Raw genomic sequence first — 72089 nt, forward strand, 5'->3', positions numbered from 1 at the left:
AAGTACAACTAATTATCTCAGGCCATAAAACCTTGCTTATCTATATTGTACTTTAAATAAACAGGCAGAATTTTAAGAATAAAAGATTATTTAAGCATTGGGAGAAGCATTTGACAGAAGCCACTTGGCTGATCAACACCAGAGGATCGGTCAATTGAGATGGAACTACACGATCCAAGTCCCTACGGACTGTAGAGGGAGACAAGGTCCTTGTAGGAAAGAGCATGTTGGGAAAAGTGGTTTGGGTCCTTCCAGCTTCTGGAAAGGGCAAACCTCTCCAAGGAACTGTTTTTGCCCAGGGACCTGGGTGCACTTGGCGGGTGATGGAGAAAAATGGAGATGAGCAGTACCACAAGGGGATTTGATGCTGGGGGAGTGCAGTCAGTGATTCCATATGTATATAGGTATGTGTATATGTAACGCATGTTAATTATTGTTTGTTCCTATATATATACATGTTAAGCATGATGTGGTGATGTGGAATAAAGGGTGGAATGTTGTGGTTTTGTGATTTTGGTTGTCAGTATTCCACATCAGAACATCATGCAGAACAGTGGCAGATAAAGAGTTAATGTCCTGGTTCCGTGTTACCACCATTTTGGGCACTTTGGGTTACCAGAGGAGATGGACGGCATCCCCGGAGTACTTGGGGCAAAGAAGAAGTGGGGTGGGACTCAGAACCAGACCCCAGCTGCTCTCTGCCACTGGCCACCAAATTGGCTGGGAGTGTCAATTTGTCTGGGAGTGGTGAGGCCCTATAGAGAGATCTGGATAGGCTGGAGAGCTGGGCAGAAACCAACGGGATGAGGTTTAACAAGACGTAATGCTGGGTCCTGCACTTTGGCCACAACAACCCCAGGCAGCGCTATAGGCTTGGGGCGGAGTGGCTGGAGGACTGTGTGGAGGAAACAGACCTGGGGGTACTGATTGATGCTCGGCTGAACATGAGCCGACAGTGTGCCCGGGTGGCCAAGAAGGCCAACGGCATCCTGGCTTGCATCAAAAACTGTGTTCCTAGCAGGAACAGGGAGGTAATTGTCCCCCTGTACTCCTCATTGGTGCAGCTGCACCTCGAGTACTGTGTTCAGTTTTGGGCCCCTCACTGCAAGAAAGACATTGAGGCCCTGGAACGCGTTCAGAGGAGGTCTACAAAGCTGGTGAGGGGTCTGGAGCACAGGCCTTATGAGGAGCGGCCGAGGGATTGTTCAGCCTGGAGAAGAGGAGGCTCAGGGGAGACATTATTGCTCTCTATAACTTCCTGAAGGGAGGTTGTAGTGAGCTGGGGGTCGGCCTTTTCTCTCGTGTAATCAATGATAGAACTAGAGGGAATGGTTTCAAGCTGCACCAGGGGAGATTCAGGATGGACATTAGGAAGTATTTCGTCTCAGAAAGGGTAGTCAGGCACTGGAATGCACTGCCCAGGGAGGTGGTGGAGTCACCGACCATGGGAGTGTTCAAGAAACGTTTGGATGTTGTGTTGAGGAATATGATTTAGCTGGGAAGTATTGGTGATGGTTGGACTGGATGATCTTCTAGGTCTTTTCCAACCTTGATAATTCTGTGATTCTGTGATTCTGTGAATTACTCTTTGAGATGCCTTGATTCACTTTTAAAGCTGAGAAGCACTTTATGTCTTAGTCCACAGCAGAAATCAGTAGAAATGATGTCTTTGTTCAGATTAGCTGCTAGAGAATTTGAAACCAACAAAGCATTGATGAAATGATCGCATAGTTCCATAGCTTGTCTTCTTTCTACAGGGGACAATTTCATTTTCCTAAAACCTGATGGGGGTGTGTTGGTGGACTCTGAGTTTAAACTTAGCCTGGCTTGAATTTGGACCAAGTGCTTTGAATACCTTTTATTTGGCAAAGAGGCAGCCCTCTAAAATCAATAAGAAAGAGCTTTTACTGTAACTTTAAAGTGTGCTCCTGCATGCTTGAGAATGCAAAAACTGCTTTTAAGTTGTGGAATTTGGCTTTCCAAAGAATAAAAAGAAGTACATTTTCAGAGGGTGGAAGTAGTTCTATTTTGACTGTCAAATAGCTAATTTTCTTTCCTTTTTTTTTTTTTTTTTTTTTTTTGTTTGTTTGTTTGTTTGTTTGTTTGTTTGCTTTTCTTCAGAACATCAGTAGTCTCAATGCCTTGCTCACTCTTAGAAAATATACTGATTTTATTTCAGTGCTAAACTGTCCATAAGGCTGATATCCCATGAAGCTAATTTAAGCACTAATTTTGGAATACAACTATTTCCTTAGAAAAGTAACTTAATGTAATTTATGCTGGAGATGTAAATTGACTTCAGTAAATGCACAGCTTTTGTTTTCTTTTCAGAATATATTCATCGCTTGCACTGTAATGTTGCTGGGTAGAGATTACTTGTTCTCTGTGCTAAACTTTGTAGGCTAAATATTTGGTAGGTGGAAGTTTATTTGTTAAAACTGAATGTTTCTCACTGATTTGCAATTTTGTATTTTGTTTGATTTGGCCCATTTTGGTGATATAGTTTGGAAACTACTGGCCTGATGAAGCACTGTCTCAGGATGTTGGGTTTGTTGCAATTAGTAATGTTTTTTCATTTTACTATTTGGATTCAAGCTTATCCTTTTTATGATATCTGATCAGTTCTGAGCTGCAAGGCTTCCAAGGAAAAAAAGTGGTATGGGAAATAAGAACACTGACTGAATGAGTTACTTTTAATAAATATGACTCAGAGATGTTACGTTTTGTGTTTTGGTGAACTCTTGCACCTGCTTATGTGAATGTTGAAGCAACTGTTCTTTGGAAATTCGGTACTGGTTTCTTAGGCACTTGTGAGGCACTCCTGATTTTTGCTAGCTGGCATTCCTTCATCCTTTGGACGGAAGAGTACATACCTGTAAAATACAGTATGTGTGCACATACCGTATTAGTTATGTCTGAGGCCTGTGTTTGTTCTCTTTTCTTTAGTATGGCAAGAGGACTGAAATACTCATTTTTAACCTTGAGAGGAAACAGCAAGCCTACACAACCTGAGGATGAAGCGAATGTACTTCTTGAGTCAAAGTGTTAGCCAAAAAGCCTTCCTTGGAAGAGACTGAAGATTCAAGTTTGCTTAACATTGTTGAGAATGTAAACAAGTGTATTCTGGAATACATTTGGAATGAGGGAAAAAGTATTCTTCCTCAGTTACTACATATCTCATAGGTTCAGAAATATTCTGAACATATAAACACATTTACATCATGAGCTAATTTGTAGGAAGAAATGCCATGAGTAAATCTGGAGTTGTGAATTTCTTCATTCACCTATTTTTGGTGCTATTTGTGCTTAAGAAATTCTGTGAATTCTCCTTCAGTTTCTGTCTACTCTCTGAGGCAGAAATCTTGTAAAGATCTCAAGGCTTGGTTCACCATTGCTTTATGCAGTCTGTGAAAGCAGTGGAGAGGTGAAAGATGGTTATGACTCAGAACGGTTTTGCTTATGCATTTGCTCTTTGTAAGTGACTGTGGAACACAGAGATCAAAGAAGAGGTGCGCCCCAAGGTTGCTCCATGTGTTAACTGAAAAACTAAGGATATGGCATAATGTGTTTGGTATGCATTGTGTAGATGTTCTCAAGCTTTTTCTCTTCCTCAGTAACATGTTAGTTGCAACTGTTACAAGTGAATCATCACAACTTAGCTGCAGTATCAAGGAAGGATGGAAACTGGAAGAGCCTTTTTTAATATTTAAAATTATATATATAAATATATATATATATGTTTTCTGAGGCAATACTAAGACAGTAATTAGGAGAAGTAACAAAGGTAACTCTATTTTTATGTAGGTATACTCATCATTTTACTACCACCATTCCCTTCTCTGATGCTTTTTCTAACCTTCTGATGCTGCAGAAGTGATGATAATAGGTACAAAATACAGGAAGGGGGATATGGAAGACTAATTGATATAGGGAAGATTAACTTTTATGTTTCAGTGAGAATAAAGGACTGGTGTCCTTCTTTGTCTTATATATACACTGAAGGTTTGTGGTACTAATTTATGTTCAAAATTCACAGCAAGTGAATATAAAGTTAGCACAGTGATTAAAAGTAAGTCTGGAATCCATTGGTTTTTTTTTTTTTTTTTTTTTTTTTTTTTTTTTTTTGTTATTATTTGGGACAATAAGGACACTGCTCTGTATCTTTGTTTCCTTCTCTGAAATACAACTGATAGTGCTTACTTGCATTTCTATGGAGGTAGTGTTTAGTCTGAAAACACTTAGAAACCGTGGGCTGGAGGACCACAATTAATCTTGTTGAAGTTTTCTATTTGATACAAGTGTGAATCAAGAATTTTAAAAAATAATCAAATCAAAATAAGATTTTGGAAGACCTTGGTATGGATCCAAGGTACTCTCATGATTTGTATCCCAGTTTGAATTAAAATACAACAAAAACTGAAAGGGGTTTTACTGGGTGTAACATGAATAACCAGACTGGATTAAATCTAGGAAATCGACCAGTAGCTCCCACCAGAAGCTTCAGAGACCACTTGGGCTACCCACTCCACTGCCTACATGGGTTTGAATGGTAAAAGGAAGAGTGGCTTCAGATATTATAAACTTATTTCAGTAATAAATGGTCACAGTGAAAGTTGAAACAGAAGTCCGGACTACCCAGTTTCTCACAACAGGATGCAAAATTGGATGGAGCTTTGGGCAACCTGATCTAGTGAAAGGTATTCCTTTTCATGGCAGGGAGGCTGGAAAATCTCAAACCATTTTCTGATTCTTTGAGATGTGACTGTCACATTCTACCTGCTGAAGAGGTGGGAAGGGAATATGTTACTACAGGTACAGAGGGTTCATTTGTTCTAAAGGATTCCCTATGTACTTTAAAAACTCCAGTGTTTTTTGAGCATATCCTTGTATAGGACACTTGTTTTTCCAGGTCATCTAGACCTCCAAAATCCTTGTTTTTGAATATCAATTCTCCGCAGTGGAACAAGGCATTGTGAAGTTTTCACTGACTACTAAAAGACTATGAAAGCTGTTTAATTGTAATACCCGTGGACACATAAGGGTGTGTACTAAATAAAATGTAGTTTCCACAGAAGAACAGATAACTGTATGCATTTCACTGATTAATGTTTTGCTTTACCTTTTATAAATAAACAGATGCATATTATCAACTAATTTTTTATTTGTGTAGATACTTTCAATCATGTGAGTGGCATGAATATTTGATTTCTGTATCATTAACTTCTGTACTATAACTGAAGTATTTTCATTAATTCATTCTGTACTACAGTGGAAGTGACTTTATTTAAATCATATTAAATCATTTTTTATACTATGTTTTATAAGTTCCTTCATAGTTGCACTTATTTAAACTACCAACCTAGTTCTCACAGATTTTACTATAGTAATACTCTGAATGGTTTAAAGTTTAGGAAAGACAAAACTAGGTGTTACCTATAAGAGCTTGAAAAACTAGGTATTATCTGTAAGAGCTTGCACATGATTACATCTTTTTCACAAAGCAATTCAGCTTCAGTTATTTACTATTTTTCCTCTGTAACTGCAGAACTGATATTGTTCCAGTAAATCTGTCTGTTAAAACTGGGAGTATGGACTCAAGACAGTTTTTCGTTTTAGAGTATTGGTAATCACTGAAATGGCGATTCGGCTACGTGGTTATTTCTCTCAGTTAATAGGACATTAATTTAAAACTGATTTCTCATATGCTCCGTCTGTAGCTAGCTCTGCCCTTAAGTTTCTGCCATTTCACATTAGTTAATGAAATACTAAAACAGCTGCAAAACAATGTGACTTATTTGCTGCGTGAAGGTTCAGTTTCTTCTTTTGGTACACTGGGGAAAATGATTACAGATAACTTTGGTCTTCAGGATATATATTTAAGCAGTAGTAGTTGGCTTAGTTTTAAGAAGTACTGGAGAGGCTTCTTTAGTCACATTCCCTTATAGAAGTTTCTCGTGGCTACATCATGCTAGCTGCACAACTAAATTTTCAGAAATCAGTCCAATATTTTTAAATTTAATCTTAACAGTTGGCTGTCTGTATCCACAAGGAGCTTGTGTATGTAAACACAAGAAAAAACAAATTCTGAGGGCAATGTCAATAACTGGATTAGAAAAGAATGTTGCACTGCACAGTAATCTGTTTGTAATCTTGTTATTATAGGGAGTGCTTACCACTGAACTGGTTGTAGTAGGATGAGAAGTATTGTAGCCATTAGAAGCTTTCTAGCCATGATTCTTGCAGTGATTCCTGTGGAAAAAAAATGGAGAAGGAAAACCTCAGGGGAAAATAAAATATAATAAAATAAAATAAAATAAAATAAAATAAAATAAAATAAAATAAAATAAAATAAAATAAAATAAAATAAAATAAAAATCCTATCTAAGCTGGATGAACAATTTTGTACATTCATAAGGAGTTTTTTTCCTCCTGAATCTCAGCCTGATGTACAGATATTAGGCCAAAGTAAATGTATGTCAGACTTGTATCCAGTCTCTGGAACATAAAGATGAAAGGTAGTCAGGACAGAGCGAAAGAAGACCAATAGCTGTGGAAATCTGGAATTTGACTTTTTAAATTTTTGTTTAAAGGAGGTATTCAGCACCATTGTTGCATATGAAAAACATAGTACAGCTTGTTCAGATTTAAAGTAGTGAAAGACTGAGGAATTTTTCTATGTAAATATTTTTGGGAAGTGTTCAGACCTTTGTTGTTATGGCTGGCCTTACTTGTGGAGTAAAATTAAAATTAGTAAAATTACAGTGTAGGTAACAGTGATTATACTGGAATTTTAAGACCATTTAAGTGTCAGGAAATGGATTGTCGTTAAGCTAAGATAGTAATGGTTTTTATATCTATCATTTTGTTCCATTTCTTGTAATTTAAACATTGTCTTTACTCTGTAATGTATTGTGTTCTGACTGAAGGTGTCAGTAATGTGACACTCGGTATAACTTTCTGCTTTTCTGTTAGAGACTTTTGGCTGTCAGAAGTCAGAAGATTGTTCCTGTTAAATGGGAAGAATATCACAGAAGTATGGATGCAACTTATGTTTTGTTTTGTCATAAATTTGTGCACCAGTATTTCTCTTCGCCATTCTAAATTGGTCTTTAGAAAATGAATAATGTTTCAAACTACCATTTGCAAAGAATTAATGCTGTTTCTCTGAGAATTTCTGCTCGTTGACATTAAAACAACAACAACAGCAACAAAAACCCAAAACTTTTAACTGTGAATTTTATTAATCTTGTTTTAATATTAACTTTTATTTTCAGTTTCACTATTATTATCAATATTACAAAGTAACACTTCTTTTAAACCTTTTGATTTTTATCTATGCCCTCAACTTTAACTCTGTTTCAAACGTATTTTGTTCAGAAAACAGGAAATTCTATTTTCTTGTTAATAAACTACCATACCAATTTGTGCCATAATTGCCCGATCTGTAAACTGTGTAATAAACTACTTTCAGAATACTCTTTAAAAAGTTATATAGTATTCATTTCACTGCATAGGAAGAACTAGGTGTTTTTATTACTCTTTTATTTTTTAGTCTTTAAATTTGGAGATAAATCTATTTTTCTGGCCCAAGCACAAATTCACTGTGCCCTGGAATCCTCTGTGCTAGAGCTTAACTCTTCACAGCTGTACAAAATGGTGTTGTGTGTTATCCCCAAGGTCTTCTTATCCAGGGTTTTGGTTTAGACCCATCATCAGTCTCTGCAAAACTTAAACAAAATAAAAATATTTTTCTTCTTTTTGTTCTTGGGTAATTTCCAGGAAAGGAATTAAACTTTCCTACTGAAATTAGAAGTCATTGTTTTTTGATTTGTTGTTGTTTTTGCTGGTTTTATTTTTTATTATTTATTTTAGGGATTTTTGTTTGTTTGTTTCCCCCCCCCCCCCTCCCCCCCCCCCCCACAGTCAGTTACAAATCTGTAAAACAGAGACATTATTCTAGTCTAAACACTGGACATTCCTTGGAGAAAGCAGACCACATGCTGTGATTAGACCTTTTGCTGATCTGCCAGTGCGCACTTCCCGGGGAGAGTGTTACTGTTGCACAGTAGCTTGCTGCTTTTGCTTGCCATGGAAGACATCCAGCATCAGCTGCTCATTGTTCTTGGGGCTCTGATCTGCTTTTCAGCTCTGCTTAAATGCATCAGATTGATGAAATATATTTTCCCATGTGTTTGGAGTGCTTTGCCTCAGGCTTTCTTCCGGTCGCTGGGAGAATGGGCAGGTAATGGAAACTTCCTCACCTTCCTCTTGTAACTGAGAAATGAATTGTTACTAACTGTGCGGTTTTCCTTGTGTTTCCTTACCTCATTCCTTCAGAAGGGAACACGATTTCCACTAAATCTGCTTTGCTTCATTTCTTCCTTTTGTCTGCCAGTAACTTCAGTTTTATGAGCCTTCAGTTTTATAAGCCTGAAGTCTTTGCCTGCTTGGGGAGAAGAGAAAAATAAACTGGCAGCAACCTGCACACCCAGTGGATGTGAATTCTCTCCCAGTTCCTACTTCTGATGTTTTTTCTCTATTGGAAATGCTTTAGTCTTAATAGCATTGCCTATATCCTCAGTTTCCTGATATGTGAAACAACTAGTTTATGTCTAGCATATTGTCTCCAGTCTTCAAAGCAACTTGTCTTTATTGCTGGTGACTTTGCTCCAGCCTGTTTCTTTCAGAATTGGTGATCTGTCCGTAATGGCATCATTAACAAGCCAAATCTATTCTTGCCTAAAAACTTCAAAGGCTACAACTCAGCAGTGCTTTTTTAAAGATATTACATATTCTCATTAAAATGACAGAAATGTTTAATAAAACGATTCTTCCTACTAAACACTGATGTTTTTCTTAGGCTTGGTAGATTGTCAGTACAAGTAAGAATGAAAAGGCAGTACAGTTTTTGAGTTGCTGGGCTCATGGCATCTTGTTAAGAAGTGACCCCGAAAGAACTCATGCTAGACACTAGGTATCACTGGATTGTGTATGTGTTTAACATGCACATCTCACTGTGGATGAGTAAGAAACAAAGTTTGGCCCTTTGTGGAACACCTGGCTAAGCATGAGGTGCTTCTGAAATAACACGTAGGCCTCATTTTGGTGCATGGGTCTGGCTTGTAGTCAGCCACACTGCATGGAGCTCTCTGAAACCCTGTCCTGCTGGAGGCCAATAGACAAGTTGTGTTCTGTCATTTGACAAACATTTTCTTGGAAGCCCTGCAAGGATGCAAGCTGGCAGGTGGAAGCTTGCTTTTCATCTGCAGGTCTGCTATGGTCATAAAGATCTTTCGCTTCCTCACCATGGAATCTGTACTCCCTGTGAACAGGAATGGAAATGCTGTCCTCTTGGCAGTGAACCTAGCTTTTCAAGTTCACTGTGCTTCTCTGTTTTTCTGTCAATTTACAAATCCTTATTTTACTTTGTTTTTAGACATTGACTTATTTTCAGTTTTTGCTCTGAAAATGTGTCAGATATACCTCAGAACTGCTTTAGGGTGTTCCTACTTCACTTATTTCTCCCTTATTTCTGAGGTGATAAGTATAGAAGTATCCTTTTACAGCCCTTCTTTGGTATTTGCTTCCATAATATTTAAGGTCCAGGGTGCCTTGCAAATGCTAAGGCTTGTTTATTTTCCCAGTAAATCCAAAGGTAAATTGTGAGGCAGAAAGCATTGTATAAGTGATGTTAAGTTAGTTTTTCCTTGCAGACTGACTTGCTGTGTAAGGAAATATATCAGCCTCTGGTCACTCTTTACCTCCTGCCATTGTGCCATGAACATACAAGCACAAAGCAGAACCTTTGAAAGACTATATGCCTATGAGAAAAATCCTGCTATCTCATAGGTAATGGATTTGTTGCTGTCTCCCCATGCAAAGTGAGAATATTGACTATGCTGCCACTTTGGGCAGGTGACTATGGAGAGAGATTTGCTTGGGAAACAAATAGTGCTAAGTAAAGCAATAAAAAGGAAGGCTTGATTTAGTAGTGTACTAGAAACATTTTGATAGTAATGTCCAAGAAGTGAAAAGATTAAGTTTAACAAATTCAAGAAAGAAAGAGATAAAGCAGATCTACAAATACAGTCTCTACAGTCCTTAAATTTGTTTTCTTTCTCCAGTGGTCACAGGAGCAGGAGATGGGCTTGGAAAAGCATATTCCTTTGAGGTGAGATAAACTATACTCCCTTAAGTTTTCTTCAACAAAATGAAAATTGCTATCCATTACCAGTCTTTGCGTGTTAGTAAAAAGAGTTTAGGATTCAAAGCTACTGTGACAAACATAGTACTAATCTGTTCCCTCTCTATTCATAGAGTAACATGAACTGAATGTAGAATAACATGAACTGAGTTCTCTAAGGACACTGGTGTTGCAATTAAGAAGAATGTCATTCATGTTGCAGTGGTCCTGTCTGTCCAAGAATATGAAATGGAAACACCGAGTAATTGAAAAGATTTTGTGTTGTCTGTCCTGAGTGGCATGTTTTTCAGACTATCCTTTTATTCCCCCCAGTTTTACAGCCAATGCAGTTTTTCTTTTTTGGTGAGGTTGTTCAGTATTAAACATACAAAATGTATTTTGCTATCCTTCACAGTTGCAAAGAAATGTTTGAGAGATATATTTGAAACAGCAAAGAAAGGAGAAATATACATAAGTGAACTACAATTTAAGGAACTGTATAAGGATCCCTGATAGTCTGGTTAGTAATCTGTTGCTGCAGGAGCCTGCAGGAGGAGGGAGCTGTGGTCTGCCATGCTCTGCTGTGCAGATGCTGCAACATCACCTCTGCTCACCATTGAAGGCAGGGTTCCCTCTGAGATGGTCCTTGTACGTGTGATAGTGACAGTGGCAGATTTTCTCTTTGATGTCTTTATTCATAACAAGCTCTCTGTCTGAACTGCATTGCTTGGCCGCAATGAAGTGTAAGTTACTGTCTTCAGAACTGAGATGACTGGATGAAAATTAACAGACTGTAATATGTGAGATTCTGTGTTAAATGTAATGTATTCTGAGGTGATAAATCATACGTGGTGTGAAAAATATGTACATGAAACATATCTCACTGGAAAGGAAAATGCATTTCCTATTTATTTAATTGATTAAACCAGTCTTCCTAAGCATTTACTCATACTTGAAGTACCTGATTTTGATTACTGGGAGTTGCAGTAAGTACTTTCTAAACTTAGAAAACACAGGTACCAAATATTACAGTGTTTATTGTAGCTGTGATAAAGATCACTAACTCTCTTGTGTGAAAGAAGGGAAAATGTTGCCTTCTGTCTACTGATTGAGTTGTAATGATAAGCAAACAGAAAGATTCTGATGAATATGTAAGTCTGGGAAGAGTGGGATGAGGCTGAAACACAGAACTGTCAGAAATGCTTAATCATGCCCTTAGAACTGCATCTCCAGGTGTAGTCACACACAGAAGTAGTGTGCTGAAGTAAATGTGTGAGAGCACCTGGTGATACTTTATCCATGAAATCTGCAAGCACCTGAGAGTGTTAGGTCAGAATTTCTGAATTTCTGTCTTTGTTCTGCTTCCTTTGTGCTACATGGTTATACAATTGTAAACCCTAGCTAAAAGGCCAGCTGTGGCATATAAATGGCTGCTTCAGTCATCAGAAAGAATAAAAGAACTACTGTCTTTTGTTCCTTTCTTGAGAAAGCAGATTTTGATAGGAACTGGCAAGTTTTTGTGGAATGTTTCTTCATTATTTTTGGCTTTTTTTTGTGTTGCTGAGATGTATCTTCTTCCCCATGTGGTCCCATTCATACAAGTTGTGCTCAGTTGATATGTGGCACTGTTTGAATTCCTAGCTTGGCACATCATTTTGCTGTCTGAGCACATGATTGTGAGAGGCTTTTGGATGAGTGAACCAGCTGTGTCAATGGTCTTATGCTGGGTACAACATTCTCTGATGTCAATCTGACATAGGTTCTACTGGTGCTATGGGCTGGTGTGAAGGCAAATCTTGCCTGCAGGCCACAGGGCCAACACATCTCTGCCTCTGGAGCTTGTGCTCTAAGACCAAGCAAGGGCTGTCCTTCAAACATGGATTTGTAACAAGCCACAAAATAATGCTAGAGCTCCACACTCCTGTGGTACCAGAAACTGACACTAGTCCTGGTGATTTGGAAGGATGGTGTGATGTGGCTGTTTCTGTTCAGTGTTTTATGTGTGAATCTGAGCTAGTGACTAACAAATACAGTTCAGAGACAGGTTCAGGCAATGATTACAGTTCTTACTGGGAGAGAAGCCCTGTTTCCAAGATTTATAGGTAGGTAAATATCTCTTACTGGCTGGCTTGGTCTGTGTAAAAAGCTTGAAGTCTCAGAATACTGATGCAGGACACATATTTTATTGTCCTCTTACGATCACAATCACAGAATGACTTGGGTTGAAAGCAACCTTAGAGATCAAACAGCCCCTATCATAGGCTGTTTGCCAGCAACTAGATCAGGTTGTCCAGGATCCCAACCAGACTGGCCTTGAATGCCTCCAGGGATGGTGCAACCACAGCTTCTTTGGGCAGCCAGTGACAGTACCTCACCACCCTCCGAGTAAAGAATTTCTTCCTAATATTTAACCTAAATCTCTCCTCTTTTATTTTAGAGCCATTCCTCTTTGTCCTATCACTATTTGACTGTGCAAAAAGTCAATGCAGCTCCTGCTTATAAGTTCCCTTCAAGTACTGAGAGGCTGCAATGAGCTCTCCCTGTACACTTCTCCAGGCTGAACAAGCCCAGTTCCCTCAATCTTTCTTCATAGGAGAGTTGCTCCTCCAGCCTTCTGATCATCTTCATGGACCTGCCCCAACAGCTTCACATCCTTCTTATGCCAAGGACCTCTGAGAAAAAGGAAAAAAAAAAAAAAAAAAAAAAAAAAAAAAAAAAAAAAAAAGGAAAAGGAAAAAAAAAAAAAAAGGAAAAGAAAAAGGTCTTGAAAAAATTTTGGTGCAACTTTGCACTTCAAATGGATCTGGAATACAGCAGCAAAGGAGCGTCATCTCATTTATTCACATGAAAGCCAGCATTTTTGCCATTCTAGCTAAAATAGGATCATAGCAATAGGGATCATTTTTTACCAGACACAGAGACATAGCTAAGGTATTAATGAGAAGCCCTGCAAAATAGAATTTTGATTTTATTTTGTACATGACATGGCTGATATATCGTCTCTGAATGCTCAAAAAATCAGAACAATCTCTGCAATCATCTCTGAGTGACAGGTACAAATAAGGGTCCAGAACAACAGAGACTGTCTGCATTGCTCTTAAAGTGGGTTGGTAGCAGCTTGAGTCAAGCACATTTTAGACAAAGGGAAATCTGCCACTGTGCAGAAAATTTACTTTCTGTTCCTGAGTACCTCAGACAGAGCCCATAAAATAAGCTTTCAAAACTACAGAGTGCCTAAGCCTGGACATGTCTCTGTGGAGTACTGGATAATTATGTGAGAGATTCTTGAAGAGCACAGAATTGTGAGCAAAGTCTTTGTGCTGAAAATGCAAATGGCTGTTGCTTATACATTTAATAGATAGTCTGCCCCTTGTACTGTCAGGATAGTGAGTTTTCAAATAAAGATCCTTATTCCTTGACATTATTTCCATTGTTTTCAGAAGAGCTTAGCAGGACAATCTGCTTCCCTCCAGTAGGTTTAAGGAGAGTGCATTACGGGGAGTCAGTGGCAGAAATGAATGGGTCTTCAGTGAGTAGCCTTCATCAGTTCACTTCTTGTTCCAAGATAACGTGGTATTTTCAGAAGAAATTGGCTTCATCTTTTGTACTGACTTTTTTTTTTTTTTGCTTCTTGCTCTCACAGGCATTTTCTGGTTTCAGCTCTTATCTTTCTTTGTGCACATAACTCTGTCCAACTGCTGCTTCTTAATAACTTCATTTCACAAGCTTGGGGTGTGCTTTTCTCTCAGATTCTGCCTAAAATTCCTTAGCTGACGGGAAATGGGAAGCCTACAGAAAACAGGAGAATACCATTCTCTGTATGTTCTCCATTTGTTCTGCACATGAAGGTGGATGTACCTTTGCATGACTTTTTTTCTTTTTCTTTTTCTTTTTTTTTCCCAAATCTAATAAAAGAATGAAGGTCAAAGATGGTGCTGTAAAATGGCCAGAAATTCATCATTTGTTTTCCCAATGCTTTTCTGGGAAATGTCACATTGTCTTTATTCTCTGTGTACACACACATGTGAAACTGGCTATGGTTGTTTATTTTTCATCATATGGTTGGGACCTCATTGTTGTTCAGTATATTTTTCTTGTAAGGGCCAAGGTATTTTCTCAGACTATTAGAACCTGGTCTTAATATCTGTTGTTTGCCCATTAGACCAGTGTCAGACAACTGAAAGCAATTAATAACTGCAATTGTTTTTGATAGTAAAATTAGAAAATATACAAAAAATCATGTCAGTGTTGCTTTCCAACCACTTTTATATTCTTCTCTTGCAGCTAGCAAGAAGGGGGTTAAATATAGTTATGATAAGTAGAACTCTCGAGAAGCTGCAGAGAGTGGCCAAGGAAATTGGTAAGTGTTACACATTCGTTTGCCTTCCCATTTGGCAGCCTGTCTTGGTGGGAACCTGGGTCTGCTTCCCTTGTAGAGTGGAGTTCCAGATACTGCTGCAGATAGAGCCCAAGCTGTTACTGTAAAACTACAGGTACTGTATCACTGCATTGGTTGAACCCTTCTAGTCATGGATTGCTTTAAAAATATGTGCTATGATTTGAACAGTGCAATAGTTTGGGACAGAGAAACATGACTTCAGATTCTGTTCTGACTTCACCTGAGCTTAAGATCTGTAAATATAGGCAAAGGAGTTAGGACAATAGATTTATTTGAGCGATCTACAAACAGGCTTTTGCGTGAGAAAGAAAGGTTACCTTAAGACTAGTTTTTGAAATGCAGCAGAAGAGGAGTAAAAATGAAATAATTGTAGTTGTCCTCTTTTTTTCTCTTTTTAAGGTTTACAAAATGCATTTGGCTTTCATTAAGACAGTGGTGTGTCTTTAGAATTAATGTTCATTTTCAAAATGAAAAATTTGATTTTCATTTTCTCCTTCAAAAGGAGATAGCCCTGGGGAAAAGCTTGTTTAAATACATTAGGACAGTTAGGACTTGAATAGGATTCAGCTGAGATAATATCACAGAATCACAGAATTGTAGAGGAAGGGACCTCTAGAGATCATCGAGTCCAACCCCCCTGCCAAAGCAGGCTCCCTACACCATGTCACACAGGTAGGCGTCCAGACCTGAGACAGGCCTCAGACCAGGTTGCACCCACAGGAGATGTCTTTTGTGTCTTGGGGATGAGACTGAGGACTGAACTTCTAAATTTCCTGTCTAATTTATCACCCATTTCTAGATACAGACTTGCTTTCCCTTGAGAAGCAAGAAGTACTGAAGGGGGAAAGCACCAGCCTAGCTGTACCCCATGAGACCAATGTGTCTGGGGCATACTCCAGCTCCTACTAAGCAAAAAGCCATAAAAAATGGACTCCTGTGGGAATTATGCAAACTCTGGTGTCACTGCATTTTTCTGCAGCTGAATATTAAAGAATTAAAATAAAAGGAACCTAATTAAAAAAAAAAAAATGTTTAAGAAATTTTTGCAGTTTCTTTGCATTGTAAATCATAATAGAAAACAAAGAATGAAAACAACAAGGTTCCTGAGACTAAGATAGCTAAGAGAAGAATGAGAGAGGTGGAGCTCTGGGAGGGTAGTGCCCTGCAGATTCTTCTTCACAGGATTTACAGTGAGGCCATCGTTGGGGCACCTTCCCCATGCAGGGCCTCCTGTCCTGGATGTTCCACTGTGGCAGCTTGCCGTGGGCAGATGGCACTGACTTTTCTTCAGAGCTTGCCTGAAATTTCTGACCGAAACCCAATGAGATCTTTCCATGCTGTTCAGTGGGTTCTGACATTTCTCCAGAATGACTTGTGTTATTTGTCATACTGGTTTGGGGAGGGGTACATGTGTGCCTCCGGTGGCGCAGTGGTAGAATTGCTGCTTGCAACACCAGAGGCCCGAGGTTCAAATTTCCCCTGTGGCGCAAGTGGCAGAAATGCTGCTCTGCTACACAGAAGGGCTCGAATCCCGGGAGTTGAACTCGATGATCTCTAAGGTCCCTTCCAACTTGCATGATACTATGATATGATGATACATAACAATTAGTTGGCACAGGCAAAATGAATGGGAGGAAGACACAGCAACAGCAAGAATCTGTTATGAAGATCACTAAAATCAGCAAGGAGCTCTAGGTGTCTGTTTAGGTTAAAGCTTTCAAATGGCTCATCTGATTTCAATATTCAGACTCAGGATTTATTGTAATTAAGCTAAGTAGTCACTGGGAAGGCAAGTTAAACTTACTGTGATTTTGTGAGAGTAAATAAACAATGGAAATCCAAAATTTAACTACAATGATTTATTTATTTATGGCTTTTTCTTTCTAAACTGCTTGAACAATAAATTTTTCACTCCAAGCAGTTATCATTACCCTGAATTAATGCAAAGAGATTAAGGCACAGAGAGATACAGGCACAAAAATTACCACAGGCTATGCAAATATGTTGTAGGACTGCACACATTACTCATATTTCCTTTTTCTTAACATTTTCATGGTGTATCCTTTTCCAACGAGTTGGTCACAGTAACAAGAAGACTTGACTTCCTTCTCAACTTGTTAATATTATTTACCTAATTGTACTGCATGTGATATTCTATTCAGGTATTGAATAAAATAGATGAAAGGAGGCTAAAATGTAGATAATTCCCCTATTCTTAGTAGCTTGCTTTCGAACTGTGGATTGCAGATGTGCTTGAGAGTAGCTCTCAGACATGGGTCTTTCATCAGGCAATCCACAAGCCAAAAAACCATTTCCCTAAAGAAGAATCAAAACCAGATTTCCACCCAGCTAGACAGGATGGCTCTTTCAGAACACGAGATAAAAGATAACAGAATAAGTCTTGTGTGAGGAGATAGAGGTAACCATTCCTCTAGATGTACTGCTTATTTAACATGTTTACAATTACTATTGTGATTTGACATTGGTCAGAAAGTTAGATATAATGGAAAGCTATTAGCTGCACTAGTTCTTCTTGCACTTACAAACAAGCCCTACAAACAAAGCATGATCCAGGCAGAAAAGTTTTACCCTAGAGTTGGCTAATATGATCAGAGTCTATGCTTGCTTAACTGTTAAGTCTTGCCGAACAAAAACAAAACAAAACAAAACAAAACAAAACAACAACAACAAAAAAGACACCTCTGTAAGACATTAATATTAATTAAAAACATGTGTTTAAGGAAATATGTGGCATTTGGTTCTCAGAAAGCAGTTAAAAATACAGCTACATCAGCTTAGACTGGCTTAGTATGTGGGCCATTAATTTGAATTTGGTGATATAGTTAAGTCTTTCAGCTTTTCCCTGCAGAAATCATGTCCATTGCCATACACCCTACAGAACAGTCAGGAACCAAATGAGACTTGCTCCCACTAAACCCATACAGATGCTAGTTATGTCTATCTGTTCCCAGTCCTGCAGGAAGTGCTGTACTGTGTCCTCATCCTCATCCAGAGATAACTGCAAGAGCTAAGCAGTAACAAGCTGAGCTTACTGAGTAGTCCTAATTTTGCCCTTTTCTCTCTCTCTCTCTCTCTCTTTTTTAATATTTACTCTCCTTAAACTGTTTTTTTCCTTCAGAAACAAACAAAAAAACACAAAAAACACATTAGAACTGCAGTGAGAACTTGTAATTTACAGTTGTACAAAACTTTTAGTGTTTCTCACCAGTCTTAAATATTTTTTTTACCTTCTTTTTGTTGTTTAGATAACATTTCATTTTTTCCCCTCTCTCTGCAAATTTCCACTCAACATGAAGGTTGGGTGCTTCTTTCTTCATTTTCTAGTTTAATTATCATCATAGTATCATAGTATCATAGTATCGTGCGAGTTGGAAGGGACCTTAGAGATCATCGAGTCCAACTCCTGGGTTTCGAGTCCTCTGTGTAGCGAAGTGGCACTTCTACCCCTGCGCCACAGGGGGGATTCGAACCCGGGCCCTCCAGTGCCGCAAGCAGCAGCTTAAACCACTGTGCCACTGGGGGCACACAATATATAATTATATACACAATATATAATTATAATACTCAATGGATTCCTATTACTACAAAGATTAGTTCTTGTGTTATTCAGGCATTCATTTTGTTACCTCAGGTTTTCAGAAGATTTTCATATCTCTCCATACAGAAAAGGAGAATTTTTGACTGGCTTTGTGTTCTAGTCAATATCATTCTGCCTGATTTATTTTCTTCTTAGTAAATTTTGAGAGGCAATACGTCATTCTGTCCAACAAATAGAATTGCCAAGTGGTCTGAGGACAGGAGTTAGATGTGTCTTTAATGATGCATTTTGTTACACATTCGATGAAACAATGCAATTCAAGTTTTTCATTGTCCTTAAATTTGTTTTCTCTTCATTTTTTACAAAGGAATTACCTATCCTGATTTTTGAAAACCAAGGTTCTGGCACAGTTAGGTGTCCCAAAAAGAGTTGGAAGAATTGTCTTCAAAGATTGCCACAAATCTTTGTCATGAGGATAGAGAGACCAAGGAAACTTGGAACTTAGTTTTTTTGGCATTCCCCTTTATGTAATTGTTATCATTCTCTAAAGAGCTGTCCCTGGATAGCTCTTCATTTATTAGCATGATAGTTTTATTGTTGTTTAATATATTGTTTTATTCTTTAATGGAACATAATAGAGCCATCTGGAATATTTGTTTGTTCAGTAACATCACAGGTTGCAGCAGAACTATTATGCACAGACAAGGGCATGTAGAGAAAGGCTGAATGGTTTGTTTAATCTTAATTTTTATGTGGCTGTAGTTTTGGCTGCCCTTCTGACTGCCTGCAGGAAAGATGGCAACAACATCCCTACAGTTTTTAAGACTATGTCACTTTGTTATGTAGCTGTTCAATCAGCAGGTCACCATACATGTCTGCTCCAGCTGTTACTCTGCTCTTTCTCCTCACTCCATTTATACTTAACAATGTCCTTATTCTTTGTAGCTGTACCATTCTCCAAGTCTGGGACTACTAGGGGTTAATTTGCTACTAGAGTTGCTTTAATAGGTTGGAGGTGCAAATGATGTTTTGTCCCTTTTATACAAACAATTGCAGCCTGGAAAGAGGGCATGGAAAAGGGCACTTTTTCCTCCTTGCCCCTGTCATGGAGACACAACACATGTCCTCGAAAGTCACACACAAGATGTGGCCTACTTTCAGATATGCAGTCTAAGAGCCTACTGTTTCGTCTAACTGCTTCTATTGCTTTGGTAGTGTGAGATGTTTGGGGCTGGCAGAACAGGGAAGGAGGGATCATCCTGGGAAAATAGCATCCTCCCATCCTCCAACACAGACCCTACATGTCTGCAAGCTGGCCTACTGCACTCAAGGCCGCTTCCTGCTGGCCTTGCTGACCTGAGGTGGCCTAGGGAGTAAAAGGCCTAAATCTGAACAGACACAAAGATTTGAGGCGCAAATTCTTGTAGAAATCAGTGAGTGATTCCTATCCAAGTCTGTGCTGTCTGTATGACAAAACCAGACTCCAAGAAAGATGACAGCTGCTCAAAGAGTACTCAAAGCAGACTTTATACCATCCATGTGCACCTGCATTTTTAGCATATGCAGCAGTCTGCAGCCCAATCATGTACTGACATTTACAGGCTTCACTTCTTGCTTTTTCAGTGAACTTCATCTGGATTTCAGATTGCCCATGAAACTTTGAAGTAGGTTTAGTAGCAAGAATTTACAATGTTAACATCTAGTTAGAAAAGACCTTACTGGGCTGCTTTGAAAGAGAACCTTGCCTTCTGAAACGAGTAAATAAGAACCTATACCTCTTTTCCTCATGAAACTTCATTGAAAATATGGACAGTTATAAACCAGCTGCTGAGAACAATAGTAATGAACAACTGAGCTCCTCCCAAATAGCAATGGTACTGGAAAAATAACACACATTTCTCTTTCCTTTCTGTGTAAACTGACCTTGTAAAATTTAAACTATACCCTTCCATATGTGTTTCAGTCCTGCAAAGTCCCATGGAAGTTTCAGTCCACAGTGGCCCAAATGTAGAAACAAGAGACAAATTGCCTGAAAAGGTTACAGAAAATATGGCATCATAACTAGTCTACCTTTCTACTCATCCTACATGAAAAAATGAACTCTGCTTGTTAAAATGTTTATCTTTTGCATGAAAAACAAAACAAACAAACAAACAAAAAACCCCACCTCATATTAAAACAATTCTGTGATTACGTTGAGGATCTGGTACTCATTTGCCTAATGCATACTGAGAATGCTCCTTTATAAGTACAATGACAGCACAGGAAGAGTTTCTGTACTGTTTATTTTTCTTTTCTTTTTTCTTGCTGAAGGGTTAAATGGTGTTTGGATTTTGGGAGGGAATTTCCATTAATTTCAGGATATATATTCATTCTATTTCCCAAGCTATTTCCTTGGAAATAACTGTAATGACTGAGGGTGTTTATTCTTTTTAAAGCAAGAATGTTGAAAAAATGACTATCATCTGTGCAGTGGACATTGTTAAATGAGATATTTAATTGTTTTTCTTACTACTGCATTGCTGTTCTTCTCTGTGTAAGTGGAAAGGGGTTTTCTTTTTATTTTTTATTTTATTTTTTTATTTATTTATTTTTAATTACAGAGCAGGCCACAGGTCAAAAGGTGAAGGTTATACAAGCTGATTTCACTAAAAATTCAGTATATGAGAGCATTGAAAAAGAGCTGGAAGGCTTGGAAATTGGTGTTTTGGGTGAGTTGCTAATATCTGTTAATTAAAGAGTATTTTATGGCTGCAGTGTATTAAACAGAGAATTTTACAAATTGTATGTGTTGTAACAACTATTTAGCCAACAGTTAAAACTAAGTACACAACTGCCTAATGCGTTTTAATGTAAGTTATCTTGAAGAAGTTTTAAAAGTGCATTAAGATATTCCAGACATTTCCTTTTTTTTTTTTTTTTTTTTTTTTTTTTTTGCGCACTTGCTTCTTCTGCTGTGAACCATTTTCTGCCATTTCATGAGCAGTGTCCACCCATGGGATGACTTTTTCCATTTTGGCCTCAAGGAATTACAGCTGTGTGCCGTTCTTACATTCAAACTGAAACAAGCCTGAGGCTAAAACTAATTGGTGTGATCCACACAGGAGCAATTGAAACTTTCTTGTTTATTTGTTAAGACAATAATCCTTTTAATAGTGAAACAAACAAATTAAACAAGAACAAAGCAAAACAACCAGAACACCCTCCCCAGACTATACTGTGGACTGTTTTCCTGTTCCTGAAGTCAACACTGATCAATAGCAATGACTTCAGTGAGAACAAGACACAAAGCTAAGCATCATTTCTCTTCATATGCAGCTTAAACACTGAGTCTTAAGGAGAAGTCATTTGCTTAATTAGCTGAACTGTACACTTTGTCTTGATGTGGTCCTTATCATTATGTTTCCTTTGATTAGTTAACAATGTTGGAATGCTTCATAATCCTCTTCCATGCCGTTTCCTTAACGCACCAGATATAGATGAGGTAGGATTATTCTGTCATTTTCTACTTTCAACATAATAATTAGGAATTGTTATTCTCTTTAGCAAGTGGCACATCCTGCCTCTACTACCATCAATGCCTATTTCAGTGTAGAAGCATATTTTGATTTGCTTTTAATGTTTGGAAGAGCTTGCAATAGGAAAAAAAAAAAAAAAAAAAAAAAAAAAAGTAGAGTTCAGCTCCATTGCAGCAGACATCTAGTAATAGTAGAGATCAGCAGCCTCTGGCACACTGCTGTCACAGAGCACCATGGGGCCAGCCCAGTCACAGCCACATTTTTGTTAGTATTACCAAAACTTTATTTTTTTGAGACATCATTGATTTAATGTGTAGGAAAATAAAAAATAAACCTTGCTTAAACATGGTTTACTTTAGGGGGGGATTTACACACTCAGATTAGTTTGACAGGGTTAAAGACTTGATCACATTCTTCTTTGCCTTATTATTGTCTACCTCTACCATGTTAGCAAAGAAATAGATAGAGCTTCCAAGTGCATTTCTCACTAGCCCCATTTCCAGGATCCATTCAGTCTGTTTGTCACCATCTGTTATAAACTACAGATCCCCAGCTGGCTGCTGCCCACTGTGCTGCAGCCATGAGGTGGAACCTCTGCTGCTGCTATGGCTTGTGCTGGTCTTGGGACAACACCTCTACATAGTGATGCTTATTCTTCACAGACATCATATAGGGAAATATTGCTATCTCCATTGATGGGAGACATTCCAGCTCAGCTTGGAACCTTTGTAAGCTAGGTGCAATTTGGCATGCATCTAGTTTGGTTTGCTGGTGTCATCAGTCCTGGGACACCAGACTCTGTAGTGTCATCATGTGCAAGAATACAGCTGGGCAAAATGGAGAGTGCTAGAACAAAGAGATGTATGGGATTTGACTTCCATGTTTAGTGAAATATGAATCCAGGGCTCACTTGCCTTTGAGTATCTCACATCGTAGACAAAGAGAAAATCCAGGGCAACTTCACATTGCTAGGAAGTTTTTCAGTTGGCATTGCTTGGTATGTAATTTAGAAAAGCTACATGCTTACTGAAGTTAGCCATGAACTTACTGTTTTCTTGCTTATTGCAGAACCTTATCAACTGTAACATTATTTCTGTTACAAAGGTATGTGCCACGATTACATGCAATTAACGTTACTGTACAAATTCATCCAGTTTATCCAAAGACATTCATTTTAAGCCAGAATGTCAGCATTATTTAAAGGACTTTGTTGGTTTCTAATATGTATGAAATATTTTGAGCTGACTGGAAATGTTTTAGCACAATTGGTTGTTTGAGACACATTGTTACACTGCATCTGAGTCATTTCACAAAAATAAGATGGTGTCCCTAATGAAGAAGATTTGTTTGAAAATTAAATCTGCAGGACAGGAATATCCACAGTCTGACTTTTTGTATTATACTGTATATTCATTTTTGAAACAATTCTGTTTTACAAAAACATCATCAGTGTAAGAGAAACTTCAGGAATTGATTCCCTAATCGCTATTCTTCTTGGGGTTAATTTTGGTTGGTTACTTCACTTACAAGAACAGATTAACTTCCATGCTTTAAAATTTGTGTTGCTCTGCAGTTTGCAAGTAGTATGTTAACAAGAGCAGAACCAGAGGTTTAGAGTTCATCTTGACTTTGACTAACAACTTCTTAAACATTAGATGAGAATTATGAACAGATATTACTCTTTCTTTGGCTAGCAAAATTTACCTCTCAAGTTTGTAGTGCTGCTTAATGACTTCAAATAATAAATCATGTGAGATCAATCAACTGTAACAAATTCATTTATAAAGTAGTTTGGTGAAATTTCTGCTCCTTGGTTTTATTTCATTTATCACAGAACTGTAGAGGTTGGAAAGGATCTCTGGAGACATCTAGTCTGGACTCCCTGCTAAAGCAGATTCTCTTTAGTAGGTTACACAGGAAAGCATTCAGGTGGGTTTTGAATATTTCCTGAGCAAGAGACTCCACAACATCTCAGGCATCTTGTTCTAGCACACTGTCACCCTCAAAGTAAAGTTTTTCTTCACGTTTGTATGTAAATTCCTATGTTCCAGTTAGTGCCCATTGCCCTTGCCTTGTCTGTGAGCAGCACTGTAAAAAGCCTGGCCCCATCCAATTTGAATCCTGCCCTTTCATATTTACACTGATAATATGTCCTCTCAGTCTTCTCCTCTCAGTCTTCTCCAAGCTGAAGAATCATAGCTCTGTGAGAGCTTTCCTTTCCTCATAAGAGAGATTCTCTAGGCTCCTAATCATAGAATCATTGAATCATAGAATCGTCTGGGTTGAAAAGGACCACAATGATCATCTAGTTTTAACCCCCCTGCTATGTGCAGGGTCACCAGCCACTAGACCAGGCTGCCCAAAGCCACATCCAGCCTAGCCTTGAATGCCTGCAGGGATGGGGGATCCATGACCTCCCTGGGCAACCTGTTCCAGTGTGCCACCATCCTCCATGTGAAATACTTTCCCCTAATATCTAACCTAAATTTCCCATGTCTCAGTTTAAAACCATTCCCACTTGTCCTGTCACTATCTACCCTTGTAAACAGCCATTCCCCTTTGTTTTTACATACACCCTTTAAGTACTGGAAGGCCACAGCAAGGTCTCCCTGGAGCCTTCTCCAAGCTAAACAATCCCAGTTCCCACATCCTTTTCTTGTAGGAGAGGTGCTCCAGCCCTCTGATCATCTTAGTGGCCCTCCTCTGGACCTGCTCTAGGAGCTCCCTGTCCTTCCTGTAATGGGGGCCCCAGGCCTGGACGCAGTACTACAGATGGGGCCTCACAAGAGCTGAGTAGAGGGGGACAATCACCTCCCTCACCCTGCTGGCTACCCCTTTTTTAATGCAGCCCAGAACACAGTTGGTCTTCCAGGCTGCAAGCACACGCTGCTGGCTCACGTCCAGCTTCTCATCCACCAGGACCCTCAGGTCCTACTCCACAGGGCTGCTCTCAAGGAAATCTTCTGACAGTTTGTATAAATACCTGGAGTTTCCCCAACCCAAGTGCAGCACCCTGCACTTGGCCTTACTGAACCTCATTAGGGTTCATGGGCCCACAGGTCATTAGGGACCTCATGGGCCCACTTTTCCAGCCTGTCTAGGTCCCTTTGAATGGCTTTCCTTCCTTCCAGTGTACTGACTGCACAGCTCAGCTTGGTGTCATTTGCAAACTTGCTGAGGGTGCACTCAATGCCATAATCTATGTCACTGATATAGATGCTGAAGAGGATCTGTCCCAAGACCAAACTGTGAGGGCCAGCAATTGTGACCAGCCTCCACCCTGACATAGAACCATTAATCATAACTCTTTGGTTGCATCCGCCAGCCAATTCCTAATCCATCCAATAGCCTGTCCTTCAAATCCATACCTCTCCACCTCTCACCACTCTCTGTAATTAAGATGAGTGGTGCATTTGACACAGTAGAAGGGAGGTATACCATCCAGAGGGAGCTGGACATGCTTGAAAAGTAGACATGTCAGAATCTAATGAGGCTTAATAAAGCCAAGTGTTAAGTGCTGCACTTGGGTCAGTGTTATCCCAGATATGAGTATAAAGCGAGAGAACTCATAGAAAATAGCCCTGTCGAGGAAGACTTGGATTTCCTGATGAAAGAAAGTCTGGACATGAGCCAACACTGTGTACTTGCAGCCTGGAAAGCCAACAGAATCCTGAGGTGCATCAAAAACAGGGGTGGTCATCAGAGAGAGGGAGAGAATTAACCCCCTCTACTCTGCCCTTGTGAGAACCCATCTGGATTAATGTGCCCAAATCAGTGGCTTCCCAGTACAACTGTGGAGCTCTTGGAGCCGGTTTGGGTGGGGGGGGGTGGGGGGTGAGGGGCCACAAATATGATTGGAGGGCTGGAAAACCTCTCCTGTGAAGAAAGGTTGAGAGACTTGGGCTTGTTTAGCTTGCAGAGGCTCTAGGGAGATCCCACCATGGTCTTCCAGTACTTAAACGGAGCTTACAAGCAAGAGGAAAACTAATTTTTTACATGGTCTGATAATGATAGGACAAGAGGGAATAGCTTTTAACTAAAAGGGGAGATTTAAGTTAAATGTTAGGCAGAAATTTGTTACTCGAAGAGCGGTGAGGCAGTGGAGTGTGTTTCCCAGAGAGGTTGTGGATGCCCCATCCATGCTGGTATTCATAGCCAGGCTGGATGGGATCCTGGGCAGCCTTACCAACTATCAAGCACAGGTGGGTTGGAACTAGATAATTCTTAGGGTACTTTCCAACCTAAGCCATGATACGATTCTTTGATTCTTGTCTCCTTCTTCTTGCCCTTTTTGTAGACTGAATAGGCACTGTCTTCCCTCCAGTCCTCAGGCACCTCTTCCATTCTCCAAGACCTTACAGAGAGAATAGAGAGCACTTTGAAAATCACCAGCTTTCTTAGCACTTGTGGATGTATCCAATTGATACATGGATACAACAAGCTTGCCTAAATGATCTCTGACTTCAACCAAGTGGAATTCTTCCTTTCCTCAGACTCTCTCTCTTACCTCTACAGCGTGACATTTCTGAGGCTCAGTCTTAGCAGTAAACACTGAAGCAAAGAAGGCATTCAGTAGCTCTGCCTCCATTATCAGGGTGTCCATCTCATTCAGCAGTGGACCCACATTTTCCCTACTCTTATTTTTGATACTGATACACTTGAAGAAACGATTGTTGTTGTCCTTGACCTTCTTTGCCAGATATAATTCTGGGTGGGCCTTAAAACTCTTCACATCCCAGCCTGCCTTGGCCACCATTCTTATATTCCTCCCAAGTGGTCTGATCCTTTTCCCACTTTCTGTTGTCTTTCTTCTAAAATTCGAGTTTTTCCATGATTTCTTAGCTTGTCCAAATCATGGGGATTCCTTTCCCTCAATGATATGACCCCTTCCTCTTCAGTTTTTCACAAACATTCACTTTCCTGCAAAACACAGTGAAGAAATCGTGCTCCTAAGTACCATTCCTCTTGCCTTGGTCAAATCATCTTTACCTTTTTTCCCAGTCCTAGGCTTGACTGCCGGCAAGTGTCCTGCTCACTACTTCTTGCAGTGGGACACTTGCACTCCAGGCATTCCTGGGTCCTACAGATGTCAGTAGAATTTTCACTACTGAGGAAAGGCAGGACCATTTCTAGTATTTTCCAGTTTCCTTGAAAATTCTCCTTTACCCAAGCTGATGTGACCTGCATGCGTCAGCATCCTTTCTGAAAATGAAGCTTGTGAATCCCAACTTGATCCTTCAATCCTGTAGTATACAGTGACACGACTGAAATAAAATAAAATAAAATAAAAAGAGAATTAAAAGGGACTGAATTAAATGAATTATTCACTTGCACTGATCTTTATTACAGCTCTTATCAAATTAGTTTACACTTTTATCCTGCAAAGTTTCATACATAAATGTTTTTGTAATGAATCAATCTGAACTTCCTTAGGAGTTAAGCTTAATGGCAAAAATATTTTTAAAATGTAGAAAGCAGCAGCTGATTTCTTACCTGAGTTTGGATTTAATTGCACTTTAAAATTCTGAAGAATGATTCAGTCTCTTGTTAATATTGAAATAGATCTTTAAATAATTAGTATAAAAAAATGATCCAAAAATTTCTTTGTTACCAGAAAGCAAGTTTTCTTTTAATCATTTTCTGCTATTTTTGACTGAGGTGGAGCCAAAAGGAAAAATCTGATAACATGATAAAATTTACTTTCTCCTTATGATTGTAAACTGAAGATTTCTGAAATTCAGATATTGATAAAAAACTTTGGATAAGCATAAGATTTTCACAGCTTAGAAGACTAACCTTAGAATTTTTCTAGTAATTTATCTAACTGGCAGGCCATTAGCATTTCTAAAATGTTTCTGAAATCTTTGAGCTTGCCATGTTTGAACTGAACGTGTATGTCTGGGGCTAAAGCAAATGGGAAACCTTGTGAATAAAACAAGAAGAATAAAAAAATGCAATCAGAAATAGGAGATTTGGTATGTATATTTTTAATCCACTTGTCTTACAGATGACACAGATAATTTTGAAACAAATGGAACTGAGGTAAAAATCATTTTTTCTGTAACTTTCAAATGATTTTTGTTTCCACCACCACTTTCTTCAGTAGTAGGTATGCTTTTTCATTATTAACTCCTGCACTTGATGGAACATCAGTCAGTAAGATTTACTTCTCTTGCCGTTAGTGCTGTATGAATGAATGAATGATGTAAACTGCCACAAGTTGACAGATAACCGTGGAATGAGACAGATAATATAAAATATTGATCTATTTATATAAAAAGCAGTTAGCTACTGCAGATATAAAGTGATATGTGATGCCGTGCATTCAATTCTACTTGAATATATTGTTCTATTTTTCCAGGAGTGGTAGCCACGCCATGCTTGGAACATCATTTTTAAAGCTCTGGAAATCCCCATAATTCCTCTGGGAGATTAATTCATCTGTGTATTCCCTTTTTTCCTTTTAGTACAGTGTGCACTTTAGACACTGTGTGTCCTCAAACCATGAGTTGAGGTTTTCAGATGCAGTTTCTAGAAAACATTAACTGGTACCTTTTAGAGGACAGTGCATGCTTTTTGTTTTGGTAACAAAATAAGCTCTTACTGTTTAACTGTTAAGCTTTGTTTTGCTTTTCCTGCTTCTTGTAGAATGAATTGGTTTTGGTGATTTGTACAGGGAGTTGTGAATAGGGAAACTAAAACAACAGATGCATGAAACAGGAAAAAGAATGTGCTGGCTAATGAGCAAAGGACCTACCAATTACTTAGGAACATAAAATCTTTCCTATGATGGCAATTTTTCCTCTGTTAGATGTATAGTAGTTTCTAAAATGTTCCCATGGTTCTGATTTCACTTATTCTATTTTTCCTAGCTGCATTAGACTTAATTGCACCTAACAAAACAATAAAAAAATGTGTCTTTACAGAGTGCAGTTTACAGGATAATAAGAGAGCTCTGCCTTCTTGGGGAGAAAGGTTGCTTTGCACTTGTGAAGGTTTTTACCATAATGCTGTATGTAACTATCTAAATTAAATTACAGACAGAAAGGGCTGATTCTGAACCTGTCCTCTGGTCTGGGTACTTTCCCTTGTCCACTATACACAATGTACTCAGCATCTAAGGTAAGTCTTTCACATTGCTTTATAAAGAAATCTACATCAAGTGTTTACCAAAACTTTGATGTCAGCAATACTGGCCTGGGATTTTAGATGACATAATCAGGATTATTTCTCTGAAATAATGGAACAATGTGAATTAGTGGTAGCTAAGAACTAAGAGTCAGCTATGCAAATGAAATCCAGCTGAAGGTATGTCTCATCACTGGAACATTTTTGCCTTTAATTAGTGTCATAACAGTGCTCACAGTCTGTCCTCATTTGTGGAATGGAGAATTTTACTGGGCTTGCTTAGCTGTCATACTTGGAACTATAAATGTACAAGAGGGTTAAACTTTTCTTGTGAAGTCAGGAATAAAGATCCTGGTAGGTGGCTGGTGAGTTTCCTCATTTCCTGGATTTCACTTTGAAATATTACTTCAAATTAAAACCCCAGAGATTAACAAAATTAGGAGATACTGATTTTTACTGACACTCCAAAAATTATCTGCTCTGATCAGGTTTGCTTCAAATGAAAAATTCTAATCATATTTGCTTGAACAAAGCTGAAATTCAGCTCATTAAGAAAAGCTAGCTTGGTAAGAAATTCCACTTTTCTATTTCATTTTTCTCATTTTGATGTAAATTTCTCACTGCTCAAAACTCAAACTAAATTCAGGACAGACAATTTTAGTTCCTTAGAAAGTTTTAGTTAAGATTATTTCAAAATGGTATAGTACATTAAGTGCCTTATTTCAACTATTTTCATTCTTGAGTGTGTTACCTTTATTTCTGTGTCCTTTTAAAATTGACTTTTTCTTACAATGCCATGAAAGAAAACATTTCACTGGTCAGCATGTAAATGTATCATGCAAAACTGCAAGACTATGAGTGTTTAAACTGTAAGATGTCCAAATGATTGCTAGGAAAAACTGAGGTTCTCTTGTTAATATGGTTTTTATATCTCTTATTACTAGAGTTGTTCAGCTAACTATGTTCAGTGTTGCTAAGATTCTGAGTATTACTAATATCATTCATTATATTTAAAAGCCAACTTTTACAAAAATAAGTTCATATACATTTAATCTTCATGGTGTGTAGGAAAGCTGAGAAAGATAAATCCCAGTGGTTGAAGCCTAAAAACAAACAAGCAAATAAATAAATCTCCAAATCTGTATTTTTGAAAATCACATTTGTATGGTCATAGACATATATTGAATGCATGAGTTGTATTTCACTCGTCTTTTCATTGCAAGAGAGTGAGCAATGTAAGCCTTGGACTAGGAGGGTAGATGTTAGCCAGAGATGGCAACAACATGCAACAAGAACTAAGATAAATGGGACTCTAATATTTTTATCTCTTACATTGTTGCACATATGACAAATCTTTGCTAAAAGTCTGCAGTTATACCAGTTGCATGTCTGGCTTGGGCGAGTGCCAGACTCCATCTTCTCTGTTGCAGGTAGACAATCTTGCTGTTCCTAGTGGAGGAGAGTAGAAAATGCGTCTCAAGATGCTTTTTCACCACTCAATGTGCCTTAGGTTGTCTAAGATGTTTGGGCATTTTTGTTAAGACACTTTGTGCATAAATTTTTTGAGTATTTAAAAAAGTACATAAAACTGCACTAACATGATTTCATTTTATTTTATTCTAGGCTTTTATACGCACTTTCTCCAAAGCACTACAAGCAGAGTATAAAGAAAAGGGAATTATCATACAGGTGTAACTATATCTTACCTTTACTTATTCCATATCATGCCTTAATCCGTTGCAGATATGCTTAACAGTTTGTCAGATGCTGTAAGATTCGGCAAAGTGAACGGTCTTATGTGGGTGTCACCATCAAATTCTTACTACTTGCCTTATTTTAGGTGGTGGCTCCTTATGGCATCTCTACTCCAATGACAATGCACCAAAAACCTGGTCTTATTATAAAGACTCCAGAAGAGTTTGTTAGTGAGTCACTGCATTACGTCACTTTCGGAGATGAGATCTGTGGATGTTTAGCCCATGAACTACTGGTAATTGCATCTGATAGTTTGTAAACAGATTCTAAAAGTTGAATCAAGCCTTTCTGGTTTCATTGTTGGTTTTTTGCCTGCTTTTGGAAGGCTTAAAGTTATGCTTCAAAAGACATACTGTGAAATAGGTTAAGGTTAATATGGCAAAAGTAAACTCCGGAGGGAAGAAGATACATTTGAAGTGCAGTGCTGTAAGAAAAGTTCAGGATTCTCTACTTCTGTGTTTTGAAGCTGAGGTCAGTTTGATATCTCAGAAGTCTTCATCTTTTCTCCTAACTGCCTGTTTCCTATCAAGAATAGATCAAGACTCCTGCTCCTTTAAAGAAACCAATCAGCAGATTCAAAAGTTATTAGCAGGGAAAGTACATAAAAACAGACTGTACTGTCACATAAATATAATTTCCTTAAGATATTAAACTAATACATATATATATATATATGTGGTAGCTGTTAATGGTGATCATTAAATGAAAGTATAGGGATGAGAACAAACCTGTTGAAAGGAAAGGAACATTTTATGCTGAGAGAAATATTTGTACTAGAAATATGATGTAAAAGCTTATACATTTATTATTTTCTACAGTCTTTCTAATTGCATGGTTAATTTCTTTCAAGAGGTTTTTGCAACCCTTTGATTTTGTATTGTTTTTTCTTGATCATTCTAAAGGCATGTGTTCGGCAACTTGTTCCTTTGTGGGTACTCCACAGTGACAGGCTTCAAGAAGTAACCCTGCAGGCATTTACCAGTTATCTTAAGAAGAGGTGGAGGAAGTCCTAAGTCTTTTTTTTTTTTTTTTCTTTTTTTTTTTTTCTTTTTTTTTTTTTTTTTTTAATGATGGTATGTAATGGCAAACTTCAACAGGAAGTATTTAACTGTGGCTCCGTGCATGTGGAAAAAAATCAAATCAGATGGAAGCACACGTCCTTGCAAATCACAAATCAAAAGATAATTGACTCAATTAAGCGAATTTATTACTGTCCCTTTCCAGTGACTTCTGTGCTTTAGATAGGTTCTATTAAGTGTCTCCTACTATTTTGACATGAGCTTGGAGGCCAAAGACATTTATGCTTTTTTGATCTTCACAAATAAAACAATAATTTGCTTTGTTCCTGAACTTGTTTACAGTGGTTTTTGATGTTTTTATGAGTGGTTTTAGTATCTGATGTATTTTGTAAAGTCGAGGAAGTCTGCAAGGAGAAGAAAAGGAAGCTTTTGGGATGGAAAGTAAGCGTGGAACTTCGGAAATCTGCAGCCATAAAATATCTACTTCTGTCCAGAGATTGTCAGTGACTGTCATCTACATTGTCTGAGAAGGTCTGGAGGAAACAGGATCATAGGCAAAAGATAGACTTAATATAAAACAATTCTTTGAATCAAACTGCTACTATTACCACTGACAGCAGAAAATATCTAGTAGTGAAAGTGAGATGTCTGTATAGGACATTCAGCATTGTTTATTTGAATAGCAAGGAACAGAAGCAGTTTGTTCATTGCTGCATAAAAAATGTGTTTCCCAGTGACTATATTATGTTCTGGTAAGTGTGATATTTGTGCTGCTGTTTCACAAATAAATATGGACTATAATATACAATACATATCACATATGAGCCAAAAATGAATTTCCTGAGTGAAATGCACATTCAATAAGAGGCTCAAATGCAGAGTGCAGAGGTTGTGTTTGCTTTTGGTAGAAGTGCCCATGCATCATGGATTTCAAGCACTGTGTTCTCTGATCTTTGCACAAAATGCAGCACGTCTCTTTTTCTTGCCTCTCTGTTCCCAATACATTCTGAGGTTGTGCCTATGTGCAGCTCTTCACATGTCTGATTTACGTGTGAATAGTCGCAACAAGGTGAAGGCACTTCTGTGAAGAAGTGGCTGCAACTGCTCTGCCTAGGTCGGTGGGGGTCACTTTACAGATTGAATGGGAACAGCAATATGCCTGAGTTACCTAATTCAGGTTAAAGAACACTCTTTCACCCTCCTCACAGAGACAGAAGATCTATATGATTGCACCTGGAGACAAATATCATTGTATCCTGTTTATTAAAACAGGAACTCTCATAGTGCAGGAATAGCATTGGCACACCTAGAGCTTAGTACACCTTGGAGACTCTGTTTCCAAGGCTTAAAAGTCCTGTAATCTAGTATTAGGAACATCTCCATATTTCTTATCTCTTATTTCTCATTTGTTTATGATTGTGAATGCTGTGTGATTCTTGTGAGCTGTTGCTGAAGTTGAGTGATTTCTTGTGGAACAGGAGGATCCTATCTCTTGCTGTGCTTGCTTGGCCACGCTGTTAGAGAAGACATGCTTTGACCTTTTGGCTGGTTATTTTGTATAAAGTGATGCTAAGATCTTGCTGACTTGCAGTCTTCAGGAAGCTTTCCTGCATGTTGTAGTAGCATAAGGCTGCAGCGAGAGGTTTCTCCTCCTCTGACCAGCCCAATGGAGGAGGAGTTGTTCATCCATCAGTGCCCGAGCCTGGGAAAGAAGCAATTATGCCCTACTCTGCATCTTGCATGCCATGTCCTCCTCTGAGTTCCAATCAAACACCTCCAAAGGTCTGTCAGCTGCTCTTGCTTCCAAATGGTCTTGGTTGAGAGGGAAACAGAAGTGGGAATAAAAAGACAGAGCTCTTCCCTGCCTGGGGAGAAGGGGAATGAGACTACAAGCAGCTCAGCCTTTTCCCCCACTATCTATGTTGTGCTACAGTGAGTGCTGAAGCATGATACAGATAACACCGACTGCAGCTCCTGTACTGTTTGTTGGTCTGGTGGCTTTCTGAGAACTTTGCAAGTGTGCTCAGCATTGCTCCTGTTTTATTGAGCAGGAAAGGAGAGGTGCAGGGAGGCAAAATGCCCATCTCAGGATTTAGTCAGAGGCAGGAGGGTCCTGAGGAGGGTCAGAGCCCCAAAGAGGGGCAGTGCCTTCAGTCTCTGGGGTATGAGCAATAGAATACCTCAGTGTTCCATAGTTACCTAGATGTCCCCATGCTTCCTGGGCTGCTTCAGCCTCAGTGCAGGCAGCCTGGTGTGCCTACACCAGGCTCAAGTGCCTAGTTTTTTGTCCAGCCCTAACCTGCAATGGAAAAACGCCAAAAAGCAGCCTGCAGCCCAAATTGCAGGGGGCACACACTCGGGGGGGGGGGGGGGGGGGGAAGGGTGAGGGCTGCTGCCTGTTGAGAGTCTGAATCATCCAATCAAGTGCTATGGGGTAAAAGTGCTGTGTGAAATGTTAGCACAGCCTGGTAGGCCTCTCAGGACTGTTTCCAAAAAGGGCTTCCCTGCTTATGCTCCAAATAAGCCAAAGTGCAAGTTTGCAGAAAATTAGGTATTTCTGAACTTCCTTTTACTTATTACTGGGTGAACAGTCACAAAGGGCTTTGAATGTGTAGGCCAGATTAGATTCTACTGATGCTTAATTCTGACTTTTTTTTTTTTATTATTATTATTTTTTTTTTTTTTTAATTTCTTTTAAATGTTTGTTGAGTACAGAGGTTATCAGTTAAAACAGTTTAGAGTCATGGGATGCCATCAGCACTTCTTTAGCTCACAAGCTTCAGCTGGTGAACAAAAACATCTCAGCAGAACAAGTTTCAGTTGGTCAGTCTGCAAGGCTCCTAGATTAAGGAAGACTGGAACTATTCAGTGCAGGATTGCCTTAAGGAATACAGTGTACCTCATCAGTGGATTACATCAGTAACTGAGTAAATTTTGCAAAGGTTTGAGCTGCAAATCTGTCTAGATAAGCAATTTACAGCAGAGGAAAAAAAACCCTAAACTGATGGATACTAATGTTGCAAACCGTCTGCTACCGAGGCTGGTAATGCAGACAGGGCCCTGCTGTTCTCAAGGACCACCGGCAATGAGAAAGAATTTGATATGGCAGCTAGCCTGAAAAATTTATTTGTGATATACTGATATGTAATAACAGCATGAAGGAGCTGTCAGAGTGTGGAGAGCTTTGCCAAGGGAGCAGCTGATGGTATTGGCCTTGACAGTAACTGCAGCATGCACTTGGGAAAATGTCAGTCCTCCTAAAACACAGCAGAAAGACAGAGAAGTTGCAAATGGCTTCCATGGGGTTTCCTGTGTCCCCTTGTCTTCTCCTTATAGTGGCACTTACAGAATTACCAATGAATCATAATCTGTGTGCAAAGGGTTGATCTTCCTTCCTCTCCCCTTCCCTTTCTCCCTCCCACAAATCTAGATGAATCTGAGCATTTGTCTTGAAAAACTTGTTGCAAATAGCCCCCAAAAGAAACAATCTGCGAAACTGCTCTACCAAAAAAAATTGTGGGACTTTTTTTATTTTTTTGTCCCCAAAAAAGAAAGTTGAATGAAAAAAAGCCTGGCTAGCCTTAATGGCTACTTGGGCAGCAATTACATTCCTCTCTCCCCTTCTCTTCCCTCTGTCATTGGGCAGACTTAAGAGCTCAACAGTAAAGAGCAAAATGGAGAGCAAGTTCAAACACAGCATTACACACCAGACTCCTGACTTATCCCTTTGCTAGCACAAATGGAGAGTGTGAAATCCACTGGAGGTAAACCTGGTGCAGACTGTAAGTACTTGAAGCACCAAGGCAACTGAGATTATTACTTCCCTGTGTACATAAACAAAAATATGCTGAGCTCTCCCAGGTACATTTTGAAGATGGATAGCAAAATTCTGTGAGGATGAATAATGATGCTTGTTACTGTTTGACTTGCTAAAGGCAGGCCTATTTCTGCACAGACAACTAGCTGATTCAGGATTTTACCATATAAGCAACTAACAGAAATAAATAATGCTAACACAATTTTTATGAAAACAAAACAAAATGAAACAAAACTTGGCCAAGTAGAGGAAGAAGACAAAGTTAGTACTGCTTTGACATGGACTGAAGTGTACTTAGAGATGAGAGAAGAAAGGGTGAATGACTCCAGTGCCTAGAGCAACAGGGCTGAAGTAGTCAGAGGCGTGATACTCACACAGACTCTGTGGTCAGAGGCTATCATTAAAGCAGTATGTCTCCTATAGAGACAAAGACATTCACCCTGCACCAGGAGTAAAAAGATATGAAGACTTCCATGGAAGACTTGCTAACACAAGTGCAGAGAAGACTCATTAATACTACTGCTATTTAATGACTTAGAATATGGTGCACTGTGGAAAATATAATTCTTGAATTCTTGACCTAGTAAACATACTGTTTAAAGTAACTGCTTGGGTAAAAATAAAAATAAAAAATTTAAAAAAAATGCAGTAAGCAACAGTATTGTAATTGCATTTCATGCTAAGTGTGGCAATCCAGTTTACTTAGTTAGTGCTAATAGGATAGGATACTTGAGGTAGCACAGTTTTGTTGCAACGAATGATTGATAATAAGACTGATATATCTAAACATCAAACTGCTGTTACTGAAGCTAAGAGAACAAACTCTTAAATGTTAGTGTAGGCCAGGAACACTGACACATTTTCTGGGAGCAAGGGGTAGATTGGTCTCATTTCTGAGGCCACTGGTTGGTCTGGGACGGACCCGGTCTTGCCAGGAATGCATGCTGCGGGACCAGGAAGGGTGAGCGAGGAGTGCACCGCCAGCTTTCCTTTCTTCTTCCTTTCTTCTTCCTTTCTTTCATCACGTCCTTTCCTCTGAGTCAAGGCAAGAGCCCGACTTCGCCACTAGTGGGAGCACGCGGCCACCTCACCAGATACAGTGTTACAGAAACTGTTTATTTAGGAGCGTACCAAACCCGACACTTAGAGTCTGAAAAAAACGACGTCTGTAGCTTGTTGGCCTAACTAAATAGGCTTAAAATTCATTGGAATTCCTGCAGCTGTCTGAGCGCACATGGCCGGAGGGGGGGCACTACGACCTCAGAATAAAACCTCCCCTTCCTTTGGCTCTTCTGATATCATGGTAAACTACAATTATTTAAATTCTCTCTCCATGAGTATGCACATTTTCTTTTCTTTCTTATTTCCCCTCCCCTCCCATCCCCTCCCCTCCCCTCCCTCCCTCCCCTCCCCTCCCCTCCCCTCCCTCCCTCCCTCCCTCCCTCCCTCCCTCCCTCCCTCCCTCTCTTCCTTCCTTCCTTCCTTCCTTCCTTCCTTCCTTCCTTCCTTCCTTCCTTCCTTCCTTCCTTCCTTCCTTCCTTCCTTCCTTCCTTCCTTCCTTCCTTCCTTCCTTCCTTCCTTCCTTCCTTCCTTCCTTCCTTCCTTCCTTCCTTCCTTCCTTCCTTCCTTCCTTCCTTCCTTCCTTCCTTCCTTCCTTCCTTCCTTCCTTCCTTCCTTCCTTCCTTCCTTCCTTCCTTCCTTCCTTCCTTCCTTCCTTCCTTCCTTCCTTCCTTCCTTCCTTCCTTCCTTCCTTCCTTCCTTCCTTCCTTCCTTCCTTCCTTCCTTCCTTCCTTCCTTCCTTCCTTCCTTCCTTCCTTCCTTCCTTCCTTCCTTCCTTCCTTCCTTCCTTCCTTCCTTCCTTCCTTCCTTCCTTCTTCTTTTCCCTGTCCCTTTTTCTTTTCATTTCTGTTCTTGTTTTTCCCTTATTTTTCTTTTTCTTTGTCACTTTCTTTCTTTTTCCTTTTCTTTTTCTTTCTTTTTTCCTTTTCTTTTTCTTTCTTTTTCTTTTTCTTTTTCTTTTTCTTTTTCTTTTTCTTTTTCTTTTTCTTTTTCTTTTTCTTTTTCTTTTTCTTTTTCTTTTTCTTTTTCTTTTTCTTTTTCTTTTTCTTTTCTTTTTCTTTTTCTTTTTCTTTTTTCTTTTTCTTTTTCTTTTTCTTTCTAAACTTTCTAAAGAGCAAACTGGGTAAGATAATAGCAAGAGCTTTCTGATGTCAATACTGCACTGAAGAAGGTTCAGCACAACAGGAGATCAGCCCATAGGAGCACATTTGCTTCTGCTTTATGTCCACTCTTCTTGCACATTTTGGTCTGAGTCCCCTCTGCTGTCTGTCCTATTCACAGGTTGACCAGGAGTTGGATCATCTGACTGTTTCATAGGTTCTTATTATTCACTGTGCCCCACACAACAGAAACACTTTCAGATCTTGCTCTGGTATAGCAAGCAATGACATCAGCTAATAAAATACCTTTTTGCCTTTAAAGAACATGAAAAAATGTTGTCTATCTTCTTGCTGTTGAAAAGTGACTATATTGGCCTTTTAGTTACAGATACAGACTTATTGTTGTATTTGTCTAACACCCACAATATGTAATGCTGCTTTAAGGAACTGATCACATTTCATAGTATTTCTCTCTTCAGTTTTGTCTTTCTTGACTGGTAGCTTTTGGTGTGGAAAAATAACCAAGTTGTAGTTCTGCCTTTTTATTCATTTCATTTTACACACATACCTCCTGTCTAACCCACTCGACTTTCTGCCCTGGAAATTCTGTCACCTGAGCAGCACTGGTGATTTCAGATCAAACTCAGTGTTTCACTTGAACCAGATCCTGATCTCCCAGATGCTACCATAATGTCATTCTTCCTTCTGCACATGCAGAAGGTACTGGGGAACCTAATAGCACCAGTGAGAAAGAAAAGGAGAGGAAGTTGGCTGAAAAAGGAACTGTGTTTTGTTGATAGTGGCCAAAACGAGGCCAGAGTTTCACTGCACAGCTGCAAGTGACCAAGAGGCAGTCTCAGGGCTGCAGTGGCCTTGGAGCAAGGCCTCATTGTGTCCTCAGAAGTAAGATCAGGCAGTCTCACACAGAGCTCTCACCAGCACTTTTAAAGCATGCTGTATTTCAAATATGTAGCTACTCAATGGATTGTTGGCCAAGATCCCCTGGGGAGCTGTCTTTAAAGACAAGGATGTTGAAGAGAGCTGTCTACTCTTCAAGGATGCCCTCCTGAAAGCACAAGAGGTCTCTATCCCTCTGAATAAGAAAGTTGGCAGATGAGGTAGGAAACTGCCATGGCTCGGCAAGGGCCTGCTTAGTGAACTGAGGGCCAAGAAATGGGCATACAAGCTCTGGAAACAAGGCTGTGTCATCTGGGAAGAATACAGGGATGCTGTCCGGAATTGCAGACGTGGGATCAGGAAAGCCAAGGCGCAGGCAGAACTGAACCTGGTTAGGGATGTGAAAAACAATAAGACTTTCTACAGGTACATTGGCCACAAGAGACAGGCTAAAATGGGTGTACCTTCTTTGGTAAATTTAAAAGGAGATCTGGCTTCAATGGATGAAGAGAAAGCTGAGGTACTGAATGAGTTCTTTGCCTCGGTCTTCACTGGCAGCCAGGATTCTAGTCTTTCTCACTTCCCTGAGCCCTGCATCCCCAAACCTCTATGTGGGGACCAAGGAGGTAAATCCCTCCCCACTGTAAGGGCAGAGCAAGTCTGAGACTGCCTCATGAGACTGAATGAGTACAAGTCTATGGGGCCAGATGGCGTTTATCCCAGGGTCCTGAAGGAGCTGGCTGAGGTGGTTGCCGAGCCGCTCTCCATCATATTTGAGAAGTCGTGGCTGTCAGGTGAGGTCCCAGATGACTGGAGGAAGGGTCAAGTCACTCCCATATACAAGAAAGTGAGCAGGGAGGACCTGGGGAACTGCAGGCCGGTGAGTCTCACCTCTGTGCCCAGGAAGATCATGGAACAGATCCTCTTGGATGACATGCTCGATCACATGAGGAATGAGCGTGTGATCCCAGACAGCTAGCATGGCTTCAACAGGGGAAGGTTATGCCTAACCAATCTTGTGGCCTTCTATAATGGAGTGATGGCATTAGTTGATGAAGGGAAGGAGACCAATGTCATTTACCTGGACTTGAGTATGGCCTTTGACATGGTCCCCCACCACATCCTCATCTCCAAATTGGAGGGATGTGGATTTGATGGAAAGACCACTGGATGGATAAGAAATTGGTTGAAAGGCCGCAGACAGAGGGTGGTGATCAATGACTCTATGTCCAGGCAGAGACCGGTAACCAGCGGTGTCCCCCACGGACCTTCCTGGGGACTGGTGCTCTTTAACATCTTTATCAAGGACATCAATGATGGAATAGAGTGCACCCTCAGCAAGTTTGCTTATGACACTAAGCTGAGTGATGCAGTTGACACAGAGGAAGGAAGGGATGCCATTCAGAGGGACCTTGGCAGACTTGAAGGGTGGGCCTGGGTGAACCTAATGAGGTTCAACACAGCAAAGTGCAAGGTTTTTCACCTGGGCCAGAACAACCCCAGCCACCTGTACAGACCAGGCAGAGAAGGACCTGGGGGTCCTGATGGATGAGAAACTTAACATGAGCCAGCAGTGCTCTCTTGCTGCTCGGAAAGCAAATGGTATCCTGGACTCCATCAGGAGAGGGGTAGCCAGCAGGGATAGGGAGGTGATTGTCTGTCTCTACTCTGCTCTTGTGAGGCCCCATCTGAAGTACTGTGTCCAGCTATGAAGCCCTCAGTACAAGAAAGACAGTGAGCTGTTGGAAAGGGTCCAAAGGAGTGCCATGAAGATGATCAGGGGGCTAGAGCACTTCCCCATTGAGGACAGGCTGAGGGAGCTGGGCTTGTTCAGCCTGGAGAAAAAAAGGCTGTGGGGTGACCACACTGCAGCCTTTCAGTACCTGAAGGGAATCTATAATCAGGAGGGGAGTATACTCTTTGAAAGGGCCAATAATAGCAGGACTAGGGAAAATGGTTTTAAGTTGAAAGAGGATAGATTTAGGTTGGATGTTAGGGGGAAGTTCTTTACTAGGACAGTGGTGAGGTCCTGGAACAGGTTGTTCAGGAACGTTGTGGATGCCCCATCCTTGGAGGTGTTCAAGGCCAGGCTGGATGGGGCCCTGGGCAACCTGATCTAGTAAACATGGAAGTTTGGTGGTCCTGCCAGGCAGGGGGGGTTGGAGTTTCATGATCCTTGAGGTTCCTTCCAACATAGGTGATTCTGTGATTCTGTGAAATCACCTTAAACTGAAAAGTCCAGGTCTAACTTTATGAAAATGGAAAAGAAGTCCTGAGTTGATGTGAGAACTACAAGACAAGCAATGCTTGTAACTTGAGCCATTTTAAGTCATCTGATGGCATAATGTGTTTTAAACATGTAAAACCTAATTTCAGGTCAGTTTATCCATCTGAAATAGTTCATTACATCTATCAGCGCTCCTGGTTACCTGGAGAGGTCCCAGAGGATTGGAGGCTTGCCGATGTGACTCCCATCTATAAAAAGGATCTGGGGAACTACAGGCCTGTCAGTCTGGTATCAGGCTGGTATCAGGGAAAGTTATGGAACAGATCATCTTGGGTGAGATCACACGGCATGTGCATGGTGTCCAGGTGATCAGACCCAGACAGCATGGGTTCATGAAAGGCAGGTCGTGCTTGACCAACCTCATCTCCTACAACTGGGTAACCTGACTGGCAGATGAGGGAAAGGCTGTTGATGTAGTATACTGAGACTTCAGCAAAGCCTTTGACATGGTCTCTCACAGTATTCTCCTGGGGAAACTGACTGCCCATGGCCTGGACAGGCATACCATTCTTTGGGTAAGGAACTGGCTAGAAGGCCATGCTCAATAGGTAGTGGTTAATGGAGTTAAGTCCAGCTGGCAACCCATTACAAGTGGTGTCCCCCAGGGGTTGGTACTGGGGCCCATTTTGTTTAATATCTTTACTGATGACCTATATGAGGGGATTGAGTGTACCCTTGGTAAGTTTGCAGATGGCATCAAGTTGGGAGATGGTGTTGAGGGTACTACTCCTGAGGGTAGGGAGGCCCTTCAGAGGCATCTGAATAAGCTGGATTGCTGGGCTGGGGTGAATGGGATGAGGTTCAAGGCTAAGTGCCGGGTCCTGCACTTTGGCCACAATAACCTCATGCAGTGCTATAGGCTTTGGGCTGAGTGGCTGGATGACTATGAATAGGAAAGGAACCTGGGAGCGTTGGTTGATAATCTGCTGAACATGGGCTGACAGTGTGCTCAGGTGGCCAACTGGGCCAATGGCATCCTGGTCTGTATTAGAAATAGTGTAGTCAGCAGGAGCAGAGAAGTAATCATCCCTCTGTATTCTGCACTGGTGAGGCCACATCTTGATTACTGTGTTCAGTTTTGGGCTCCTCACTACAAGAAAGACACTGAGGCCCTGGAACATGTGCAGAGAAGGGCAATGAAACTGGTGAGGGGTCTGGAGCACAAGTCTTATGAGGAGCATCTGAGGGAGCTGGAATTGTTTAATCTGGAGAAGAGGAGGCTTAGGGGAGACCTCATTGCATTCTACAACTTCCTGAAGGGAGGCTGTGATTAGGAGGGACTTGGCCTCTTCTCCCAGGCAACAAACAGGACCCAAGGAAATGGCTGCAAGTTGTACCAGAAGAAGTTTAGATTAAATATAAGACAAAACTCTTTCTCTCAGAGAGTGGTCAGGCACTGGAATGGCCTGCCCAGAGACATGGTAGAGTTGCCATCCCTGGCATTGTTCAAGAGGAGTCTGGATGAGGAGCTACAAGATATGGTTTAGTGGCTTGTGGTAGCAGTGGTGATGGGAGGATGGTTGGACTAGATGATCTTGTAGGTCCTTTCCAACCTTGTGATTCTATGATTCTATGATTCTAGTAAACTCACAGGCAGTGAAGGTTCGCTGCAGCTAGAAATATGATTGCTTCTTCTATTGTCTTCTTTTGATCTCAAGCACCCAGATGGATCGTTCTGGGAAATGGCTTCATGATTTCTTAGTTTTGTCTTTGGGTGGGGGAAATGTCTAGGCCATATCTAGATCAGTATGTAGTGTAATCAGCAGGAGTAATGAGGTAATTGTCCCTCAGCTCTGGGGAAGCCACAGTTCAAGTACGGTGTAAGTAATGTTTAGTTTTGGGCTCCTCACTACTGGGACAATGAGGCCCTGGAGCATGTCCAGAGAAGGGCAGTGAAGGTGTGGAGGATCTAGAGCCCAAGTCTTTTGGGGAGTAGCTGAAGGAACATTGAATGTTCAATCTGGAGACAAAGAAGCTCAGGGGAGACGTTGTTGCTCTCTACAAACATCCACAAGTGGTGGATGTTGGTCTCTTCTCCCAGCTAGCAGTTATAGGACTAGAGGGAATGCTCTCAAATTGTTCCAAGGGAGGTTCAGGTTGGGTATTAGGAAGAACTTCTGAGGAGTGCTGTAATATTGGAAGAGGCTGCCTGGGTAGGTAGTGGAGTCACTGTTCCTGGAGGCATTCAAGAAATGTGTATATGTGGCACTTGGGGACATATTGGGCATGATGGTTAAAACCGATTTGAGGTAAAGATATGTGAGACCATTTTTCGAAGCATGAATCCAACACTTCACACCATCAGTCAAGGTCCTGTCTTTACCTGGTTTCTTTATTTACTCCTGTATTTTCCTGTGACCTTTTTGGTCACCTTGAAAGCAAGCCTTCCACTGAAGAAAGAAATACCTAGTAGGAACCATTCAGTGGAGAGGATGGGCATATGGAGAGTAGAGGTGTCTAGGGAGACCAATGAGTGACTTACAAGAGTGTGAAGAAGTGAACCTGAGTGAAAAAAAAGGGCTTGGAGAAGTGCTTGGAAGATGTGAGCTGTGGACATATCCTACAGTGTGACAACATAAGGATGAGAACAAGGACCTAAGGCAGCAAAAGCTACAGGCTTGAAGATGAAAATTATCTTGTGAGGCAAACGTTGAATGTAAGGGGTAACTGAAGATGCAATGGACAAAATTCTTTACTTATGGTATCCACACTTTAGGAGTGATCAGCAAACATTTCAGTTATTACTGTCTTACATTATGCTCTTCTGTACTGTTTTCATATACCGCATTTTTCAAAAATAGACTTGTGCAGAGATGTGTGTGCATGACGCAGAGCAGTCTGCAGGCTTGTGGTGTTGCTTACAGTAGGTCACTCCTGGACACTCTTATTCCTAAGGGTACTGAAACTCCTTCCTGTCACATGGTCTGAAGTATACACCCATCTGCAGCCAAAACCTATCCCCATCCTATTTCTTCTTTCTCATTCCCTGCAGTTTGTATGTTGCAAACAATACTTCAAGTAGCACAGTGGGAAGGGGACATATGCAGTCCAATGCTGCTCTTTGCAAGAGGCTGTCTGTCTGAGAAGGCTCTGTCATGGCATGGCAACTATTGCAATTCTTTGCTTTTAAGAAGTACAGAGTAAGGCATGAGCTTTTCCATTTTTAAAACAAATCAATTTATCTGAGCCTGTGAAATGAGCAGCTGTAAGTACAGCACTGATAGCATTAGAGTAGTTTCATGTTTCATGTTCCTGATTATCTTTGATGGCTTACAGTAACCGCACCTTGCTTCTAAATCTATTTATTCTAATGCCTCTTCTGGGCTTGTTTACCTGCAGGATGATGAAGTACAGTGCACAGCGCTTAGTTTTAATTAATTCTTGAAATTTTTTTGTAAGGATGTTCTGCAGAATCTAATGAAGACATTATATATATATATATCACTCTTATCCACTTTCACCCATGTACAATATGTAAGATGCTCTGAATGGGTAAACAAAGCACATTCTTCTTTATTTCCAGAGCAGTAATGGATTTGAAAAGCAGGATATTTAATGACATATTCTCTTAGAAAGAGTCCAGTGGAGGGCCACAAAGATGATACAGGGCCTGGAGCATCTCCCCTATGAGGAGAGACTAAGTGAACTGGGTCTGTTTAGCCTTGAGAAAAGAGGGCTGAGAGGGGATTTGATCCAGGCTTATAAATACCTGAGGTGTGGGGGCCATAGTGGTGAGGCTGGTCTGTTTTCAGTAGTGCGTGGGGACAGGACTAGGGGAAATGGGCTGAAACTTCAGCATAGGAAGTTCCACGCAAATGTGCGCAAGAACTTCTTTACAGTGAGGGTGACGGAGCACTGGAACAGGCTGCCCAGGGAGGTGGTGGAGTCTCCTTCTCTGGAGATATTCAAGACCTACCTGGACGCCTACCTGTGTGACGTGGTGTAGGGAGCCTGCTTTGGCAGGGGGTTGGACTCGATGATCTCTAGAGGTCCCTTCCAACCCCTACAATTCTGTGATTCTGTGATTCCCCAAAAGGAAGCAGTCAAAGCTCTTGGTGTCTGACACAAATTTCATAGATTAACATGATTTTATAGATGGAGACTTTAAAAGATAGCTTTCTTTCTCTGAAGCTCCACCTACATCATACATCATTAAAAAGTTCAATAAATATAGTGACAAAATATCTCTACTGCTGATTCACAGTAGATACCAATTTCTCTTCCTGTTCCATTGGTAGAACAAAATGAATGGCACTGCATGGGTGGCCTGCACATTGATAATCACCTTTATCTCAAGAGCTGCCTCTGCTTTAAGCCATGTCACTACTCCCATCTGGATTACAGAAACTGAAATCACAGAGCACTTCAGTAAAAGTTGAATTATATTCTTTTAATATTGAATAACTCTATGTAGACTTGGCACTGCTTGAAACATCAGCATATGGCTAGCACATGCACAACACATTCTCTGCGCCCATTGTTTCAGTTTGTTTCCAAATTCCTTGCTAATAAGTGAGTTGTGCTGGTTTGTTGGGAGTGAAATATGTTATGGTGGAGGAAAAAACACCTTATCTTCCTTTCTTTTAGGATGACATTAAAGCAATTTTAAATAAATGTACATAAAGATTTTTTAAAAAATTATTATTAGTAGTAGTATAAGCAAGTCTGGCAGAAAGAAAGAAAACTGAATGGTGTAATGAAAATGTATAAAAGCTTTTTAGAAGATATAATGTCCTCTATTACACTGACTGTTTTACTGAAGAAAAGCAGTCTTGAAAGCATATGTGCCCTCCTTCATGTCCTAATGTAATAAAAGGTTTTGCCTTTTCTGAGAAATCTTGACTCCTTTGATTCTTTTATCATCACAGCTATGTTTAAACTGTTATTATACTTATTAAATTATTATAACAATAAACTACTATTAATAATAAATTATTATAATTATTTCATATGTCTGTGTTTGTGGAAAACAAGCACAGGTAATTATTTGTGACTTGAAAAGTTTAGATTTTTCTTCCAGTGTTTCTCTCAGCTTCTTCTGTTTTTTGGTTTTTTTTTGTTTGTTTGTTTGTTTGTTTTTGTTTGTTTGTTTGTTTGTTTTTAATTTTTTAAATTTTTTTATCCTGCAACATTAGTCTTTGCATTAAAAAATGAAAATCATAATATTGTCTTCTTTGTATTTATATTTATTTTTTAAATTTATTGATAGTCCTTTGGATATTCTCTGGTGTAGACAAAGACCTTTGCATAACATTGACAAATGGCTGGCTTTTCTTCAGTTTTTCTTAAGAGCTCTATAGAGGCAATCTTTGGCTCTCCTGGTGCTGGGCAGTTCCATATTGTAATGGGCACTGCCATATTGTTAATCCCTTTTCAATGACAGAAGGGCTGCCCATCTCTCTCTGATATGATGAGGGTGCTCACAACTGCAGAAGCTAGGTGGTAACTTCTCTTTTGGTGCATTTTTGTACCCTTCTGTTAATGTAGACATCCAGCCTAAGGGTGTTCAGTACCTGTGCCTACGGTGGAGGTGGTGGACTCCTGCTCCAGAGCTGCTCCTGCATATGGGTTTAGCCTTTTCCTTTCATCACTATCATCTACTTCCTTCTGAGACCATACGTTCTGCTGTAGGCTGTACCTCCCCTCCCCAGAGAGGATGTGCAGAGACAGCACAACCTATGCCAGCAATGGAGGTGCTGCCTCCCCCCAGGGCTGGTGCCAGTTGGGTCATCCACCTCTCCTCCTGTCTCACAAGAGCTCTACTTTGCTGATGGTGCTTAGAAATTTTGCTGCTGTCTCTGACCCTAGGTGATATAAAACTGAGTCGTGAACCTCAGTGTAAAGAAATGGAGTAGCCATGATGTGGCTGCATGTTCCCTATGTTGCCAGTACTGACCAAGAGACCAGAGTTGGACATGGCAGGAGAGAGAGGCTGTGTATGCAAAAGCTCAGTCCTAATTATTTCCCTTTTAGAGAGCTCTTTCCCCACTGTCTGTGGCCATGTAACTCAGGAAGTTTCCTCCATGCTGGGATGTGGAGAGCTGCCTTCCATCCAATACCTGTCCAGCAGCACTACACAGCATGTGATGTTGGGAGGGCTGCACCTTGTCATAGAGAGCAGTGCAACATCTGGTTGAGCCCAGGCAGATTCAGGGCCATGCAAGTCCTTTTGTGCTTCTGAGCAAACATATAGGCACATGCACTGCTGGGGGATGAGACCTTTTAGCATTTGCAAGAATAAACCACGCATGAAACATATATCATACTTCCTCTCACCACTGCCATACTTTATCTGAATACTCTGAGACTCTCAGGTCATTCACAATGCCGCTTGGCTTCTATTACTAAGCAGACACGAAATTATTCATATACACATCTTGCATATTCACAAGTTATTTTCAGCTGTTATAAAGTAATAAATATTCTCATGCACCTGGTCATACAGGCACTGCAATCCTTACATATTCCATCTGTCTCCCTTAATTTCTTTTAGATGTGTAATATTTGTTGGTAAGGTTTCAGATGCATGACAATAATTTTACTCTTCTAGAAGGAAATGAAGAGATACTAATGGGTAAAATGTATGTTTGTCAAATAGATCTTCAGCAGAGAGACAGCAGTATTAAAATTTAGTTGCTGATCTTTGGAGCACAGCTTTATTGGTATTGTTGCTGTAACTACAGTTCTGATTTGAAGCCCCAGAAACCATAGACCTCTTTTCTTTTAGTGATGTCATTCACATTTCTGGCACTCTTTAAGTTAAAAATTTGTACCCAATCTTAAATGCTGTTACAGACTTTATAATGGGAGACTGTCTCTTAAAAAAATATCTGACAAAAATAAGGGCATGAGTGGCCCAAATAAGGTATTTTCCTCCCATCTACAATAGTGAGATTACGTGGCAGCTACCCATATCCTCTGCTTTTTGACCTTGGCTTATGCTAATTGACATGAAGTTTTCTTGGCTTCGGTGGAAAACACAGATTGAAGTGTAAAGAACACACAATAAGGAAAAGTCTGCCTCTGGTGCAGGGGAAAAGATGAAATTAAGAAAAGTATGTACCATTTGATTATAGGAGCTCAGGATATTGTTTTGTTTGTAGAAGCAGAAAAGCCTCTTGGCATCCAGTTCGATATATTTTGAAGATATGTCGATAAGTCACCCTTTGGTCTCTCATTGGGTAATGTCTGGTATAGGTCTGACACACAACAGCTTTTAAGAAATGGCATTTAAAATCTATTGTGGGGTGAAACATAGTTCTTCTTATCTATGAGCATGGGTTATAAAGCAATAATCTGGCAGGAAAGTCCTGGTGAGGAGGATTAAAGTGGATTTTAATAAAACTTAGGAAGGTAATGAGAATGCTTTTGATAACTAGATATTTTTATATCTGTACCTCCTTCCACATTAGCTCCCAGGCTAATGCTGCAGCATTCAAAACGCTAAATGGCTGCTACCATTTACCCAACATTACAGTTACTATTGCTGGATTATACCCTAGGGACAAGCCGCTGAAGGAAGTCCTACCACAAATAGGAGTGTAGCCTCCTTTCAGCAGTGGGATGAGTCAAGGCAGCATACAGGAATCCAGAGAATATCCAAAGGGAGTTCCAATCTCCTCACTCTTTTTTATCTGGTGGAAGACCCTTTAACTCTGAAACTTTTAAAGCCATGCAGGACAAGAGTGAGGTGACATAGCAGTGAAAACTTTTGTTGCCAACACTGCCCTGTTGTTGCAGTGAAGTTGAAGTGAAGAGGACCTTGAAGCCTTCCTTGTAGTCAGATGTCTGGGACAATAGGGAGGGAATCCCCTCCCTGCTGTCAAACAGAGACGAAGATGTCATGATAATCACTAGAACCCCCTCTAAACCACATTAAAACATTAGTGATAACTATGCTGAAAATTCTTTTTATTTATTTATTATTATTATTATTATTATTATTATTTTTAATGTGATCAATTCACAAATGTGGGGCATGTATTGCCAAACCCAAGCTGTGATTTTGTTTTTCTTCCAGTAGGTGAAAGATGAGAAAGTTTCCTGGAGCACAGCTTAGTCTGAGGAGAACTGGAAAACTGCTCAACTACTTCCCAAAGAAGATTTTGAAGGAAATATTCCTTGTTAAAATTCCTCCTTCATGCAGTCTAAGCTCATCAACGTCCTTGCTTTCTCACATCAAAAGGACATATACTGTGGGTTGGGTACCATACACTGAAGAACCACATCTTTCTATAGTCACCTCTAGAATCAATTGGATTTTCAGTCACAGACAAACTGGGAAACTGTAGAAGTAATGTTGAAGAGAAGGGACAAGGCATTCTGCTTACCTCCAAAAGGCAAAGCTTCAGTCAAAAATTTCCTCAATCACAAAAGAAAGCTGAATAAATTTCTATACAAAATGTCCCTTGAAAATAGCAAAACAAGCATTCTGAATTTTGATTTAGGATATCCAAAGTAACTGTTTTTCTCTTTGTGACCAAAACAAAGCACAAAGCAAATTCCATCTTAAAAGTTCCAAAGTGAACAGCAGGGGAAAAAAAATAAAAAAATAATAAAAGCATGGCTCCTTTCTTTATCCACATTTGTTTCTAGATTTATTTAAATGTGATGGATTTTTAGAGTAGGAGAGGATTATCATTCATTTTGAGCCTCTGGTGGGTGGAAAAAGGGAAGCATCTCTCCCATTTACAACAAAGAGAAGGAGAAGTCAGGGAACTACAGGCCAATGAGCATCACCTCTGTTCCTGAGAGGACTGTGGAACAGATCCTCCTGAAAGACGTGTTAGGGCACTTGAAGGATGAGCAGGTGACACAAGACAGCCAGCATGGCCTCACCAAGGGAAGGTCATGCCTGCCCAATCTGGTGATCTTCTACAGTGAAGTAACAGCACTGGTGGACAAAGGGAAGGCAGCTGATGTCACCTACCTGGACATCTGCAAGACCATTGACATGGTCCCCCATCACACACTTATCACTAAATTGGAGAGATCTGGAGCAGAAGAGAGACCATTTTATGGATAAGGAACTGGTTGGTAGGTTGCAGCCAGAAAGTTGTTGTCAATGGCAGTATGTACAGGAGGAGGCTGGCAATGAGCAGTGTCCCCTAGGTCCATCTTGGGATTGGTACTCTTTAACACCCTTATCAGCAATATGGGTGATAGAATCAAGCACACTCTCAGCAAGTTTGCTAATAACACCAAGCTGAGTGATGCAGTTGATACAGCAGAAAGAAAAGAATCCTCCAGAGGGTCCTGAGTTTATCAACTCAAAAGTTTGGCCCTCATGAACCTAATGAGGTTTAATAAAGCAAAGCACAATGTTTTGTACTTAAGTCAGGCTAATCCCAGATATGTATACATAGTGGAATTGAAAGGCCACAGCCTGAACCAGTGGTTGAGCACCAGGAGAGAAGGCATGACTCACCCAGGGAGCTCAAGTGCAAACAATGCACTTGAGTGAGCAGAAGAGGTGAAGCCTGGATCCACCCTCATTTAAGTGTTAGCAACCAAGGGAGCAGTGTTTCTCTGGATAGAGATTGCACTTCTCTTGGGCTGCTATCAAAAGGGTGAGCCAATTTCCCTTCTTTCTTACTTGCTACTGCTTCATAGTCATCACCTTTTGCCATACACATATGCAAACTGGGCAAAGAACTCCTTGAGAATAGCCATAGTGAAAAGAACTTAAAAGGTTCTTGGGGATGAAAAGCTGAATATTAGCCAGTACTGTGCACTTGCAGCCTGGAAGGCCAACAGTATCTTGGGCTGCATCAAAAGAAGCTGTAAGGGAGAGGGAAGTGATTGTTTCCCTCTGCTCTGCCCTTGCTCTGCCCTTGTGAGGCCCAATCTGGAGTACTGTATCCAGATCTGGGGTCTCTAGCACAAGAAAGGTGTGGAGCTTTTGGAGCAGGCCCAGAGGAGGACCATGAGACAGGCTGAAGGAGTTGGGCTTGTTCAGTCTGGAGAAGAGAAGGTTGTGGGGAGATATCACTGCAGCCTTCCAGTATTTAGAGGGAGATCATAAACAGGATGGAAATAAACTTTTTACATAAGTAGATAGTGATAGGACAAGTTGAATGGATTTAATCTAAAAGAGTGAAAATTTAGATTAGGTCAGAGTGGTGAGCTCCTGAACCTGGTTGCCCAGAGAGGCTGTGGAGACCCTATCCCTGGAGGTGTTCATGGCCAGGTTGGATATGGTGATATAGTGATACAGTGGCTGCCTGTGGCAAGGTGGGTTGGAACTTGATGATCCTTGGGGTCCCTTCCAACCCAAGCCAACTACTCTGTGATATGTTTCTATAACTTTCTGTGTAATGGAGGCAATATGATTCTCTGGAGAAGCTCCTGCATTGCTTCCAATTCTCTTTACCCTTATTTGGAGAATTTTCATACACGTTAAACTTACTGTGAGAGTTTTAGTGAAGCTGATGATGCTCAGTCTTCCAGAAATTCACAATACAGAGCTATATGTATGGCAGGTCTTGTAGGAGAAAACAGCTGCCCTCTGTTCTGGCAAGTAGCTAGGGTAGATGGACTGCAAGAGCTTGGAAAAATGAACTCATTTGATAGTACTGTAATCAGTAGTACAACATTGTGGTAATCTCAAATGTTTTAGATTAAATGTAATCAAATATAATATAACAAAGATATTATGTATCCTTTAGTTCTAAAACTTATGGAGTATTTTAATTTATTTGAAATCAAGACTCTTGGATTGTCCTGGAGCTATTTGGACAATTGGAATTTATCTACATGCCACATAGATTTCAGCAGACTTTCCGCAGCATTAAAATCCTCAGAATGGGAGCTGACAGCTCGTTTTTGCAATCATGTATTTTCCTGCTTGAGTGACAGTTTGTGTATTAATCTGATGTAGCTTCATTTTGTTCTAAATAGTTTAGGATTAAGGCATTAAAGGGTTTTGTACTACACAGAAGATCTGTCTATCATCTGTGTCTGACTCTGCTCTATTGTTTCTTAGACAAATTTTCCACTCCAGCTCCAAAACAAGTAGTCTGGTTTTGATACTTGGATCACATTCTATCTAACAAATCCAGAGAAATGCAGAAGTCAAAACACTTTCTATAGAAATTGGAGTTGCACTAAGAAGTAGATATGATGTGCTGGAGACACGTGCTTGTTTGCAGATAACACTTTTCTTAATTCTCTGTCACTCCTGCTTATATGGTGTGGGCAAAAGGCAATAACTTTCTAGAGCACAGACAAATTTGGAGTGCTCATTGTCCACTTCTTTCCTCCCTGAGGACAGATGTTGATAAAGCATGCACAGCACAAACAAAATTTATGCTGCTGTTCGTTTATTTATACTACCTTAGAAGTTTGTTATTCACTTCAAGCTTGCAGTCAAATAGGTTTCTCACTGTTTCTCATGTGGATCAGTTTGTAAAGGGGCAAAATTTGCCAGCTAAAGGACAAAAGCAAAATGTTCAGAGTCAGTCATTACTATATGTAAATAATACAAGTGTCTTCTCCCTCAGGTAGGGAGGGTGCACTACGCTGCACTGTTTCATATGTCAGTTTAAAAATCTGGTCCGTTTTCTTCTCATCCCCCCAGTGATATCTGGTGCTTTGATTAATTTACACTATAAAAAGGTTGGGCTATGATTTACTAAAGAAACCTGGGAGCTCTTACAGCTCTGCAGTTCAAGTAGACCATTCTTCTTCAGGCCTGTCTTCTTGGTGAAATATTCAGTGATCCAAAACAATGAAACAAGGTAGCAATGTTTACAAATGCCCTGTGCTGTTAATAGTGGTTTTTGATTTTATTTTATTTTATTTTATTTTTTTTTTTAAATATCATTCATTAGTAACTTGGTTCTTCAGCAGTGCTGCATGAGCATCAATGTCCATGCATAGCAAACAGCAACTGAAAAAAGACTCAAAGTGCACTATTAGGAAAGGTTTCATCTCTGTGTGCATAAAGTTACACACTCTGTGCAGGGATGGATGCAGGGTTACATCTCATGCAGATAGTTGAGTTATGCAAATGAGCAGCCAGGAGACTAGAGAATGGATGAGTTGGTTGATAGTAGAATACCACACCACTTAGCCCTTGTGCAGAACTAGGAATTTAAGAAATGCTGCTCAGCTATTAGGGACTGTTCCTGCAGACAAATTTTGTTTTTAAGAAAAGAGTCAAGCTATCTTCATGGAGTGGAAGGATGCCGTTTATTTTGAGGCCTCCTCTGGAAGAGCCAGATGCAAGAAAGAGAATGGTATAACTTCTTGATCAACCTCATTAGCCCACTATACTTTTCTGAATATACAGTTAGCTTGGATGTGTATGTTTACATTTGTATACCTTCAGCATTTATACTGGATTACTCTGTAGAGGTATCAGAGTAGCTGGTGGTGTTTTTGCATTTTTTTGTTTGTTTTTTTTCACTGATTTTTTGTTTTGTTTTGTTTTGGTATGTGTATGTGCCATGGCTCTTTATGGAGAAGAGAACTCTCCCTGAGCCTAGACAGAATCCACATGGATTCATCTCTTTCTGGTATTGACGTTGTGAAAATATAGAAGTGAACCGTTGTCAGACATTATCTATGAAGCAAACTGATCTCTTTTATCAATAAACATTTTCTGTATAATATCATAGCATGGGCAGAGGGCAAATAATCAGTTTTTTGTCCCTATTTCATTTGTTCGAATGGCTCAGTTTATTTCTTTTATATACCTCAGGCCTAAAGAAATAGGCACACAACTACGATGCACATGCATGCAGAGAAATCTAAACTTTCTGGCTTCAAACAGCTCATCCTCTGTCATCCAGCATCCCTCTGTTACACTGAAAGTGAGATCATGAACATTATAAGAATAATCTGTGAAGCTCACTGCAGATTACATAGTATTTAGTAGTTTGCAGCAGTGTTTTGTGGGAAAAGTGAAGTGAAAGGTCCTCTTCTTGAGGAGAAAACTGTGCATTCAGGACTTGCTTTCACTGGTCCCCTGATCATGCAGGGTGCTGATCCTGCTCTAGTGTATTTCAAAACCACACAAGTAATAGTGCTTGGAGAATAATGTTTGGTTTGTCCACCTTGCACAAGAATACAGAAGAGAAGGGGATCTCTGCACATGGCTTTGTAAAACACAAAGGCTGAGCAGCAAGGAGAAAATTAGAAGGTGCACTGTACGTAGTAAACTATAAACCCCAGATGGAAACTATTTAAGAACCATGCTGGTATAAGATAGGTTACTGCTGTTGATCTTCACCACACAGTTCAGGATGGTAAGAGTACACTGTTGGCAAGAAATCACTAACTTCTTGATATAGAATATACACCAAAGAAAGATATGTTATCTAGGGGGAAACATTAAAACAATTAAATTAAACTGTTTTGATGTGACCCATTTCCCGAGTTTTCTCTCTTCAGGTTTGTTTAGTTAAATGCTTCAAATGCATATAATCTTTGACTGACACTGTCTTTGACCAGTGAAGAGAAAACGGACTTCTGAGACATGGCTTATCTCATCCCATGATGGACTTCAAGGCAGGTCACAAAAATTCCTCCCCACTGACTACTACTGAAGGCCCATCTAATAGTTCATCTCAACTGATGTCCAAGTGCAGCAGTCTTAAATTATAAGTACATTAATTAAATAATAAATATGGATCCCTAAATTGCGTTTACCTAAAATTAAATTAGGTGTGTAAGTCTCTAAGTCTGAGGCACCTGAAAATGAATTGCAGTTGGGACTGTATTGCCAAAGCCCAGGTAGTTATGGACCCTACTAACAATGTAGTTTAGTTGATGTCTAGAAGATCCAGGGCTCAACTTGCCTCCCTGATTTTTTTTCTAGAGTGCATCAGGCTTGTGACAAGACCCAGAGGAAATGCTGTTTCCCAGTCTGCCTGGAGGCCAGGAGGCTATTTTGGAGCAGGCATGAAGGAACTTAAGCCATCGCTTAGGGATCCTCAATGCTCTGACAGCACAGTTCCTTTAAACATAGCATCTAGGTTGATCTTTGTTGGCCACAGCTAGCAGAAGGAGAAAATCTGATGCCATTCAGGACTTTCTAGGTCAAAGTCAACACCTTCACTTCAATCTGGAAAAGCAGCAGGTGAGCAGCAGAGATCACAGAATGCTGGCATTACTCACTGCAATGCTGAAGAGTTGTCAGCAGAAAACCAGTTCAAGGGTTGCTAGAAAAACAACAGATAGTAAAAGATCAGTTTTGTTTCATTTTAGCTGGATTCTGGTGTTACCAGCCTTCACAGAATGACAAGGACAATACACGTTTTTGTAGTCCAGCAGAGTTCAGAGCCCTGGTAAGAAAGCAAAGCACTGCTTGGTCAGCTTTAGCAGGTACAACAGTTCAAGGGTTTGTGTTTATTCCCCTCTTAGCTAGACTGTTTTTCCAAGAACATCTTTGTTACTTTTTGCCATAAAACAAAAGGTCAGGTTTGATGTTGCTCCTGAAAATATTCTTCTTGTTCTGAATGTTTATATAACCCCTCTTCTCCTTTCATCTGAAGGCTCTGCTGCTTAATGCCAGCTGCATGCAGGATGGTGAGAATAATGACAGACCCCCAAAAGGGGGCTGAAGGGTGGGAGGCAGAGGGGTGAAGGAAATAAAGGGAAAATAAGCAGACTTTTGCCTCTGGCCATTTGCAAACAGCTTGTGAGATCTTCACATCACACACACTGATGGGTAGCCTGTGTTGTCTCTGTGCACACAAACTGTCATTTCCTCACAAGGAATCAGCACTGCTAAACACTTCCAGGCAACGTGGGTGGGCGCTTTAGAAGACACACAGTCTCATCCCATTCAGGAACTGCCCTCTGCCTCTGCCCTCATGGCATGCTGGATGTTTGTTATTTAAGTAAATAAACTGACTGGTGTCTCAGCCCTTTTCCAACCACTCCAGGGAAAATGAAAAACAAAATAAAAATAAAATAAAAAATAAAATAAAAAAAAAAAAAAAACAAAAAAAAAAACCACAGCAACAGCAACTAAAAGCAACAAGATGAAAAAGTTTACAGAGAGCTCCAACACCACCCTCTAAGTCCCTCCAAACTTACAAATAATTGGTGACCAAATGGTGTCATTAGAGTCCCCAGCATCCTGTCAGTACTTGACCTTCAAATGGGAAGTCCATGGTGGAGGTGATTTCAAAGCCATTTTCCCTATCTCTTTCAAAAAGAAGATTCTGGGAAATAAACAGGCCACCACAGGACGCCTTAGTTTTCTTTGTCTTTTCCCAAATGAACCTTTCATAGTCCAAGTCAGTGATCAGCCTCAGCAAAACTGGAGGAATACTGTCTGAATCCCTGTTGTCAGCCTGCCTCCTTGCTGAACTAGGAGCTGTACTTAGTGTAAAAAGGAGAAGCAAAATTTTGAATCTGCACCTGTTTTGACAAGGGTGCACAAATAAGAATACAAACAAGATTGATTTTCATTTTACTGCATCATCTATGCCTCTTTTTCCTATGTTGATGTTAAGCCAAATCAGGAAAAAACAGAGTCAGCTACAACAGATTCTCCCCGGAGAATGCAGGAACTTTTTACAACAGCTAGCATGGCACATGGATTTTCACATACTTTTCTTTGACAAATCCATGGGTATTCACATCACCCAAATATAAACACCTAGTTAACTAGATCAACTAGCTAGTCAACCTTAATTCTGTACGTATTCACTGAGAAAAAGTCAGGACAAACTAGAGTACTTCCAGTATTTCATTTTTTATCCCCTCATCTGCATAATTTTCTGCTTCTCTCCTTCCCTCCTCTCTCCCCCCTCCCCATTACCTATACTGGGAGCCTGGGAAAGCTTGCAGAATCTATAAAGTGCAAGTGATTTATATATTCAACAACTTTTTTACACATTGGTCTTTGTGCCTATCTGCTACTTAAAAACTGTGCTCTGCAGCAATTGCCTGTGCCTTCATTGCACAAAGCTCATTGAGGGAAAAATACTGAAAAGTGACGGAGATTACAAATGTTTCCCCTCTGTTTCCCTCCCCAGCCTTTTTTGCCTGTTTTGAGGGTAGACTGATGAACCTCAACCATGATGAGGGGAAAGACATAGATGAAATCTGTTACCAGATTTGTCCTACATATAGAGACTGTGTCTAAACCAAACATTTTTGTTGGATGTCTAACAAAGCTATCTTCCAGAATTGCTTGATTCAGTGAAGATGTCATAAAGCATGAAATATCCATGGTGAGCAATGGTGGTGACTCATTGCTTTCTCTCATAGTACAGTTATTTATAAATAAACTGAAAAAGACTACTCACAGGAATTAGCCTCTCTCTCCAATAAACAATCAGGGCAACAAAGCTAAGTTCACAGGCTGGGAGGTCTCAAACTCTGGAATTTTTCAGAGGCAGAAGCTAGAATAAGAAGGTTTCTGGAATTCTCCTCCCTGAACTATAGGCCCTTGCAAATCACACTGTGCCCCAACATATCATGTGCACATCTAGAGGTAGACTCATAGGTATGAGTTTTGCCTGATTTCATTAGTGTTTGGGATCCAGTGAACTCATTCTGCAGATTAAATTCTTACATAAGAAAAACAAATGGAAGAACAATGCAAACCCAACTGTAAGGAACAAGACATATTTCTACTCCTCCACTCAACATTTTTACATTCCCACAAGATTTACCTTGATTGCGTCCACCTTGATTGAAACAATATCAAACTAAAACAAACTAAATCCCCTTTAAAAAACAAATAAACAAACAAAAGAAAAAACAAAAAACACCACAAAAATAGCAACAACAAAGGAGTCTGTACACACAGTAAGTGCCTTATTTTGGATAGAACTTCAGAACTTCTGTCACAAATTAAGCTTCAACTCTCAGATTTCTTCAGGTGCAAAAAAAAAAAAAAAAAAAAAAAAAAAAAGACCTCAGGTCATAAGCTACTACTGACGTAACTGAGGAAGAAGAAATAAGTGAAAGAATGACAAATAACATATTCCAAAGCACCCAAAAGTCTTTTGGTATTGTACTGGGGTTTGTTTTTTAGGGTTTAGTTGCTTATTTATTTATTTAGGAGCATGTGGCTTTGGTTACAAATAACTGGAGTAAATATTGACCTTTTTGGAAGAGGTAACTAAGTCATTTTGTGTCAAGGTAGCCATTATCTTTCCTTTCAAGAGATCACACATATATACTACATACTAGCCCCTGAATGAGCAAGAGATTGGTGTACAGAGTTGCATTTCTAAGAGGCTGTGGAAAATACCATTTTGCATTGGTCATGTCAAATTTTGCAGCCACTTTTTGTTTCATGTTTTGTATGTCACCTGACAACCTGCAGCTAACATGTTAGAAGAAAGTGAAGCCATCCAGAGGGACCTCAACAAATATGAAAGGTGGGCCCATGTGAACCTCATGAGGTTCAATATAGCAAACTGCATGGTTTTGTACTTGGGTCAGATGAAAAGAAGATCAGAGGGCTGCAGCACCTCCCCTATGAAAACAGGCTGAGGGAGGTGGGCTTGTTCAGCCTGGAGAAGAGAAGGCTGTGAGGAGATGCTGTGGCATTATAAACAGGAAGAGAATCAACTTTTTATGTGGGTATATATTGATAGGACAAGGGAGAATGGTTTTATGCTCAAGAAGGGAAGATTTAGATTGGATGTCAGGGGGAAATTCTTTACAGAGAGAGTGGTGAAGTGCTGGCACAGGCTGCCTAGAGAGATTGTGGATGCCCCATCCCCGGAAGTGTTCAAGACCAGGTTGGATGGAGCCCTGGGCAACCTGGTCTAGTACCAGATCTGGAGGTTGATGGCTCTGCCTGTGGCAGGTGGGTTGGAACTTGATGATCTTTGAGTTCCTTCCAACCTAAGCCATTCTATGATTCTACGATGATTCTGTGAGCCTGGGAATGGTACAAAGGTGATTCATCCACCGTTTCTCATCCCTTTCAGAGCAGGGAGACACTACTGCTCCCAGTGGACACATCTTGACTGTGGAAATCTTGAGGGCTTTGGGTCCCTGTCCTTTGCCAACTTTCTGTCTTGATGACACTGGAGACTTCCTCTCCTATCCACCTTGTGATGTGAGGACTCAGCAGGAGACAGAAGACCCTGTTCCTTCCCAGAGGCCAAATGCTGCAACACCTTCCAGCTCCTAATGGCCTCAGGGTACACTGAAAACTACATAGTGACCTTTCTGGTCCATAGCATCTAACTTCCGTGACAGGGTCCAGTGCCAGCCTTCCCAGTCTGCTCAGTGTAAGCCCCAGCTTTGGCTGTGGACAGTTCAGAGCAACATAACTCCTATGACTGACTAGACGGCCTTCTTTGCAGCCCAACCACGGAAGAATGGTATAAGATAAATAGCAGATCTAGTCTTCTCATGGCCTAATCTCATCTTTCTCCATTACTTTTCTTCTTTTTTATTATTTATTTGTTTATTTATTTTATTTGCTCTTTTTCAGTAAGTCTGCTTTTCTACCGGGTTTAGCTCTGCTCTGGAGAGTGACTGAAAATGTAAGTGTGCATATTCTGTGTCTCACAGATCCAAGCTGAATGTGCTGTGTGTATCCTCCAGCCTGGCAAGCACAGTGTGGTAGGGGTGCAGTGGGTGGAAAGCCTATTCTCTGTGTTTATTACTGAACAAATTTGATTAGGAGTGATTTAGAAGTACAGAGGTTTTTCAATGCTGTGTTCACAGGTAAAACAACAGGGTAAAGCAACACTTGAAGGCTGTGGTAGTGAAGTTGAACACTAATGAGATAACATATAACTTAATCCCAGTGGACTTTTGGAACTGCTGTCCATAAGAATAATACATTCTCATTTAGCTAACTCCCAGATTGTACTGACAGTTTAAATACTTTATTTCATTTACCTGATTTCCAGTTTTTTGAAAACAAAGGCCAAAAAAAAAAAAAAAAAACAACCACCAAAAACCACCAAAAAACAAGTATTGTAATATTCTGTAGGGTGAACGGTCTTCAACGGTCTTCTTGTGATTTGCAGCTTGTGTGTGGAAAAGGCTAAAATGGTACATAAATGAGCTCTAACTGTCACACAGACACACAAAATGGATGTCTCTCCTCTATTCCTGAAATGAAATTTTATAGAAAAGCAAACTAGCACAGAAAGTATGTGTGAAAATCCATTTCAATTTAATTAACATGCACTAGTTACAAATGTAAACAGGCTCCCAAGCAGGCATTTTGGCTGCCCCTCCACTCTATGGATTCAAGTTTGACTCCTTGCTTTGTTCTAACAGGACAAAGACAGAAAAAAACAATGTGACTCTGGTTCTTCTTTATCCCTGCATACACAAATAATCCTTTTCATATTCAGACAAGCTGTGACATGAAGAGAGGGCCCATGAGAACAAACACCTATCATTTCTTTGGGCAGCTCTTTGACCATAGATGCCTATGTCATTTTAAAGTAATGCTTTTATATTTCTGTGGCTCTTCTTTGTCAAGAGGATGACCACACTTGCATTCTCAGGGACACAAACCCTATGTCTCAATATGGAAGCACACACAATGCACTCTCCCTTCTCATCATACCACAGATACGTTCTCCACTTGCAACCTCACAGGAATTTTCTTGTCTTTAAGACCAGGGAGGTAGCCCTGGAGGAGGGAAAGTCTAATACCCCAGCTGCGATCTCCTCTTGCCTTTACATGCCCTTGGGCTGAAATTGCCATCCCCAGCTGTCTGCCTGCCTTCTCCTGGGGTAGGTCTGCATCCCAGCCTAATGAAAGGGAGGGTGTGAGGGAGAAATAAGGACCTTTTAGATATGAAGCTATTCAGATAACACACCACTGGCATGGTTCATGGTAGGAAAGGTGCCTTTTTGACTCTTAAATGTGTCTACGGGCATCCTTGGCAGCAGGGGAAAACTGGGACCTGCACCAGGGTGAGGCCCCTCTGGGCACTGCAGGAACATGTGGGCTATTGTGAGGCTGACCCCCTATCGCATGCTGCCCCAAATGTGTCCATCCCACTGCTGTGTTATGCTGATCCTTCCCTCCTAAGATATATGGAGTAAAAAAGAGTTTTACTCAGCTTGCATTTGAAATGTGTGGAAGTTGTTAGAGGGGCTTACTAAGCCCCAGATATCTCTCAGTTATGTCACACCTGACCAACATTTCCCCAGTCTTCAGTACTAGGAACCCCCAGCCTAACCTGAAGATCTATGCCAGTGACAATCCTACTATTAGAAACACTTTTTCAAAACCAGGTGTGAATATTTCTTGCTGTGATTTGTACCCAATTGTGTCCTATCTGCATGAAAACTGAGAAGGGATTTCTTAGAAGACAGATGTAATGTGGATGGAAACCTTGCCCTGCTAAATGCTGCAGTACAAGGTGCACTCTTTAGACTGAAAAGGAGCTGTGCTGCTGTATATTTTGCTGACAGAGGCATGAAAACAGTAAAAAATGAAAGGAAAAAAGGAGATCCTCAACCAAAAAACAGTAGGTTTTGAATGAGAGTGATGTGGTTTGAACAACAGCTTTCTTCATGGTCTTCATCCTTCTGATGAAGTGTTGGTCCTACCTGATCAAAGTGGGTCAACAGAGGCTCTGGAAAGAAACAGGAAGTAGGCAGTGATGTGTCTTTGAGAATTCTTTCAGGCAATCTCAGCTCTAGATCTTGATTAACAGTTGCAGAAAAAAATGAAAATCCTGATGTCCAGATAGTTCTCAGTGTCTTGTGTTCTATCAAAGACTCAGACTACAGGAAAGACAGGATAGTTCCTAAAAAAAAAAAACAAAAAACAAAGAAAAAAAAAACACCAAAAAACAAAAAACAAAAACAAACAAACAAACAAAAAAAAACCCAAGGATCTAATTCCCACTGAAACCAGACATCATTGAAGTCAATGGGAATTTGGTGCTAAGCATTTATGAATATCTGAGCACCAGTTAATATTCTTCCCAGATGCAATCACAGTGAGAAGGTTTTTACTTTGTTTTTCTACTTTAAACAGAGAATTTTTGACATTTTTCCCATTGCCTTGGTTCCCAGGAAGAGATGGAAAATTCTCCAGGCTAGGTAATGTGACAATCAAATATTTATCACATTGCACAAACTGAGTCAGAGCTATTTTTAATTAAATGAATGCATTTTCAGTATATTTAGATGCAGCTTGCTGCTTGCCCTCCCATCATAAAAGAGATCTTGCCTACCATGTAACACTGATAAAAATTGCTTTTGTGATTTAAAGTGACAGCATCATCCTCTCTCCAACTCAAATGAGTGAGCTCCTAGCATGCCATGTTGGCTGGGTCACCATATGGAAGCAAAATGGCCAGATACATTCAAGAAAGGAGGGTGAGCAAGTGTCTGTCCCAGCACTGTACCTGTAGCTGCACAGGACATGCATGGACTTGACTACTTGTGAGAAGTGGAAGTGGTCACCTCTGGCCAGGTCCCTCTGTAGTCAGAATCCAGAATTAGGTATCATGTGATGCTTTACATGCATGTTGCATGTGCCATTCCCATATGAATCCAGTGAGGGCGAGTGCCCCTCTATTAATGGGATTATTACAGAGAATAATCTCATTCACAAATCAAAGTGTGTCATCTGTTAATAATTGCTCTTCTTATCATGTTTTTACCAACAAACTCATTCTCCAGAGTCTAAATGCACCACCATTTGCTCATACATTCAGAAGGAGGATAGCACTTGTGGTAATCTTTACACCAGTTCTGTTTGTGCTTCGTTGTTTTCTGCTTCTAGGGAAATAAGAAACCATGTAGGGGACTGTTTACATTTCAGTCAGGTTCCCTAAACCTCAGCACAGATATCAGAAAACTAAAAGAGATTTAAAGCTGTGCACTGTATTAATGTTGCCATATTATTCAGAGGCTTGTGTGAGTGGCAGTTTATAGAACTCCTTTCTCAACTCACAGGCAATAGAGCTGAGAAGAGCTAAAATGGGTAGCAGTGGAAACTGCTTTCAAGGGGCTGATCTTCTGAGGCTGAGAAGATGCATGTGCCTCCAGCTAGTCTGAGGTGTGTAGAAACACAGTATGCAAAAAACCTGCCCCTTTGCTGTCTTCAGAGGTGACACTTGTCTACCAAACATCACAAATTGAAGCATGTGACTAAAATAGCTGTGTTGGAGGTTAAATTAGAATTAAGAGTGTCTTGTTCTTGATCTTTCTTGCTCAAAAATATTTAAGATTTTTCTTGAACTTTGAAGAGAGGTTGAGACCTGATGCTCTTCCTACCTTTTAAGAGAGATGGTGCTCGTAGCACTAAAAGGCAGACATCAAGGACTTCAAGACTAAAAAGTCATCACAGATACTCCCGGCCTGTGTTTTCAAATGTCCTTTAAAATACGGCAGAGAGACATCCAGCTTTTCTGGGGATAATGGGCAACAGATCCTGGGTGGCAGTAAGAGTAATATATACATTCCATCAGAAATCTGAAACATGTAAACAGACAGACAGAAATTGTCACAGGGATGTGGGAAACTTGTACATTAACAACAAATGCCAGGAGAGGAAGTCCAGAACAAATGCACTGATGTTTTTCACAACCATGAAGGAGTTTAATCCACTGGTTTAAAAAACATATGGTACACTAAACATTAGATGGATAATAGGCCGAGAGATACTTGGCAGTGACCCGTGGAAATATAAACACAAGGCACTGGTTTCATTGTGTTTCTTTTTCTTTAAATATTTACTTACTGTGTTTTTCCAGAGTAGAGCTTTTCATCTCTATGCATAACAAGGTACCTTTCCAAAAGCAAACTCAGGAGGCACTGCACTCAGGGTGACCAGTTTGGTTCCTGTGGCCTTTTGTTGTGATTTAGCCTATTTTCTGAAGGAAAAATAGCCATATCCGTCTTCTCTGCCCAGCCACCCAAGCCCCTCATGTATTATTGCTGCATTTGATAGAGTCCTTAGCAAAAACTGTCAAGAATAAGGAGTGAATGGATTTGGAAAGCAGCAGCTGCTTACTCCTCCTCTTTTGCATGGTCTGGAGCACCTAGAAAGCAGATAGGCTTAAACTCCATAGTGGTGTGCAGTGGGGAGGTAGTTATGTGTTCTTTACTCAGTTCACTCTAATATAGTCACATCTTGCAGGCAGCCTAGGTGGTGCTCAGCCCTGAGGAACTTTAAGACACAGAAGGGGACTTAGGAAATTAGAAATGGCAGCTTCACCAACATATCTGTTTTGGCACATGCTGAAAGTCCTGCTCTATGGATTTTCAGTTCCAGGAAGAAGGCTGGATTTATGTATGTGTTTGCAGAGATATGCCATCCATGACTTTGGATATGCCAGGAAGCATGGAATTTGGGAGTAGTACAGGACTTCATTACTTCATTATCTCCCTGCTCTCAGACCAGAAATCTCTGGGAAGAGATGAGAGACTGAGAGTAGGCTGGTCTTATATTCTTATTCATTTATTTTCTTAAACAAAATTTACTTATCTTACGGTCTCTATTTTCTTTGGGATTGATCTGTGCTCTAATCAGGAAGAAAAAAAAAAAAAAAAAGAATATAATGAGATGTGTGATCCAGTTTTAGGCCATCTAATTCTGATAATGCTTACACTCTTATACCAGCAGAATCATGTTCAGTGCTGATGAATCACTTCAGCAGGTGCTCATTGCAAGGACTAAGTCTTCTTTATTTCCATTGACTTCCAAGGAACAATATAAACAGGCCTCTGCAGGTTTGGGACCTGCACAAGTATTCCATTCAAAATATGGTCTGAAAGCCTGTGAATACAATGGAGAATTTCTAAAGACTCCTTAATGTTGCAACTCTGGAGAAAGAGAAGTTGGGAGTTGGGAATGGTGACAGGAAGAACACTCATTTTGTCTGTCAAAGGATTCCCTACATACTGGGAAGCCTATAGTTAAACACATTCTCTTGTGGGGCTAGTTGACATTTTTCTCTGGAAAGAAAGCTTGCTTTGTATACATATTTTGTATACTTAAAAAAAAAAAAAAAAAAAAAAAAGCTTCTAGAGAGATTCAAACAACACTTAACTAATATAGGTCTTACTCTGTTAGTTAAGCAATAAAGCAATGCTTGTGCCAAGAGTGGAAAATAAGTGTATGTCAAATAAACACAGAAGAAGTACATTTGTTAATATTTATTTCAGCATTCTTTGTCATCTCACATCTTGCAGGAAGGAAAAAAGTTAGTTAAAAAAAAGGACTACAGAACATATTTAACTCCACAGAGGGGAATTCTTCGTCCCAGTTTCCCATTTCATCTGCATCTCATAAAAGTTGCAAGATAATCTAGTTCTTTATTCCATTAAATGTATGGACAATTGCAGAAGGCAATAGCAAAAGGGGTTTAGCTGGTGGAAAGCTAAACACTGCCACATTCAGATGCTGTGGAGGCAGGAGGGAATGTTTCTTAGAAATACCCACAAACACTCTTCTACCATCACTTCAATAGTTTACCATATTTTTAAATCAGCTTTCTCTTGAATCCTTTTTTCATCTGCAAAATATTTTGTCCTTCACAAAAATGTATCTATTGGAAATAAAAGAACTATGTTGTAGCATTCTAACATTTAAAATTAATTTAAATTTTAAAAATTGCATTTGAGACAATAAAACTAAAACTAATTTAAATAAGTAATGATAAAAATTCAGACACTGAATACAACATTTCTAATACAGTCAATGGAAAGGGAAAAGCAAGTGTGTTTCTATTAGTTATATGTATCAATTATCTTGCTTTTCACCAGGATTCGTATCATTTTGGAAGTTTATCCATTCTGTAAGAATATATTAGGCTTCTGAGCTTATATTTTTATTAGTTAGGTCACCATATTTTTTAAATAGAAAATACTAAATGTTCAAATGGATTTTCCAAAGGTCTGCTCTTTCGCTTGCAATATATACAACAATTTTGACATAGGATCTGATCCTAACACCATTTATATGCGTGACATGGGTGTCTTCCAGTCAATCTGCAAAGAACTGTTGGTTTACGTTGTGTTTAGGTCTTCTCATGTACCTTTTTCTCTGAGATTCAGTGAGTAATTTTACCTGCTTGCAACAGGAAGTGGTGTTCTGGGTGAGTTTCCACTAGTCCTATCACATGTTTGAAATCTTCAGAGCAGAGAGAAGTGAAGATGAGGTCTGGCATGCCAAAGACACTAGGAGAAAGGTTAGGTGCATGAAAGAGACTTCACATATTTGAGATCTTAGCAAAGCCTGGACAAAACTTGTTTGATTAAAATCAAAAATCAGAGTCTAACATTTAGTGTGATGCTTTGATCACAGCTTGGTGAGATATCTTGCCACTGAAGTTCTTAGTTGGTAGGATTTTCTGCCATCCCAAACGGACATCTCAGCATTAAGTATGCAGAGGAATAATCAGTTCCCTCAGTTCTTCTGATCATCACTTACGAACAGGTCCAAAGCATTTTGGTAGCTCATACGGGTTTTCGGACGGCCTCCCAAATTCCCAGACTGACCGTTTGTGGAAGTACTAATTTGTAACAGACAAGCCCCTTGTTCTGTTGCTGTTACTAGAGAAACACAAAGTAGTTTGTCATTTCAGTATCTAGGCCTATCATACATGACTAGTGGTGACAAATGACTTTTTTTTTTTTTTTTTTAAAATTTCATTACATCATGATCACCTAAACAACACCAAATGTGTAGCCTGGTAAGACATGCAGTATGAAACTGATGTAAAGAAAAAAGCCTAACAAATAATAGTATTAAATTTGGCTGTTATTTGGGAAATATGTTAAATAAATAAACACTACATTCTCTTTTTTTTTTTCCACTGAGTTTTTGAGCCACATGCTGAGTATACATTAAAACATACCTACAGGCCTAATGGAATCATTATTTATGTATCTACAGATGCTGGCAATGTAAATCCAAAGCAAACTCATTTTTATTTTGTGCACAAATGGTGCAACTTCTAGAGTAAATTAAACAATGAGTTTTTTTCCTTTGATTGTTGCTCAGATGTATTTGGACCATATGTAGGGAGTCTCCAGCATCCCAAATATAAATCCTACAAGCTCTGAAAAGAGGAAGGATTGAAGAATGTGCCAATAAGCATGAGAAAACTAATCACTATCAGAAGGACCAAGAATAACAGAAAAGTTTACAGAAACAGCCTGATCTGCTTTTTCCCATAATAAATTGAGTAAGTCTCCCAGGCTGCCATCCACTTCCTTCATCTTCCTCCATGGGAAATCTTCTCTGGGAAAGGGGTTTTTCTGAAAGAAAGTTATAGAAGCCATCAGGAAAATAATTTCACTCTTAACCGCCACTGACAGACTGATACTTTCCTGGAGGCAGCTCCTGCAGCATTTGTGGATATCGTTTCATGCTCACGCTGCCAAACCATCTGCATTCTGATACGGACAGCTTATGAATGTCAAGCTAATTAGCCAAGGCTAATGTCTGGTTTCCTGTAGAGAGCTTTTGTGGAGTAATTACCTTCCTTGAGGTCAAACTGCTGTAATTACAGGTCTTTAACTAATCCAGATAAACAGCCTTTGAATTTTTGCAGTGACTCAGCCAATCACTCTAAAGACTTTTATCTTAACACAGGGTATTATGACAGGTGATAATGCTTTTTGTTTATATGGGATCTAAACAATAACAGCTTTCACTAAAGCTTATAAATCATTAACATCTATTAAAATCTTTGCCAAAGCTTAGAAGCCAGTCATTGTTACATGTTTTTGAAGGTAGACTTCCATATTTAAATCAACCAGAAAGAAGGTATTTCCATAGATTTAGATGAAAGGAATAAGAGCAAGCGTAAACAATTCTGTCTCTATAAATTCTTTCTCTTTGTCTCTTCTTATTCCTTTCTTTCAATGTTGACACCGATTTCTTTTTTGAAGCATGATATTAAGGTGGTTTTAGACTATCAGCCCTCCAAAAAGGCCTTTTACTCAGTTTGTTTTTCTTACATTGTGTCCCCTTTCCTTCTCACACCTTTCCTTGAGAATCAGGCATTTTGGACTACTATGAGAATCCTGGCAAATGTTTTCCCACCTAACTTCATTATTTCTAAGTTTAAATCTCTGTAGGGTTTCCTCTTCAGGAGCTGTTAATTGGCTAGCCTTCCCTTCCACCTTCACTGGCATGAATAAGGACACTAAAATAACATTCCCCTTTAACAAACAAGCAAGCAAACAAACGCCCACAACCGTACTACATAGAAAGCCTGCACTAATGAAAAGAATAAGACTGGATAAGAAAGGAAATTAGCTGGGGCTTGACATTAATCACGTTCTGTAGGCTTCAGCTCAGCTTTGGAGTGCATAACAAGTTAGGGTAACATATTTCCCTTACTTTAGTAATTGCTCTGCTACTCAATTACTAGAAGCACATGTAAGTTTAGTTTGGATTCCTGCCATATACTAAAACCAATATTTGGCCTTCATAAAATTCTAATGTATTAGCCAAGTGCCCAACATGGAAGGAAAGAATATCCCCAGAGCTGTTATCACGTCATTAATTTTTTAATATCTAATCAATTAAATAAGCATTTATTTTTAAACAAATAAACTATGGATAGAGTATAATTAAAGCTTTACAGTAAATAAAAAGCAATGCCTGAAATATGAATTCTGGGTTGAAAACTCAATACCAGATTATATCTGGTGTCAGAAAGCTCTACATAAGGAACTACTTCAGCAGAAATTTTGTAGTCATGTAGTCATGTATGTAAAATGACAAGAAACTGCACTTTAATTTTAGTACTTTTACATACATGACCAATGTGAATCTGTTCTTGGTTTTTATAATTCCTGTCTTGTACTTGGACTGTATGTAATCATGCAGTGATAATAGTGATAATACTGTGCTGTTTCCCCTGACATAATGACATAACTGAGGATAACTCAGGGATAAACAAGCTCCTGATTACCAGGAACCCATTCACCTATAACCTTTTTTCCTAACTCAGAATGAAACCCTGACATTTTCTCCACGCATTTGTATATATATATACATATATATATATATATATATGTCTGAGAGTGCTCTACGTTTATAAAAGCATATATCTGTGTTTTGTTGTTGCTGTTTTAAATTATTTTATTAATTTATTCAGTTTCTGCCACTTTGGTAACTCTTCAGGAATAGCTGTGGTAAAAACACATGCTTAGATTAAAGACCCCAAGCAATACACAAGCTGGCACCAAGGACTCTCTCCCTTTGATGAAGTTAAGCTATAGATGAAGAAATACTGGAAGATGTCCTTGAATTTCAGTTATTTTGGGTGGAATTTTATCTAGCTACAGTCAGATTCTTTTTTCAGTGTCTTTACATAGTACTTTCTGGAATAGTCTGATATTTAAGGGGAAGAAAAGAAAGTTATCAGGAATAGTCAACATAGATTTACAAAGGGGAAATCAGGCTTGATCACTCTGGTAGTCTTCTAGGATGTCATGATCAGCTAGGCAGATGAAGAGAGAGCAGTGTCTGTTGTGTACCTTGATGTCAGCAAGGTATTTGATACTTGTCTATCACAACATCCTTGTAATGAAGCTTAGGAAGTGTGGAATGAAGCTTAGGAAGTGTGGAAGTGTGAACAATGAAGCAGTTTGATATCTGGCTGACTGGCAGAGCTCAGAGGGTAGTCATCAGCAGCACAGAGTCTACTTGGAGGCCTATAGACGTTGCTGTTCCCCAAAATTTGTCACTGATATTCTTCAGCATCTTCACTGATGACATGGATTAACCCTCAGAAAGTCTGCTGAGAATGCAAAGCTGGAAAGAGTGCTTGATATACTAGAAGGCTGTGATACCATTCAACAAGACCTGGACAGACTTAAGAGTTGGGCAGTGAGGAACCTGATGAGCTCTAACGCAGGCAAGTATAGATTTCTACACCTGGGGAGGAATAACTGCACATGTCAGTACAGGTTAGGATCTGACTTGCTGGAAAGGAGTTCTGCAGAGAAGGATCTGGATGTCCTGGTGTCCATGAGCCAGCAGCGTGCCTTTGTGGCCAGAAAGGCCAATGGTGGCCTGAGATGTATTAAAAAGAGCGTGGTCAGCAGGCCGAGGAAGGTGATCCTTCTCTACTCCACCCTGATGAGGCCACATCTGGAGAACTGGGTCCAGTTCTGGGCTCCTTGGTTCAAAAAAAGACAGGAATTCAGAGAGAGTCTAGTGGAGGGCCACAAAGATGTCAAGGGTCCTGGAGCATCTCCCTTGCATGGAAAGGCTGAGACATCTTGGTCTGTTTAGACTGGAGACAAGAAGACTTAGGGGGGATCTTATAAAAGCATATAAATATCTAATGGGTAGGAGTAAAGTAGATGGGGCCAGACTCTTCTCACAAGTGCCCAGCAATACAGCAAGGGGCAATGGGCAAAATGTAGGACACAGAAAGTTCCATTGGAATATGGGGAAAAGCTTCTTTACTTTGAGAGTAGCAGAGATTTGGAACACACTGCCCAGTGATATTGTGGAGTCTCTTTCTCTGAAGATCTTCATGACCTGCACGGATGCCTACCTGCTGTAGGGAATCTGCTTTATCAGGGCACTGCCATGCAATTGTGTGATTCTGTGACTCCTATGGAGAGCTGATTTCCATCCATCATTTGCAGAAGGATCAGAGAAAGTCATCCTGTTTCAGACGTTCACAAGCTATGCAATGTGGCAACACCTCTGCTGTCTTTCTTCTTCCCACCCCATTTAAGCTTTCAATTACTGACATTTTATTCAAAACAAAAGTATTCAAGAAATTAAAACTGGAATGAAATCCTCAGGGCTAGAATTCAGATACCAGTTGTAAATGAAAATCTAGTTGCCTTCATACCACTGAAGTGGTATAACTGTAAATGAAGTTTTCATTTAGAGTGTGATTTGTGTGCCAGGGTAGATAAGAGGCTCATGCACAGTGATCCAATTTGATTTCGCCATCAAGTACACAGAAAGTTCCAGTTTTTGACATGTGCAGGAATTTGCCCCCCTGCAAAAACTTAGTTGGGAATTTAAAGAGGTAGGGACCCAACACAGCCAGCACAGTAGAGGAAACTGTACTGTAGCATTCACATAAACAATACAATTTGAAGATTATGAAGATTATGAAGGTTATGAAGATTAGCCAAGAGAAAGGTTTTTGTGTCTGACAAATCCAGCTGACAAATCCTGCCATTTTCCATGGCAGAAAATTTCTCGGCCTTTGGTGACAGGGATGAAGAACTGACAATAGTGCAAATGTATAAGCAAAATTAATTCCATCATTTTCTAGTCTAGCAGCAAATTCACAGAGTATTTCATATGGAAGCAGCCACAAATCTCATACAATGACTGAATACAGTCCTTGATTTTAACCCATCTGCCTGCTGGCAAAACTGAGAGCCCCGCCAAATGTATAGATTCACTAATATCACACAAAACTTGAGAGTTCTTTTAATCTCCTATGCCAGTTCCAAAGAAAATCTATGAGCCTATTGTTCTCTGGAAAATCCTTGGAAAACACAGCAAAGGCATAATTCTAAGTAGATCCACTAGTTGAGTGAGTAACTCTCCACTGAATTAAAGTTATTAATATGGAAAGAGTAAAGGTTTAGTAGTTGCAACTTGTTAGCAAAGAGATGAACTAAAACTGATTCTTAACATCTGCTCTGAATTTCCCTTGGTTGTTAGGAACCTAACACATTCTATCTTCCTCGGTTCATATTTATTGATCTTCCAGAGGCATAGTAAGACTTTTCCCTCTTCTGCAAATTTAAGTGGAAGATGTTATGTGTGCAGAGTATTGTTTCTAAAAGTAAAAAGGGTGATGACTCAATTTCTGGAAGCAGAAGGAAATGCTTTTGTTTGGCATTAAAACAGGTGTCCAGACATTGAATTTACAGGCTTATGTATACTTTTAGTCACAGTTCACAGCAGAAATAAACACTAAGAAAACACCTTTCTAATTTATGAACATCAAAACGGAGTGTACAGTTTAAAATGCGTGGGTAATTTTTTGACCTTTCCACTTAGATAATGTATTTGTAAGTTGTCAAATAGAGTCACATTTATATTTAGCTCTTTCCCCTTTCCTCTCTTCCTCTTTCTTCCTATTTCCTCCCCCTTCCCTTCCCTTCCCTTCCCTTCCCTTCCCTTCCCTTCCCTTCCCTTCCCTTCCCTTCCCTTCCCTTCCCTTCCCTTCCCTTCCCTTCCCTTCCCTTCCCTTCCCTTCCCTTCCCTTCCCTTCCCTTCCCTTCCCTTCCCTTCCCGTCCTGTCCCCTTTCCTTTCCACTCGTCTTGAATTCCCTTCATTTCCCTGGAATTTCCTTCCTTCCCATACCCTCTCTTCCATCCCTACACCTCCTCTTCCCTCTTCCTTCTTCTCCTTCTCCTCTCTCTCTCTCTTTCTCTTCTCTCAAGTTTGCTTTTTAAGTCACAAAATAAAAACACACACATAGTTTTGGTTGTCAAGCATATCT

General features: G+C 39.9%; 1 protein-coding gene across 1 annotated transcript; it reads left to right on the plus strand.

The window, feature by feature from the left end:
• The first annotated feature begins 8040 nt into the window (after positions 1–8040).
• On the plus strand, positions 8041–31555 carry HSD17B3 (hydroxysteroid 17-beta dehydrogenase 3). Its single transcript, XM_072360117.1, has 11 exons — positions 8041–8242; positions 10125–10171; positions 14468–14543; positions 20745–20852; positions 21558–21625; positions 22728–22763; positions 27667–27701; positions 28700–28781; positions 30411–30476; positions 30628–30777; positions 31445–31555. The coding sequence occupies exons 1-11, from the start codon at positions 8089–8091 to the stop codon at positions 31553–31555; spliced, it is 933 nt and encodes a 310-aa protein (XP_072216218.1). The 5' UTR covers positions 8041–8088.
• The last annotated feature ends 40534 nt before the right edge of the window (positions 31556–72089 follow it).

Source organism: Excalfactoria chinensis, chromosome Z, assembly GCF_039878825.1.
Source record: "Excalfactoria chinensis isolate bCotChi1 chromosome Z, bCotChi1.hap2, whole genome shotgun sequence".
Taxonomy (NCBI): domain Eukaryota; kingdom Metazoa; phylum Chordata; class Aves; order Galliformes; family Phasianidae; genus Excalfactoria; species Excalfactoria chinensis.

Coding starts and splice junctions, on each gene's coding strand:
- HSD17B3 (XM_072360117.1), top strand. CDS start 8,089: ATGGAAGACATCCAGCATCAGCTGCTCATTGTTCTTGGGGCTCTGATC. Junction 21,626..22,727: donor ACGCACCAGATATAGATGAG/GTAGGATTATTC, acceptor TGCTTATTGCAG/AACCTTATCAACTGTAACAT. Junction 30,778..31,444: donor GTTTAGCCCATGAACTACTG/GTAATTGCATCT, acceptor ATCATTCTAAAG/GCATGTGTTCGGCAACTTGT.